The sequence below is a fragment of the Toxorhynchites rutilus genome, chromosome 3, assembly GCF_029784135.1.
Source record: "Toxorhynchites rutilus septentrionalis strain SRP chromosome 3, ASM2978413v1, whole genome shotgun sequence".
NCBI classification, from domain to species: Eukaryota; Metazoa; Arthropoda; class Insecta; order Diptera; family Culicidae; genus Toxorhynchites; species Toxorhynchites rutilus.
The window spans coordinates 249,116,183-249,188,271 of NC_073746.1; the positions used below are offsets into that span (position 1 = coordinate 249,116,183).

Sequence of the window (72,089 nt, forward strand, 5' to 3'; positions counted from 1 at the left end):
AGTGTTATACTTATGACAGACATACAGCTGTACTTGCGTTGTACTTCGAAAATTGTATGTCTGTCACCATGTACAGCGCTAGAACCATGTAAGCAACTCGGTGCAATCGCTATACCTGTACCGACCTATTTGACCGCTGTACATGGCAACAGTTGTACTGTGCGCAGCGCCATAGACGGTTAGTGGTGGGTAGCATGAACAAAACGAATCAAAACATTTGGTATACATTCTTTTCATTGACTTTCTCTTGAGTTAATAACTCAGATTGGAAACATATTTGTTGTGTTCGATAGTTTAGACGCTAAATAAAAACCTTTTTCATTCAAATATTGGTGAAAATACAATGCAATAAATTCAAACTTCTGATTGTCAGTCTGACATGCGGTACAATGTACAACCAAAATATGTGTGTCATGCTATCGTGGTACCTGTAAAACGCTGTACACGTACAGCGCTAGTACAGTTGTATGTCTGTCCATGGTATTATACTTATGACAGACATACAGCTGTACTTGCGTTGTACTTCGAAAATTGTATGTCTGTCACCATGTACAGCGCTAGAACTATGCAAGCAACTCGGTACAATCGAAGCCCACCAGTGGTTAATGCTAACTCGATAACCACCTGTTAATAGCACTTAATTGAAAAATATTTGGTCGCTGTGTTATATGATTGGAAAACATTAAAATAAACTCCTTCACATGAATGTATTTTTCAATTCCCAGGGGAACTGGCAGATTATTTTTCAGCAACAATTGAATCTTTCCGGAATTTTCTCGATGCTGAATGGCATCCAAACGAAGAGTTCCGCGCGTGTATGTGTGTGTGTGTGTGGCGGCTGCTCCGATCTCTTCCCGGGGAACCGTTTGTGGCATCACTCTCCTCCTGATGGCCTAAGGTGCACAAACAGGCTCTTGTTGACACCGATCATCCCCGCTTTCATGATAAACGAAGAGCTTCACCATAACAGCATAACATGCTCCCATCACTGTTCAATTAGAACTGAGTGGATTTCCGAGCGACGCTCGCTTATATACCAATTGATGATTTCAATAGCCTGTTTTGAAGGCAATTTTAAGACTATTGAATTAAGTTTTTGGATCAAAAAGTAACAAGTATATAACGTGTAGACATTTTATCTTTCGAATGAAGTGTTTATCATACCATTTCGTTCAGTTGTTTAGGAGCTATTAACGCTCAAAATCTCGGTCTCCGGCGTAACGCTTTCGTTTTCGAAACTTTGATTTTACACCCCGGTATAGAAATGAAAGAAGTAGTCCTACGTCAAAAAACTGAAAAAATATACCTTTCCGGATAAATCTGTACATTTGCCAAAACTGGATGGTTCGACGGTACAAGATACATCAAATTCAATTCCCTCAACGTATACATGGAAGAATCTCCATTCGCGTTGACGGCATTGTGCTTCATGTGTTCGATTTGTGAAGTGAAAATGATAATAGACAATGAAATCATGGAAATATCAGGAAATTTATATAAAAACAGCTGATGAAGGTCAGTACGACGTGTTTTAATTAGTAAATTAACAAGAAGTAGAATTTTTCATTCAAATTTTGACAATTTAAAACTGATTCCGGGCCTACAAAACCGATAAAGATTAATTTGCCTCCCAAAATGGTTATCGCCACCAGACGTCGCCACTGTCATTCGTCATCGAGGATAAAGTTACAGCCAAGCTGTCCAGTTGCTGAAAATGTGTATAAACGCACAGCACCAGTCAAGTGGTGATCTTAATATGGCGTGTCGTTGACGTTAAAGTAACTGGCGCCAATTACTGGTCAATGTGTAAATCAGCTATTAATACACTGCATTTGACAGCGTCAAACCAAGGCGCCTAGAAGCATATCCTAAGGTGGGCCAACTTGCTAAAACCACCCTTCAGCCATCTTGGAAGTCTACTGTGTTTTGTTTGTAAACAAAACAAAATACGCTAGTGCCGAAGCTCGCTCGTTATCAGTCGGTCCCTTTTTCTCTTTCACGCTACAGGCAAATGATTCCCCTTCTGCTTTCTTCCGTACTGTTTTCATATACCGCTCCTCTAACAAACCTAGTGACGAAACGGCCTCACCTTAGGATATACTTGTATGCGCCTTGGCATCAATCATAGCACCCGGCTGGTAACAACGCATTGATGCGGATCAAGGCGCCTCTATATATACCAGGTGAAACAGGTATATGAAATGCACTTTCAGCCATATTGGAATTGCTGTCGGTATTGTTTACAAAAAAAAACATCAGAACGCTCCCGGCGGCTCTTTACGAACTGCTACGACGCTTATTCAAACGATGCCTACTATGTTCGGTTTTCATTCTCATTTCGACTACTCTCGCATGTGAAAATGCAAAAATGGCGTATTCTAGCAATAACAAAACAAACAACCCACGCTCCACAAACCGAAATCTCCTTCTTTTTGAAGTGATGATGTTGCTTCACTTGTTATACATTGATATAAACGCCTTGGTGCGGATCAGGGCTATGACTAAAACGTCAAATCCCTCATATTGCCAGTGTACCCATTATTACTACGGTTCACTGACATTTTGGTTCTGTCAATTACTGTTGTTTACAACTCGGTCCGGTTATACCAGGGACAGACATACAGCTGTACTTGCGCTGTAATACTTATGACAGACATACAACTGTACTAGCGTTGTACTTCGAAAATTGTATGTCTGTCACCATGTACAGCGCTAGAACCATGCAATCAAGTCGGTACAATCGCTGTACCTGTACCGACCTATTTTACCGCTGTACATGGCTACAGTTGTACTGTGCGCAGCGCCATAGACGGTTAGTGGTGGGTAGCATGAACAATCGAATCAAAACACTTAGCAAACATTCTTTTCACTGACTTTCTCTTGAGTTAATAACTCAGATTGGAAACATATTTGTTGTGTTTGATAGTTTAGACGCTAAATAGAACACTTGTTTCATTGAAATATGTGGTGAAAATTGGAAAAATTCTGATTGTCAGTTTGACATACGGTACAATGTACAACCAAAGTATGTCTGTCATGGTACGATAGTACCTGTACAACGCTGTACTTTTACAGCGCAAGTACAGCTGTATGTCTGTCCCTGGTATAAGAGTACAGCGTTGTACAGGTACTATCGTACCATGACAGACATACTTTGGTTGTTTATTGTACCGTATGTCAAACTGAAAATCAGAATTTTTCCAATTTCCAAAACATATTTCAATGAAAAAGGTTTTTATATAGCGTCTAAACTATCAAACACAACCAATTTTTTTCCAAACTGAGTAATTAACTCAAGAGAAAGTCAGTGAAAAGAATGTTTGCCAAGTGTTTTGATTCGATTTGTTCATGCTACCCACCACTAACCGTCTATGGCGCTGCGCACAGTACAACTGTAGCCATGTACAGCGGTAAAATAGGTCGGTACAGGTACAGCGATTGTACCGAGTTGCTTGCATGGTTCTAGCGCTGTACATGGTGACAGACATACAATTTTCGAAGTACAACGCAAGTACAGCTGTATGTCTGTCATAAGTATAAAATAGGTCGATACAGGTACAGTTATACCATGGACAGATATACAACTGTACTAGCGCTGTACGTGTACAGCGTTGTACAGGTACCACAATAGCATGACACACATACTTTGGTTGTACATTGTACCGCATGTCAGACTGACAATCTGAAGTTTGAATTTATTGCATTGTATTTTCACCAGTATTTCAATGAAAAAGGTTTTTATTTAGCGTCTAAACTATCGAACACAACAAATATGTTTCAATCTGAGTTATTAACTCAAGAGAAAGTCAATGAAAAGAATGTATACTAAATGTTTTGATTCGTTTTGTTCATGCTACCCACCACTAACCGTCTATGGCGCTGCGCACAGTACAACTGTAGCCATGTACAGCGGAAAAATAGGTCAGTACAGGTACAGCGATTGTACCGAGTTGCTTGCATGGTTCTAGCGCTGTACATGGTGACAGACATACAATTTTTGAAGTACAACGCAAGTACAGCTGTATGTCTGTCATAAGTATTACTTGCATGGTTCTAGCGCTGTACATGGTGACAGACATACAATTTTCGAAGTACAACGCAAGTACAGCTGTATGTCTGTCATAAGTATAAAATAGGTCGATACAGGTACAGTTATACCATGGACAGACATACAACTGTACTAGCGCTGTACGTGTACAGCGTTGTACAGGTACCACAATAGCATGACACACATACTTTGGTTGTACATTGTACCGCATGTCGGACTGACAATCTGAAGTTTGAATTTATTGCATTGTATTTTCACCAGTATTTCAATGAAAAAGGTTTTTATTTAGCGTCTAAACTATCGAACACAACAAATATGTTTCAATCTGAGTTATTAACTCAAGAGAAAGTCAATGAAAAGAATGTATACTAAATGTTTTGATTCGTTTTGTTCATGCTACCCACCACTAACCGTCTATGGCGCTGCGCACAGTACAACTGTAGCCATGTACAGCGGAAAAATAGGTCAGTACAGGTACAGCGATTGTACCGAGTTGCTTGCATGGTTCTAGCGCTGTACATGGTGACAGACATACAATTTTTGAAGTACAACGCTAGTACAGTTGTATGTCTGTCATAAGTATTATATAGTCGAATAGTGGCTAATTTTAAACTCCATGTTAAATGTGAACACCTCCATGTGAAACCGAATTATGAAAATCGCTCATGCAGTTAGAAATAAAGCAGCGCATTTTTCTTTATTATTACTATCTCTGTGATTTCAACGATTTCAATCCTCGCAAATGATATGTTGGTAAACAAATGACGCCATATTGATTTTAATTTTGGGTAGCCTATATTCAATTGATGACTAAAGTGCGCTACACATACAGCGTCACCGTCACCGTCCCGTCAACTATTCTCTTGGACTTATTTTGCCGACGTCAAAGTTGTCGGTGTTGTATATGTGAATGCTACCATACGATTTCCATGGAAGAATATTTGACATTTCGTTCCTTTACGTTGACTTCACGGTGACGGGACGTTGTATGTGTAGCGCACTTAATCCCTGGTGCGGATGCCCTTAGGCTGATGTCACATTAGGCGGATTCGCCGCCGCGGATATCGCGACGGTTTTTTTTCTCGATATGAATTCGCTTCCAAAACCGCCCCGCTCTGTGTGACATGGCCCATTCACAATACACTGTAGATCCTCCGCTGCGGTTTTACTCGCGGAATCCGCCTAATGTGACATCAGCCTTAATGTCCTCAACGCGGATTGATAATTATCGGTGCAAGATTTTGGTATCATAGAACGTCATGTAATTACCGCTACAAAGTAACATTTGGTTTTCAATCGGGCAACCCTGTCTTTTTCCTCTCCAAGTACGACACCGCACTACAGCCGCTGTCAGTCGGCGCGTATTCATACCCGCGCCAATACCTCTTCACAGCGTTGGCACAGCAGCTGCTGCTCCGTCTCTTTCTTGTGGCATTCGTCGCACGTTCCGTCAGTGTGTAGTTCTCTTCTGTAAATGCGAAATAATGGCCGCGGATCAGGCTCAGTTTCATCAGCTGCTAAATTCCATGCTTTCGAATGACAACGATGTTCGAACACAAGCCGAGGTATGTTTTTCAAGTGGTGTAAGGTTTTTCCGCAGAAATTATCACCGGAAACGCAGTGTACAAGTGTGAAAAGTTAAAAGTGTGGATGCAGTATCTGCTCTTTTTCCCCGTGCAGTTCGTCTGCCGACAACGTGTTTTTGCGGAAGGAGACAATTTTCCTGGTTCTCGTTAAAAATATGTCTCGGTGTGAAATGTGCGAACGCTGTGCTAGTTGCCGTACAAACTGTTGGGAAATGATTACTGGGAAAATGATATTGAGCGTGAATGTAGATTGAAAGCGAACTTCATGAAAGGAGTGAAAATTTATGAATCAGCCAGGTTGGTTGTGCGTGTGACCGTGAAAAAAAATGTGGAAAGAAATAACAGAACTTCCCGATGGAGTAGTCAGCATTGTTGGAATTATTCTATTGCAAACGCATTGTTCTTGTAAGGGAATTCTGGAATGATCCATAATTTGGATACGAGAGGTTTTTGTGTACAGTTACCTAAGTTGGGAGATGTTTTCGAATCTCATGAATTTAGGGACTGAAATTTGACCATAACCTAGAGACTCTTTCTTTTATTGATTGTTGGGTTTTGTTCCGAAAATTGTATTTACATAATAGTACCTAATTTTATCAACAAAATGACATCTATAACTAAAATTATATTGCGGATTATAATTCAATTTTGAGTGGTTACCACCTAAGGAAAAACTTACGTCGCAATAACAAGGTATGGTGTATTTGTTTTCACTGAAACTAAACTATTCTGTGTAATTGTTGGTTTCAGATTGGGAACTATGGCCGTGTTTGTATAAGGGATTTCCGAATCAACGTGTTCGCATGACGAGTCGTCAACACTAATTGCTGCTGAAATAATGTTTTTGTGTTAGGTGCAGCAGACTTCTGCGTGAAACTGTTTTGTTAATATTTATTTGATCATAAAACTGAACAGATCGATATAAACATTTAAAGACTAATTTTTCATCATTTTGAATAATTTATGCTATAACCAAAGTGCAGCATGTCAAAAATCAGATGAATGGTTCGCTTCGGCTAATAGTCATACATATCGATTAAAGAGAGCCTTGAAAATAAATTTACTTATGGAGTAAATGCATATAAAAAGCAAAAAAACCTTGCGTTACCGTTTAATGGAGGTTAGATTTGTCAGAATCAAACTGATTTATCCAGGCCCTGGCCAAGAGGATATGATCCGCGAGTCAAGATGTGTCGCAAATTTAGCTGTCATTGCCAAACTATCAAACTTCTCGGTGAGCTCAAGGCAGATCTACGTAACAAGGTGCGCCCATTCACTAATCATATTTAACTCGAAACAATCGTCAAATTCGCGAAAATTTAAAGAAGGCAGTTTTGCAAATCTAAAATTTGAATTGAGATTCTTAAGTTATTCGATTACTTGAAACACGACGCTCTCTTAACCATTTGGCTATATATTTTACAACACATAACATTTACAAAAACTCGCCATTATAACATAAAATCATCACCAGACAAAATTCCAGTTCAATATTACGTAATACTGTATTGCTTAGAATACATATTTGAAATAGAAAAACAAATTTTCATTCATTATTATTTGTTTTAGAAGTGTGTTAACCCTTTAACGGGTGCCGGCATCTATATTGCCACCAACGATTTTATTTTTTTCTCTTCTTTAACAATAAATTATCACTTCAAACCTTATGTAGTAACTTGTTCTGATGTCTAGCAACATGCCTGATTTTTTTAAGCACGAAAAAATCAAAAACTATTCATTTTTGAGCCATTTTTGTGTTAACAACTCTCGATTTATAGCAGCCACAGCAAATTTCCCGTAAAGTCATTGAAATACAGTCTTTTTGCTTAAGTTTTCAATGCATATGAATTGTTTAGGACCTGTTGAGTCTGATCATGAGTTTTATTAGTTGTTTTTGTTGAATCTAACATCAAAAATTCAATTACAAAAAGATAATTTTCACCATCAAGTGTTTTCCGCTAGACGGGCAGGTGGCATCTATATTGCCACCAACATTTTACGCTAACCGGGCAGGTGGCAACTATATTGCCACCAACATCTAACACTAGCCCTTTTACGGGCAGGTGGCAGCTATATTGCCACCAACATTTTACGCTAACCGGGCAGGTGGCATCTATATTGCCACCAACATTTTGCGCTAGCCGGGCAGTGGCAGCTATATTGCCACCAACATCTAACACTAGCCCTTTTACGGGCAGGTGGCAGCTATATTGCCACCAACATTTTACGCTAGCCGGGCAGTGGCAACTATATTGCCACCAACATTTTGCGCTAGCCGGGCAGTGGCAGCTATATTGCCACCAATTTTTTCAACTGTTTCAATAGTTAAAATTTTTTTTAATGTTGATATGTGTTATTCCTCATGTAAGGATTATGTTCTCTGAAGCTGGAGTCGATTCGTTAGCTAGTTTCCACGGCCCGTTAAAGGGTTAATGCCATCCTGTAAATTAATGACTGCAGAGTGGTTTTCACATTTTGACCCACCTGGTAGTATGTTAAGCGCCTTGATTTACACCAGCTTGAGAGTTTGGCAGTTCTCGCGAGCAAATTGCATTTGCTACTCGGACATGTTTGGCGCTGTCAAATGCAGTGTATTAGTATATGTATGCCCTAGGGTTGGATTGATCTAATCAATTTTTTAAAGACATATTCATAACGGTACCAAATCCGGAACCGTAAAACCGACACCCCAAGGATTTCTACATACAGTAAAATCTGTTTTTGCGCGGTTTTTTTTTGTGCGATTTTCTGTTCATGAGGTTTTTTTTTGTGCGGTGTATGAAAAGAAGCACGTTTTACGAAGTTATCGTCCATTCAGTTTTTTTTCGATGGTTTATATGCATTTCAGTGCGAAAAAAGCATATTTGGGTCTCAATCAAATTCTCTAAGTTTTTGCATGACATGATTTCTAACAGCAACACGTTTCGACATGCAACTAAAAGCACAAAACAGCCACGCGCAACCGAAAAGGCAAAGTGTCCCATCGCAAAGCAGGGAAACAAAAGGAAATTAAACGGTGAATGGCGTGGATTTGAGTTACTTTCTTGGGGGAAACTTTTTTTATGCGGTCCCTATCTACCGCACAAAAAAAGTTTTTTTTTTCAAAATGTGTACCGAACGCGATTTTTTAAAGTTTTGCACGACTTTTTTTAATGCGACAGGTTTGCCTGTAATTTCAAGACATCCCATCTCTTAACCCTTTAACGGGTACCGGCATCTATATTGCCATCAACGGTTTTATTTTTTTCTCTTTAACAATAAATTATCACTTCTAACCTTATGTGCCTTAACCTTAGCTTGTTCTAATGTCTAGCAACATGTCTGATTTTTTTGAGCGCAAAAAAATCTAAAATGCATTTTGGAGCCAATTTTGTATTAACAGCTCCACATTTAAAGCAGCAAGAGCAAATTTCCCGTAAAGTTATTGAAAAACAGTCATTTTGTTGAAGTTTTCAATCCATATGAACTGTTTAGGACCTGTTGAGTCTGATCAAGAATTTTATTAGTTGTTTTTGTTGAAACTGACATCAAAATTCAAATACAAAAACAACATTTTTACCATCAAGTGTTTTCCGCTAGACGAGCAGGTGGCATCTATATTGCCACCAACATTTTACGCTAGCTGGGCAGGTGGCAGCTATATTGTCACCAACATCTAACACTAGCCCTTTTACGGGGGGCAGCCTGAGATGTTAGATGTTGTTGCACCTGCCCGGCAGCTATATTGTCACCAACATTTTGCGCTAACCGGGTCGTGGCAACTATATTGCCACCAATTTTTTTCAATGTTTTTGATTGTTTTGTGTATTGAAAAAAAATATTTTGTGTATTTTAGCATCTAAACATTTCGTTGTATTGGAGTTAGCGTTGATTACATGGCTAGTTCTCACGTTCCGTTAAAGGATTGAACTCTTCTTGAACCATTCTACAAAATCTGTTCATCATTTATTAGGAAAAACTCGAATTTTGATGCAATGCAAAAATTGGTGTTTTTTGGAGAAATAAATGGGAATGTGTGTAACATCGACACTCTGTCAGGTGTCAGTTTGACACGTAATTTGAATGAAAAACAAACAAATTAATGTATTCAGATCTTCGTCGTCCATATATTTTGTGAGTTTGTCTTGACCCAAATAAGAATGATAGAGTGATTTGAAAAATATATGAGATGATTTGAAAAAATTCGAAAAAATTGACTATGCACATCTTTATATATAAAAGAGAGTTTTTCCCACGTACATATAAATCATCATCACGGGAGAGTGGCTGATCAGATCTTCGTCGTCCATATATTTTATGGGTTTGTCTTGACCCAAATTAGAATGATAGAGTATTTTGGAAAATATGTGAAATGATTTGAAAAATTCGAAAAAATTTACTATGCATATCTACTATATATAAGAAGGGTATTTAAAATAAAAAGGGAAAATTCGAAAATAAGAGGTACGCGTATATATGTTTCGCTGTGAAAATTATCATTTAGATCAATTCGACAGATCTGAACAATAACAAATAAACTCTCTTGAAATATATTCGTTATTTTTACCAACCAAAATATTCTCTAGAAATACATTATATCGCAGAACAACGTTTGCCGGTCAGCTAGTTTGATGTAAAAATATGTGCTTTACACTATTTCATATATTTGTTCTATATATTCACAATGAAAATTTTGATTTACCAACGTTTCTCTACGACAGTCATGCCTTATTGATAGCGTCCATAAACAATAGCTTAAAATAGAACAGTATTAACATTCTTAAAAGGAAAATGCGGACAAATATTAACGGAAAGAATAAATTACCTGAACGTTACCATTTTGCTTCCGATTATATTCGTACACTTCACAACTCCTGTTTCAATTTGTTTTCTTTTTCATACCTAACAGCATGCAATCCGATATGTTTTTGTTTAAATATTTAGGAAAACTTTTCACAAGCTTTATCAATACAATGTTGTTCCGTATATATTCCCCTATATCCTCGATTCGCTCTTCCATATCATAGGAGATACCATCAGTAGCGATTAGTAAACTAGAATCGTTCATGTAAATTTATGTTAATTAATTTCCAGGAGGGGCATCTATAAGTTCGACATTTTTGATGAGCAAAATTAACGCGCTTTCTGAATTAAAACACGGCAAAAGTTATGACTTCCTTTCCTTTTTTTTGACGTTTTTTCCTCGAGTTCAATTTTGTGAGAAACAATAACCGAAAACGGGTTTGAATCAACAAGATTTATAAATTTGTTAGATTTTATGAACAAAATGCGATAATTCTGCACGCTATTATATCTATGTGAGTAATTTTCGTGTACGATACATAAAATATAGCTCACCGGTAGTATATGTCAAATTACGTTGGGGATGAGCATTGTTTTATTATTTGTTTTGAGAGAAACGCGACTTCAGCAGCTGTAGGGTGACTCGAAACTTAGGAAATGGAAAGTGTGTTTAAAGAGCATAGGGAAATTTGCCAAAAGTTGCTTTCAACTGGAAAAGTCAGGGAGTGCCGGTTTTACTCTCATTTCCCCTATAAGAAAAAAAAATAAGCAAACATTACGGCGAGTAATGAATTCTTATGTAGTGATCTGCTTCCTCATAAAAACATTTTCACAATAAACTATTGGGATACGACACACACGAGCCTTCTAACACCTACATAAAAAAATTAACGTGGGATGGCGATAAAAAAACTACAGAATTTACAGATAATTTAATGGGACAAATTTCCCACAAAACATAATTTTATTGACCATGTTACAAAAATATTTCGACGCTCTGTTTGCCTTCTGATAGTTGGCCGGCTATTGCTGTCGAAAATATACTTATTGAGTTATTTTTCAGTTATTTATTAGTTCCTCTACCGTTTTCGCCACGAAATTGTTAGAGTAGCCCCTCCGCTTCAGGTTTGCCTAGAAATTCTCGATAGAACGTAGATGGGGGACGTTCGGAGGGTTGGCGGTCTTCGGAACAACATCCACCTTCAAGCGGTTCATCTACTCCAGTGATTTTTTCGCGTAATTGGCGGAGGTCAGGTCCGACTAAAACACCACATCCTCGTCCGGACAATATTTGGTTGGGGTAAAAAATTATCCATTATTTTTGGGTGAATTTCAAAACTATTTTAAACATGTTTGGGACTGTCTGATTTGGGTCAAATATGCACCGTTTTATTGTAAAACCAGCTGACCCGGCAAACTTCGTCCCGCCCAAAATTTGTTTTTTGTTATCAATACCTTCAAACATTCACGTTTTCTTACTATGAGCAAGTTCATGGGTCCAATCGCAGAACTGTTCATTGATTGATCTTCTATTCGACTCCCTTGAATTTATCTTTTACTATAAAATTCCTAGTATTTCTAACAAAACTCATCATTATGATATCAGATTATTTTCAGACACAATAACATGTTTCTCCGTTACATGGAACAAATGTTTTATACAGAAAATATGATAGAATAAAGACAGCCCTAAATCGGACAATTCCTTCCTCGAGTTCTGCTCTTATCAACACATCAGGCGATCCTTTTTTGTATAGATAGAAGAAGATATAGGAGTGCGTTTCATCACATTAAAATCCGTTTCCAGTTTCGAACAAAGATCAATGTCGCTAGCGCAAATATCAAATGGACTAACAGCACTTGTCACTATGTAATTGTAGAACATATGGGAATTTAATTTTCCCTTTTTCCTTCAGAGTCTTCCGAAAATTTTCAATTGTCATGTTTGGTTAGAATATTTTTGGTTGGAATATGTGTAATATTTTTATGGGACCCCCTCTCCATTCCAGAGGAGGAAGAGGTGTCATACCATTATAGAAACATTTCTCATACCCAAAAATCCTCACATCCCAAATTGTGCTTGATAAGTTTTCGAGTTATGCAGAAGTTTGTGTTTCGTTTGTATGGCAGCCCCCCTTAGAGAGGGGGGGAGTGTATTCACCATAGAAACGTTTTGTGCTCCGTAAAACCTTCACATGCCAAATTTGGCTCGATTTGCTTGATAAGTTTTCGAGTTATGCAAAAATTTGTGTTTCGTTTGTATGACAGCCCACCCTTAGAGAGCGGAAGGAGAGTCTAACCACCATAGAAATATTTATTGCATCCTAAAACCTCCACATGTCAAATTTGGTTTCGTTTGCTTGATAAATTCTCGAGTAGTTCAGAAATTTGTGTTTCATTTGTATGGCAGTATAGCGTATCAAACAAATCTTAGAAAATTTCCGATTCCATTGGTATTTTTTTTATCCCTTTTGTTTATTTTAGGCTCATTAACATTTTAGCTGTAACAGAGCCGAATTTTAATCGTGTACATGTCACATGTTTATCATATCTATAATTAACCCAGGTTTTTTTACGCGGTTTTTTTTGCGCGGTTTTTTTACGCGGATTTTCCAATTAACGCGGTAAAAGCAACACTCCTCCATTATCCGAAGCGAGCAACACTCAACATTTTACTTCGTTTCTACGTAAATCTTCCGTACTTCCGTACGACTATCTCCCATTTGATATCTATCATTAGGTGACATGGTTTTTTTTACGCGGATTTTCGAATTAACGCGGTTTTTTTACTCGGATTTTCCAATAAAAGAAACCGCGTTAATTGGAAAATCCGCATAAAAAAACCGCGTTAATTGGAAAATCCGCGTAAAAAAAACCGCGTTATTTTTTTTACGCGGATTTTCCAATTAACGCGGTTTCTTTACGAGGTACGTATCCCCAGCATAAAAAAACCTGGGTGTACACAGTTGCCATTTTTCGGCGCTAGAGTTTTCCCTTCTATACCATTGCATACGGTACACATTTACACAGTAGTCATTTAGGCGTAAGAGTTTTTCCTTCTGTTCTTCCCAGCCGGGTGCTATGATTGATGCTAGGATCGTTAGCAAAATCTCAAGCAGAACTGTCAGTGGGATACCCAATTCATATGAAAACAAAGGGAAAATGTTAGTGGGATACCCAATATGTTGGCTCCTGTCAGTTCAATGGGGGTTCTCTAAAGACGTCACCCGGCTGGTTCTTCCATTATCCAAGTTAGACCGGATAGCGCAGACAGTTGATTGATCATTGTTGAGTTATTTATAGAACAGCAGCCCGATGTTTCTTGCAGAGCAGGGCAGTTGTATGGATAAATCGATCTAATTTCGACCGTGGTTCGATCTCCATCGCTGATGATTGTTGCGTGGACGTAGTAATTCTGTAACAACACAAAGATGGTCAATGAGGGCACTGAGTTCTGAACTCACGATCGATCGCTTGATAAGCGAACGCGCAACCAATGTGGCTACGGAGACCCCCTCGATTGGTATGCCTGTTTTTTGATTTAGCACCCTTAATGTAAGACGTAGTCCTACGTCAAAAAACAGCAAAAGATTTTCTTTAGTGTGAAATGTCATCTTTACAACGAGCCTAAACATGAAATTTTATGATCGATACCACGCGAGATATTAATCACTTAAGCCAGCTACAGCTATTTTTATATGAACGAGGCGATTTCCGACAGGTACTTTGTGCTGTAAATTTCCCCGTTCACTGCAAGTCCCGAACGGAAGAAAGGCGGCTTTGACATCCTCTTTTCCGCTGATGGTTAGCCACGAAACATCTTCGGAAACTTTGTTTGGGGGATGTATTTCACGTCGGAACTCACTCCCCTTGGTGTTGCACACGTAAAGTAGCTGGTTCCCTGTCACTCGTCGCCATACTACGTTAAATACGTCTCGTTGTCCACGACTTTCACTTTCTGCCTTTGTTTCTGGGTCACGGCTTGCTGTTCCGACACGGCCGGTTTTGACGTACGTTTCCGCATGATGATATCCATCTCCATTAGATTTTTTTTTGCTGCTTAGTTCGTTGCTACGATCTCTCGATCCAAAAGCCCAGAACGATGTAGCAATCTTTCTCTCCGTCTTTTTCTTTAGCTATAGCTGCAGTTTACGATCGTCGGATGACCGGAACCACTCTTCCATTCAATGCTCTCATTCTTCTCCGGGAGTGTAAGGATATTATAGACACCCGAACGGGCGTATCCGGTGGTTTCAAAGTGTTGGACGAGCTTCCAGTACGCACAAACATGGAGCGCAGTTGCTTTACTTTTTTCGCCATAATTTCCGCATTTCAACTGATAGCGCTGTAAAATTTTGTTTGCACAAGTGGTCTCATCACCAGGTGTTAACCCCAAATGCAAACGCTTCGATGGACCACGCATCGAGTAATTTCACTATTCTGCTGAGCGTCTCGACGTCGTGTGATATGCAAGCACACCACGAGAGGGACTCGATGTTGTACGCGAAAGGGTTAAGGTGAACGTATGAAAATTGGTAAAATTTGTCCAATTTTTTAATACCAGCGTTATTGAATCTTAAGAGTGTAGGATGTATATTTTATAATCTATACATGACCAAATCAATGAAAATCCCAATTTGCACAGTATATAATTATATTTAAAAGCGAAACATGTCTGATTCACCGGTTCGCGATTGTGTTCTTATCATATTGAAAGATTATCTTATGCGTTTTTTCTTCTTCTTTCCGCACAGGAAGCGTACACTAGCTTACCATGCGAGGGCAAGGTAACACATCTGCTGGGTGCGGTACAAAATCCGCAAATGTCCCTCGAGGCGAGAATGATGGCCGCTGTTCTGTTGAGGCGATTGTTCTCCGCTGAATTCCAGGACTTCTACAGTCCGTTGCCGCCGGAATCGAAAGAACAGCTGAAGCAGCAGCTGTTGCTCACCCTCCAGCAGAACGAAAGTCCCAACCTGCGCAGGAAAATATGCGAAGTTGTAGCCGAGGTGGCCCGCAATTTGATCGACGACGATGGCAATAATCAGTGGCCGGAGTTTCTGCAGTTCCTTTTCCAGTGTGCAAGTGCTCCGAATGTGCAGCTGCAGGAATCTGCCCTCCGCATTTTTTCCTCCGTCCCGGGGATTTTTGGAAACCAGCAAGCTCAGCACCTACAGCTCATTAAGCAGATGTTGATGAAATATTTGGACCCATCTTCCGACACGGAAGTGCGTTTCCAGGCGGTTCGTGCCGTCGGAGCGTTCATTCTGCTACACGACAAGGAGGATGATGTCCAGCGACAGTTTAACGATCTTTTGCCGCGTGTCATCATGATTACGGCGGAAAGCATTGACCAACAAAATGACCAAACACTGATCAAGCTGTTGATCGATATGGCCGAAAGTGTTCCCAAATACTTGCGGCCGCAACTTGAAGCCATTTTTGAGATGTGCATGAAGGTGTTCAGTAGCGCTGATGTGGAGGACAGTTGGCGTCATTTGGCGTTGGAAGTTATGGTTTCCCTTTCGGAGAATGCCCCGGCAATGGTTCGCAAGCGCGCGGAAAAATATGTTGCCTCATTGATTCCACTGGTTTTACAAATGATGACCGATCTGGAAGACGATGCGGAGTGGTCTGTATCTGACGAAATTTGTGAAGACGATACAAGTGATAATAACGTAATCGCCGAATCCGCCCTGGATCGATTGGCATGCGGGCTTGGAGGAAAAGCCGTGCTACCTCATATTGTCGGTAACATTCCAAACATGTTGAGCAGCCCAGATTGGAAGCAGCGACATGCTGCTCTGATGGCCATCTCTGCCGCGGGTGAAGGTTGCCACAAGCAGATGGAAACCATGCTCGAGAACATTATGCAAGGCGTCCTGAAGTTCCTCATGGATCCTCATCCACGAGTGCGTTACGCTGCATGTAATGCTATTGGACAGATGGCCACCGATTTCGCTCCGATTTTCGAAAAAAAATTCCATGAACAAGTTATTCCGGGTTTGCTAAGCCTGCTGGATGACGTTCAGAATCCCCGTGTACAAGCCCATGCAGGCGCTGCTTTGGTCAACTTCAGTGAGGATTGCCCGAAGAATATTCTCACACGATATTTAGATGGTAAGTATTCTACTTTTTTGGAATCAGCACATATTTATGAATGTTTTATTAATCATCAGGTATTATGGCCAAGCTGGAATCTATTCTAACGACAAAATTCAAGGAATTGGTTGAAAAAGGCACTAAATTGGTTTTGGAGCAGGTCGTCACCACTATCGCATCGGTTGCCGATACCACTGAGAAAGACTTCGTCAGCTATTATGACCGGTTGATGCCTTGCCTGAAGTATATCATTCAAAACGGAAACACCGAGGAGCTGCGATTGCTGCGTGGTAAAACTATCGAGTGCGTATCCTTGATTGGATTGGCTGTTGGTGCGGAGAAGTTTATGTCCGATGCTTCGGATGTTATGGATATGTTGTTGAAGACTCACACCGAAGGCGATCTGCCCGATGATGATCCGCAGACTTCGTATCTCATATCTGCATGGGCTCGCATTTGTAAGATTCTTGGCAAACAGTTCGAACAATACCTGCCGCTTGTGATGGGACCAGTCATGAGAACGGCATCGATGAAACCGGAAGTTGCTCTACTGGACAATGACGAGGTTCAAGATGTGGAAAGTGACAACGATTGGCAGTTTGTGAACTTGGGTGAACAGCAGAACTTCGGAATTCGCACCGCCGGTTTGGAAGACAAAGCATCTGCCTGTGAAATGTTGGTGTGCTATGCACGTGAGTTGAAGGATGGATTCGCTAACTATGCCGAGGAAGTGGTGCGTCTCATGGTGCCAATGTTAAAGTTCTATTTCCACGATGGCGTCCGCACGGCAGCTGCCGAATCTCTACCCTACTTGCTGGACTGTGCTAAAATAAAGGGACCCACCTATTTGGAAGGTATGTGGCTGTACATCTGTCCGGAGCTGCTCAAAGCAATCGATTCTGAACCGGAACCCGACGTCCAGGCTGAACTGTTGCACTCTCTGGCGAAGTGTATCGAAACACTCGGTGCCGCTTGTCTATCGAAGGAAGCAATGGACGAAGTACTCAAAATCATCGACAAATTTATGAACCAACATTTCCAGAAGGAAGATAAACGTGCTCTCGCTCGTAAAGAAGAAGATTACGATGATGGCGTCGAGGAACAGTTGGCCGAGGAGGATGACGCCGATATATATTTGCTATCGCGAATATCTGATATTGTCCATGCTCTTTTCCTCACATACAAGGACGGATTTTTGCCCTATTTCCAGCAGGTTGTGCCGCATTTTGTGAAGCTACTCGATCCATCCAAAGCCTGGGCTGATCGACAATGGGGACTGTGTATATTCGATGATCTGATCGGTGAGTTTCATAATAAGTCTTCATTTCGTATCCTATTCAATTCAGTCGCAATGATGACGTATTCAATGTATGACAATTTGAGCTGATTACACATCCCTCTGAATATTCTGGCTTAACCTTTTCTGAGATACTTGCACATAAGGTGCTCAAGCGTTTAAAGCTGAGTGGAAAACAGTTTCTAATAATTATCATTTCTTTTCCCCCTCACTTTCTATCCGCTGCTGCTGCTGCAACTGCGTTCAATGGTTAAACATTTATGGCTGATATTCGATTGTGGTTCCGCGTTTGTGTATTGGTTTTGCAACGAAATGTGCTCGTCCCGTAAACAGGTAAGTTTTCGGTAGTGCTACCAATTGAACATTTCTTTTCCGAGTCTCTTTCTTACCTGGCGGTCGCTTTCTCCGAAAGAGTCTCGCTTTGGAAGCAATGAAGTGCTTGTCTCTTATGATTTCACAGCAATGTTTTTTCCTTATTTGAAATATTGTGGGCACAGGCATCAGGTATCGTAAATTCGCCAGATTTCACATGTGGCATAAAGAGTGAAACAAAATCGTTTTCGGTTTTTCTTTTCGTGTTTTATTTTATAGGTAAATTGATATCAGTTTTATCGAATGAGAAAGCATGTATTGTCATATTGTTAATGCATGAAATTCAGGAGAACCAAACTTTTGTACTCGCCCGAATTCCTTGTTCAGGGTGGCCACAGAACAGGGAAATCCGGAAAGAACCGAGAATTTGAAATTTACTGAAATTTATGGGTAAAATTTATGGGTTACTTACGGGGGTATGCTAGTGTAGAGGCACGAATTTCGGGTGTTTTTCAAAGCTCTCAACAAATAAAATAAAGAATTATTTTGATATCCATTATTTCATTATTTGTTTAACACTTGGTTTACGGGATGCGTAATTTTGACGCATATCGAATTTTCAAAGAGAAATTACAAAAACCGTTTGCATTTATATTTCATCTCTTGTAATGACTTTTATTCATTGATCGAGGTGAATATATGTTGAAGTCCATTTACTTCAAAACTGTAGAAATATCAAAATTATCTATGTGGTACACCTATCTCTACGGATATGCGTATGTGCACAACATTTTGAGTAAATATGCAAACACCAATTTTATATGAGTAATATATAGGAATGTGCCGCTATCGTTATCTCAAATGAAACAAGCGATAAACAACTGTTGCCGAAAAGCAACAATAGGAAGAATGAAATGCAGAATGTCAATCGACGACAGAGTGCGAAGAGATTTTCAAAGTTTCAATTGCTTAGCTCGAATATTGAAAAAAGAAATAATAGAATATTATTTGAACTATTATGTAAATCGAATCGAGAAGTCGATACAATCACTATCACACCGAGTCATTTGTAAATCGAGCTAATCTTACTGAGTCGAGTTCTTGCTCGAATTTCATATATTGCAAATTGTAGGGATAGCGGTGGTAGAGCGGTCATGGGATTTTTTGATACTTAACTATTGACTATAGATGCCGTATTGATAGTCACTTTATGTTTGAAGAGTTTCATGACTTTTGGGTCACCCTTTACTTTAGTAGATATCTTGAACAAACCATCAGTTTGGACGAGTGTTCACATATTCTAGGAGAGATGAACAGATATTTTGTTTTCTCAGCAATTAATTCACATAGAAATTACGTAGATGGTCAGTGGTGGATAACGACTAACAATATTCTGTTCATTAAAGCTGATATGCCTTATCACATTCTGCTTTTTAAAGGGTCCCTCTTGTTGCTTTAACCCTAGAAAAATATGTCATACCAACTAAACCAAGCCTCATTATGTGAAATATTATATGTTTCTTACTACGTTTTTGTATGTATGAGAAAATTTAAATTATGACTGTAGGTGAACAGGTCAAGCTTATTTCATAGGTGTACCTACTATTTCAATAATGATTGAAACAAATTTGGACGAAAAAATGCACAAATCTATTTAGCATGATATAGACGAGCGACCACTTTATCACTTTATTTCGATTTCGAATTTTTAGATATGCAACAAGCAAACCAAACGACTTGAAAAAGAACAACATTTGCACCGATAGCTTTTACTCGGTCGATAGCTCGGAATCTATAATAGAACATCAATATTTTATTTTCAGTTCCGTTTCAAAACGTACGTAATAAATTTTATTCTATGATTTGTCAAAAAAAAGATGAACGTGGATGCCTGTATACAATCAATACATTTTTTTATCCCATTTATTTAGTTTAGGCTCATTAGCATTTTAGCTGTAACAGAGTCGAATTTTAATAGTGTACATGTCACATGGTTATCATATCTATAATTAGCACATTACACAGCTGCCATTTGCCAGTATTCCTTCTATACCATTGCATATGGTACATTTACACAGTAGCCATTTAGGCGTAAGAGTACTCTTTCTGTTCCTCCATTATCCAGTTAGACCACCGGACAGCGGAGACAGTTGATTGATCATTGTTGAGTTATTTATAGAACAGCAGCCCGATGTGTCTTGCAGAGCAGAGCAGTTGTATGGATGAATCGATCTTATTTCGACCGTGGATCGATCCCCATCGCTGATAATTTTGTTGCGTGGACGTAGTAATTCTGTAACAACACAAAGATAGTCAATGAGGGCCCTGAGTTTTGAACTCACGATCGATCGCTTAGTAAGCCAATGTGGCTACGGAGACCCCCAATCAATAAATTGTATTGAATAAGAATTTCTTCGTATTATAGCAAGCTAAATACTATTGTTATGATTTTTATTACTCTGAATACTTCTCACTTTCCTTTGAGATCTTCCCTTCCCCTTCCAAAAGTCCGTCTTATAGAGGAAGGTTGTCCTAACGCGACCGGTGGTCTTGAACCTACCATTCTTTGGATATCAGGAACGGTGCTTCCTACCGAGTTTTCAGTAGTGTCAAATGAAAGGTGTCATAACGCTGACAATTTGATAATATGGTGACTTTTTTCTGGCTTTCTTCATTCGAGTGTTTAAGCGCCGTTTTGCGTTTTCTTTGCTTCAAAAATGAATAAAAAATATTTTTGACCTGTATGCAAAATGAGTTCAATGTTCTTTTAGATTTTTTTTTCTTTCTCTATAAAAGAGATTTTCAGTCAGTGGAGGAGGCGATCTGGCGTAGTAGTAACATCCATACCTCTCACGCTAAAGGTCACAAGTTCAATTCTCACTCCCGACATTCTTCCAAAAATGGAAGTTAAGTGTCGAACCAACCAAAAGTGTTGAAAGTCACTATAATGCAGTTAAAAAAAAAAGTTCAGTCATGTTCTTTTAGATTGTGAAACGTTACGAAAAAAGGAAACATTTATTACTTATGGTATTTTTATCAACATAACATATATAAATTTAATCTACCTGTTGCCTGTAGTACACGGCATGACCTTATTTGGGAAAAGTCGTGCTTGTTGAACACGTTCACTCTGGCGCTTGCCATCAATGGCTCGCACAAGCCTGAGAAGGAGGTGATAAATCGTTACATGAAGTCAATGTTCTTAGGACTTTTCAAGTATCAGACCAACCTTCAACTTTCAAAGAATTGTTGAATATTTCTCTATTGGGCGAAGCTCCGGCGCGTTGGGCGGGTTCATTTCCTTTGGCACGAAGGTGACCCCGTTGGCTTCGTACCACTCCAACAAGTCCTTTGAATAGTGGCACGAAGCGAGATCCGGCCAGAAGATGGTCGGGCCCTCGTGCTGCTTCAATAGTGGTAGTAAGCGCTTCTGTAGGCACTCCTTAAGGTAAACCTGCCCGTTTACCGTGCCGGTCATCACGAAGGGGGCGCTCCGCTTTTCGCAAGAGCAGATCGCTTGCCACACCATGTACTTTTTGGCAAACTTGGATAGTTTCTGCTTGCGAATCTCCTCCGGAACGCTGAATTTATCCTCTGCGGAGAAGAACAACAGGCCCGGCAGCTGACGAAAGTCCGCTTTGACGTAGGTTTCGTCGTCCATTACCAGGCAATGCGGCTTCGTCAGCATTTCGGTGTACAGCTTCCGGGCTCGCGTCTTCCCCACCATGTTTTGCCTTTCGTCGCGATTAGGAGCCTTCTGAACCTTGTATGTACGCAGGCCCTCCCGCTGCTTGGTCCGCTGGACGAATGAACTTGACAAATTCAGCTTATTGGCGACATCCCAGACCGAACTTCTCGGATCACGTCTAAACTGCTTAACTACGCGCTTGTGATCTTTTTCACTGACGGAGCATCCATTTTTGCCGTTCTTCACCTTCCGGTCGATGGTTAGGTTCCCGAAGTATCGTTTTAGTACTCTGCTGACCGTGGATTGGACGATTCCCAGCATCTTACCGATGTCCCGATGTGACAACTCCGGATTCTTGAAATGAGTGCGCAGGATTAATTCACGACGCTCTTTTTCGTTCGACGACATTTTTCCAAATTTACGAAAAATTGTCAGTGAAGCATGGCCAACGTGATCTATACACTCTTATCTGATTATAAGCGAAAGCTGAAGATATAATTCCTAAAAATTAAATTTCTACAGCGTTTTTTCCGTGATGCAATTTGATTTGACACACCCTTTAGCACTGGTTTTGAAGCTTCGGAAGCTTTTATGTATCCTGAGACGAAGGCCCTAACATCTCTTGATCCGTCATTGATTTCAATAATTTCTTTTTTGGAAAACGGTTTGATACTCATACAAGGAAAGCCGAAAGAAAGAAGGTTTTGCGTCAAATTCATCAAAGTGAATGAAACAACTACGAAAAACAGAAACGAGATTTGTCGAGGTGAAACGACTTGTTTTCGGAAAAAGACGGAAAATTGTAACAGTTTCGTAAAATCGATCCAAATCAGAATGCAAATGACTCGTTTTGTGTTAGTGTTTAAGGACTCTCCAAGATAACTTTTAATTGTATCAATAAATCCAGCCTCTTTTTAAAGTACTTCTCAGTAATTGTTTAACGATATCGACAGACGTTCATAGATGTCATTGTTTTACCTAATCAAATGTTTTAAGAACTACAACTACAGAACTGGTGAAAAAATTGATTACTAGTCTACATCTGGAATTTTTTTTTTTGGAAAATTGCTGGAAAATCTGGGAACTTTTTTTCGGGTTTTGTCGACACCCTGTACTATGTCCACGTAATCCCAATCACTTACCACTCACATTTTCGGTCTGCTGCATCGGTAATTGGCACAATTAATAACACAACAATGGAACCCTCATATCAACAGTCCCGCTGTGAACAGTCCGACTGTGAACATCCGAACAATAGCAATATTCTTACGCCGAAAAAAGTGACATGTGTTGTGTATCGATAGAATGGGAATACTCCTACGCCTAAAGTTACAGCCTTTCTGGTTATCTGTGACTTGAACTCCCAGCACCATTTCGTCGAGGTGAAGAAAAACTGTGCCAACTGGTTTTCCTTGTTCGTTTGTAAAGTCCGCTTATATGATATTTTGGAACCATTGAATTCACATGCCTGGTCAGAGATGAACTAAAAGCTATCACTGATCCACAATAATGCACTCCGGATTATCTGCAATGTCTAGTTTCGACAAATGCGAGAAGTCTTTGTGTGATGCAACGCTTCACAATTCTGATTCGAACAAACCACTAGGATTAATGATAGAAACTTCAAACACCGCGACGAGAACTGAATTGCGAAATTTGGGAACCATTTGGTTTCTATTTACAACAAATTTGCAAGTTTCATCTAAATTACTTTGCACTTGGGCGAGGGCTGACAACCATGAAGATGTCAGTGAAATATTTCGGGTATTTCCTCGGAAGAAGTTAAAATGCAATGCAAATTTGACATACGGACAATCACTTCGAGTTTTAGGAGAATTTCTCGATCAATCGTCGGGAATTGTCGACCAATCGAAATTTTCAAAAATACTGCATCGTACTTTCGAAAACATTAAACCAGTTGATCGGAGCCGTCATGGTGGTCGCCAAATCTTTGTCAGTTCAGAATAGAAGGAATGTACCCATGTATTCATCAGAGAACTAAATTAAACGTCCTCTTCAGCATCCTTATGATGATCCTTTTGAAGTTCTTCGTCGCGAATAAAAAAAAAAGTTATTAAATATATTATCTAGCCGTATTTTTTCACCGTTCAAGGCCCGCACTTCGTTCAGTTTCCACACGTGTATTGTGATGCTATCAATGCATTAATTTTTAAGAGAAACTATTTTTTCACAGCTATATAACTCCACTCACCTTTCTCATCCTTTTGCAGAATACAGTGGTCCGATGTGTGCACAGTATCAGGCTTACTTTTTGCAGCCCATGCTAGAATATATTAAAGATAAGCAATCGGAGGTACGACAGGCGGCTGTCTACGGTTGTGGTGTTTTAGCTCAGGTAAATTGTTTCTATCCTAATTGTCGAATGACGATATTCACCAGAAATACTTTTACAATCTTCCAACAGTTCGGTGGGGATCAATTCTCGATGACGTGTGCGCAGGCGATTCAGCTGCTAGTAGAGGTGATCATGATGCCCGGAAGTCGCGAACCGGAGAATGTAAATCCAACAGAAAACGCTATATCGGCGGTTACTAAAATACTGAAATACAACAACAAAGCCATCACAAATCTGGACGAGATAATTGCATTATGGTGAGAGATTCGTTTTCAGTTTTCTAACAAATGTTTCATGGTTAAACTATTTCTGATGATAGCAACTATAAAACGGTCTTACAAAGCGAAAGCTGTTTGTGGAGAATTTTGTTTTGGCTTAACCTTTTCTGAGTATAATCTTTTTGTGATATTCTAAATCTCTGAGCAATAAGAAAAATACATCAGTTAATCGGACACTGTTTCTCTATCTTTCACAGGTTCTCGTGGTTGCCAGTGGTTGAAGATGACGACGAGGCAATCCATGTGTACGGCTACTTATGTGATCTGATTCAGGCGAACCATCCTGTAGTGTTAGGCGAGAATAACTCCAATTTGCCGCGAATTGTGTCGATCTTCGCGGAAGCATTCTATCGCGAGGCAATGTCCGTTGGCCATCCGGAATCGACCAGAATGTTAGCAATCATTAAACAGATTGAGGCCAGCCCTGACATTTTCCAAGCGTGCATTAATCAATTGACTGCAGAACAGAAGGCAGCACTCGAGGAAGCATACCAAACTATCGCAGTTTCACAGTAAAAAAAGAACTGTGGTATGTAGCGTATGAGATTAAAGTTTAAGGAAAAACTAGAACGCGAGAGAGTATGGAACGTTTTGCGAATGAGAGTGAGATCACTAGGAGGACCATCAAAGGTTGATGTATTGGACAGGGATAGACGTGAATGTATTAGGTTTCTTTAATTTTGTCGCTGATTTTCTCTCAACAATCACATTTGCAAGTCGGACATACGTGCACTAGAGGAAAATAGGAAGAAGGAAAAAATCAGAGCACATATTGAGACGACACACTCTAATATTACCCAAAACTCCTAGGAATGATTTAGGAGAAGAACGTATATAGAATTATATAGTTGTTTCTCAGCAGCAAATACTAGCTTACCTTTACCAAGATTATGTTTTGTAATTATTTAATCACATTCGTAAATTCTTCCTTTACAACAAGACGTATTTTTACAGTTTAAGGAAGATTCTACTGATACACCAGTTTGATTGCGAGTCGAGAAGATACAGCAAACAATATGAAACATTTTCGGAAGATTATTCCGCTTAAAAGTTCATTCTGCTGTTTCAATACGGGTCAAAATCTACATTGTGCCGGTACCCAGATTGTACACATTTGACAAAAATGTTCCATTCCCGGTCTTATATGCGGTTCTAAATGCAGGAATGAATTCTTGGCAGTTGTCTAACAGAAGAGGTATTTCCGCAAAAGAAATGTTTTCGATGGTACCTTGAAACAGAAACGATTTCGTGTTTCCTGCAAATAGGGATTACAAGTATATTTTCTTCGACAGAAAAACTCGAATGAATATTGTGTATATAAAAACCTCCCTAGGCACAGATATTGCGTATATTTTGTAAAATCTTATTATAAAGTGGTGGTATTCGTCCATTCAACGTTTCGAATTCCGGTAACAACAGGCTGTTATTTCCCAAGGAAATCATATTTTGGTAGCGAAAAATTATGAAAGCCGCATATTTTGAAGAAAATGGCTAATCTCACATTTCTTCCATCGTTTACCGATATGTTGTTTTCAGTGAGAGAGATGCCAAAATTTACTAGTTTACTTTTCATGTTCTACAGACGTTTCTCTTTTCAATATCATTGGTGTGTCATTGAACGGTCACGAAATTTCCGGCAAGGAACTCTGAAAATAATGCACCTTTTCCATATTAAAAGGCAAACTCTATATATATATATTATATGAGAATAAATGATATTCTATTATCGAAATCAACGCGGTTTTCGACATTCCTTATTAGAGAACATAAAGAAAACGTCCCATATGAAAAAAAAAGTTCGTTTGAACTTTTTCATACTCAGCATTACCGGATTGATAATACCACACCACAGCAAGCCATATTCGATAGCTGACGTTTTTATTTTTCCGGCTGGGATAGTTTTTGAGACCATAGAAAAGTTTTTCGAAGAAATTCAATGTTGTTTTTGAAGTGCTTTTTAGTGAAAGACTTTAGGGTTTGGATGCCGCTGAAAACGGATAATTGAAATTCGGAGTCGCAATGGATAATTGGTTTCATCGCAAAACAACACTCGAACTGCTTCGAGGATTCCCGGAAGCACTCATATTTTTAAGTTTGATTGCAGATTTGTTCTCTATTCTAACATTTTAATTATTTTTGTTTCATATATATATATATATATATATATATATATATATATATATATATATATATATATATATATATATATATATATATATATATATATATATATATATATATATATATATATATATATATATCAGCTTATATTAATATATTAAATATTTATCAATATTTATTTATACATATATAATTATTTATACATATTTTGTTTTTGATTCGCGTTACCTACAAGGTCTATTCAAAAATCATCGCGTCTCTCGAATTAACGCGGGTTACGTATATTCGATTCTAGATATTTTGTGGCATTGTGTTGGTACTCATTTCACTTATGCTGACAAGTACGACTATTTTTAAAGTTCAGGTTATTTTTGACAACTGCTTTTCTCACGTGTTTTGATTCATCTTCGATTTTTGCCTTTTGCAAAAATGGATCAAAGAATCTGTATCAAATTTTATGTGACAAACAAAGTGCGCGAAGCATTCCGAATGTTGATTGTAACATCTGGTGTCCCTAGCTTGGAGCGAAACAACGTTTATCGGTTTGCAAGAGACGAATGAACTCTAAGAGTTTAAAATTTTTATCCCACTAAATTTCCTGTCATCGTAAGGTTTTTTGATATTTAAAAAAATACATTTTGGTGAGTGTTTTTGTCTCGATTTTTGAGGCAAAAACGCATTTTTTTTTCAAAAAAATGTCGCCATTTCATAAAAGGTCTATATTTTGAAAAAATCTTAGGTACGATGACAGGAAATATATCCAAGATTACGTAAAAAAATCTTTGGTTGAAATCGGTCCACTAGAAAAACTTGTAGAACTCCCACCAGTTTACAAGGTTTTGGCTGCAAGGGTTCAACAAACCGGTTACGGCTATTCAGGGGACAGTCCAATTGACACCAATAAATTTTTTGTTTGTTAAATATCAGATTGATATCAGATTAATCATATTAATTTGTTTTCTCGTTGAAAAAAATCGCGAAAATCACATACTATTTACGATGTTTATAGTGTACTACCCGTTAAGCATTTCCATAGCTTTTGGATTTACATTTTCGGATTCTTCGAAAAAGTGCCTTTTTGAGGTTATACAATGGCAGCTCTCTTAAAGCTGTAAATTTATTGATATTTTTATAATCTTTGATACAATTCATTGAAAAGAAACTTACATTTCGATCTCCTTATTACTGAGCAAATCCGATAGAATATTAATCCAAATATAACTTCAATATAAATTACTGATGAAAATTACAAGCGTGTTCAAAAAATCCTATCTGGTGCAGTTTTTCTTTTTTATCTATAAATTTGAGGTTTGATCGTCTATGGTGACGTTAGAGTTGGCTAGTGGAGATGGGCGAATCGCTAATCAAGGGGTAGTACTCTCGGCGATGGCTGCGTTCGATACATTCCCCGACCCGTAATGTTGCGCTTCCGGCTCATCTTTACTCCCAGACTTTACTGCTAACACTAGTACTTTCGCCATTGGCCGTCGCATGAAACCGCTGGCTGTCTGAATCAGCGCTTGACGCACTCGGCCATCTCGTCCTTTAGCGATGGAGGCGACTCGTCCTAGCCCATCCATTTCACACTCCTTCATTTACCACTACGACTACGTCGCCGATCTTCGGTGGATTCACATCTTGGAACCACTTGGTTCGTTTAGCGATTGTTGGTCTGACCTCATCTCGTACCCACCTCGACCAGAACCGGTCTGTCATCTGTCGTGCCAAGTTCCAGTTACCTCTGGTGACCGCTGTAGCTTCTCCCAGTGTCTTTGGCGGTTGAATTACTCTATCAGAACTCAGTAAAATAAAATGATTAGGAGTTAGAGCTTCTTGTTCAGCGGAATCCAACGGCAGATTCGTCAACGGACGTGAGTTGATCACGGATTCAGCTTCCGCTAGAGCGGTCATTAATGTTTCGTCATCTGGGTTGCGCGAGTTGAGCATGCACCCAAAAGCCTGCTTAACTGATTTTACGGGCGTTCCCAAATTCCACCGAAGTGGGGTGCTGATGACGGATTAAATATCCATTTAGTGTTGGTGTTCGTATAGATTTCTCCCAAGTTCTTGTGAGATTCTCGATCTGTTCCCGTAATTCTCGGCTAGCACCTTGAAAATTGGTCCCGTTGTCTGAATATATTTCACTGGGAGATCCTCGGCGAGATACGAATCTATGGATGGCCATCTTGCAGGATTCTGTTGACAGATTGTGGACTACCTCGAGGTGGATCGCCCTAACGGTGAGGCAGATGAACAAGGCGACCCATCTATTGACACAACTGCGACCTAGACGCACATTCAACGGTCCAAAATAGTCCAGTCCTACGAAGGTAAATGGTCGAATCCATGGCGTGAGGCGAGCTTCAGGAAGTGGAGCCATTCTCGGAACCACCGGTTTGGCTTTAGCGATTTTGCATGTCTGACAATTTTTAGAGATTTGTCTACTCTACGAAATCGACAAATGTGGAATCTTTGACGGATTTCATTCCCTATTGTTTCATGATTTCCATGTAAGTATTTCCGATGATACCAATCGATGAGTAATGAGGTCAGACGATGATCACGTGGTAATATAATGGGAAATTTGAAGTCGTACATCGTACACGGTGCGGCCGAGATGCGACTATCCATTCGTATCACGGACTGTTGATCTAGGAATGGTGTCAGCTAAGACCTTACTTGTTTTGTCGACTCGTTTTTCCTCTTCGCCTTTTAAAACAGTCACTTCTTCCGGATACGCTGAGGATTGTGTTATGCGCCATAGACTGTTCTCTGCCATCTGTAGTTCTTCTTGCGTAAGACCACCGCACTCTAAAGGTTGTTGTTGACATCTGCGACGGAGATTTTCGATGTAACGATGAATAAAAGCCACGGCTCGTAACACGCTCCCATTTAGAGAAGCGATCAAAATCCACGATCTCTTGTGTAATACATTCGCTGTGAACCATGCATGGACGCAGCTCTTCTAGCGTTTCTACGGGCTGCTTCGATGATTGCGCAGGCCACTCTGTCTCCGGTAGATATCAAAAATCAGGACCTCTGATCCAACGAGAGTCTGGAGAAAAACACGGTCCTCTGCCCCATTTAGTCGCCTCGTCTGCAACACCTTCGATTTAGCCATAACGAGGGCGCACTGTACCTGGTTTTTTATTTCTGCTCGAAAATACGCTACGCATGCGTAGGCTTTCTCACTCGCATCCACAAAAACGTGGAGTTGTAGTGGACCAATCTCGGATAACGAAAATCCCGGGAAACACGGTCGGTTTATGCGCACTCTCTCTAACTTTTTAAATTGAGCGATCCATCTACTCCACTTTCCCAGAATATCTCCGACGATCTCCTGGTCCTAACCAGCTTGTGTCCGCCAGATGTCTTGCACTATTATCCGGCCGTGTACTAGGAAGTGCGAAAGAAGACCTAGTGGATCGAATATGCTCATCACACACCGCAGAACATTTCGTTTAGTAGGTATTATTTCACTTAAATTCAACTCCCCCGCATAGGTAAACTGATCTTCGCGAGGCAGCCAAGAAATTTCCAATACTCTCTCGGTAACACTTTCTTTGTTTGCATTGATTTCCTTCGCATTCTCCAGATCAACTTCCCCGACCCGCCGAAGAACTGCTGGAGAGTTGGAAAGCCAGTTTCGAATAGTGAAGCCTCATTTCATGTGGACTTCTTTCACTTCGAACGCTACCTCGACGGCTTCCTGTTCATTATCGAAGCTATCCAGGTAGTCGTCAACATAGTGCCTGGATATTATTGCAGTTGCTGCTCTAGGATAGGTCGTCTCGTATTCCTTGGCGTTCAAATTCTTTATATATTGCGCCTGGCACGGAGAACAGGTCGATCCAAAAGTTCCTACGTCCATTATATACACTTGTACAGGCTGCGATGGATGCGATCGATAGAGGAACTGCTGTGTATAAGCGTCTCTCTCTCCAAAATGCGAAATTGGTGAAACATCTGTTTAATATCTCCGAAGATTTTTCGTTCGCGAAATACGAAAAGAACCCCCAACAGAGGAGTAAGCAGGTTTGGTCCTTTGAGCAGCATTGTGTTCAACGAGGTTCCTTTCACTTTGGCTGCCGCATCCCACACCAAGCGTATCTTTCCTGGCTTTTTGGGATTTCGAACTACTCCCAGCGGTAAATACCATACTCTGTTCGGATCCGCTGAACTCATTTCTTCTGAAGTCGCGCGATGAATGTATCCGTTCTCAAGATACTCTCCAATCTGGCGATGCACGCTATCACAAAGTTCGCTGTCTGCTTTCATTCGTCGCCATCCCAAAGCTACTGGGAAATTCAATTCTATCATACCGCCACAACAGACCTGTATCGAAACCCGTAGACACACGCCTCGTTGTTTGTTCTAGAATTCCTCGAGCACTCCTGTCCTCTTCGGATTCCGGTGCCGTGCTGGCCGAAACTCCAACGCTCTCAATCGTAAAATGTTCTTTGACTAAATCATGGAGTTCCCGATCTTTCGTGCACTCGCAAATGTGCAAACTGAAATTAGTGATTATGTTGCTCCCAAGTTGTCCCAAATATTGTCCAGCCAAGCCGTGTCTTCGTGGCTACAGGGTCGCCTAGTTGACCTTCTCGTAGTTTGAGTGCTGCGATCAAGCCTGCCTTGTCGGAACCGATAAGTATGCCCGGTGAAGTCGAGTCGTAACTGTGAAGTGGTAACCCGCGTAAGTGCGCATACTGTTGTGCTAGCTGTTCGTATTTCAATGTTTGCTTAGGGAGATTCAAGCTAGCTACCGTACGAGTGTTGTTTAACTTGAACCGACTCTTCGTTCCAACTCCACAAATTTCCATCGATACGCGTTGCGAACCAGACTCGTAGCGAGTGACATTTCCGGTCCAGCTCAAACAAAGCGGAAGTTTTTCTCCATAGTTTATACCCAGCTCATTTACAATCGCCTGCTCCACAAGCGTCATGGATGATCCGTCGTCCAGGAAGGCGATAGTCTACACTGCTTTGTCATTCCAAAACAGTTTCACCGGTAACATTTTGAACATCACTGCCTGTTTCATGTTATGGTGGGCGTTAACTCGATCACCTCTTAGAGCCGTTGCTCTCACATCGTTTTTATTTGTTCCGTCACACTTCTGAGAAGCCATGTGTAGCAGGAGATGGTGACGCAATTGACACCCATCCACCCCACAGCGCGCCTGAGACCTACATGGCCGACGATCGTGTTTTCCTAAGCACGTTCGACATAAATGCTGTTCGTGCACAACCTTCCATCTACCCTCCGAATCAATCTTCTTAAAGGCAGAACACTCCTATACCTTATGGTGTGGATCTTTGCACACCAAACATAATACTGACTGTATCTGCTTTACCCACTGGTCCTTCTTCGCAGGTTCTTCTGCCGAATTTGTGTTGAAAAAGTTCCTTTCTTTAGATTTGTCACCCTTCCCCTACCTCGCAGACTTTGTTTCGGTAATGACGGTCACTCCTGATGCGGCAATGACAATGTTGGACATATATGCAGCAAACGTACGAATATCAACAACTGGAAACTGTCGTTTGAATAGCGACCAGTCGAGCCGCTGTTGCGTCGGAAGTTTTTCTACTAACTCTTGGAGTAAAACCGGATTACACATGTTTTCTACCTGCCCGGCTGCCTCCAAATGGTCAGAGAAATTCTGCACCATCATACCAAAATTTATAAGTGATTCTAACCTATCTACCCTAGGAGTCGGAACCTCTTTTATTTTATTTAACAAAGTGTGTATAATAAGCTCTGACCGGCCGAAGTGCAAATACAATGTCGACATAACTTGGGAAACACCGGCCGGGAAAGGCAGTCGACTCTTTACTGCCTCGAACGCCTTACCTTGCAGTGCTCTTTGAAGTCTGGCCAAATTCTCAGCGTCGGAATACCCGCACGCTGACGTCGAGTTAATGTACGACGAATAGAACAAGGGCCAATCTTCCGGGTCGCCTCTAAACGTGGGAAGATCCTTCGGCATGACATGCCGCGCAAGCAGCTGCTGCTGCGAAGGCATCCTCTCAGCACCTGGTAAATCGGCACTGCTCGCAAATGGTTGACTACGGCATCCTAACGCCTGCTGATTCGTCGATGGGAGTGACGGCATTGCCATGCTCGTCGGTATTCCACCAAGTGTGTTACCACAGAATGGCCTCTGATATGCTGATGCACGTGGTGGTAGGGGCATACCTGTTGCACTGACAACCGAACTAGACCCAGACAATGTGGATCCACTCATCGTGATGGGGAATGCTGACTGCGATCTTCCAATGTATGGTGGCTGATATGCGGTCAGCTGGGGTTCTGTTACTGCATATGTTGGCAATCGAATACCTGTTGTCGTTGTTTCAGCTGTCGAACCAGGTAACCTCAGTGGTTGAGTTATCGCTGGAACCGTGTTGCAAGCTGAGAACGCTGCTGCACTCTGTTGTTGATATAGTACAGCTACCTGTCGACATGGTAGTTGAGGTTAACGAGTGGGGCACAAGAGAGGCCGTAGTGCCTACTGTTGGAGTAGTAATGTTGCTCTGTCTATTTTTTCTTTGCTGGAATATTGGCGACGTCAAATCGAGCAAGGTACTTGCTGCAGCTCCGGTCGTCAATGTTGAACTACGATCGATAGTAGGGATGACCAATGAAGTTGCCTCTGCCGCTACGTTTGGCTGCAAAATTGACATCGCGTCCAACATTTTGATCCAGTTCATTCCGATATCCGTCTGTTGAATAACATCGCTCACCTCGTTTTGCTTGCCATCCATCAGCTGGAACCTAGCCTTCATCATAACTGCCTCCAGACGCAGCTTCTTTCGCTCCAACTCTTGTCTATGTTGTAATTCCATCTCGCGCTCAAGCATCTTCTGGTGTTCTTGCAATCGCAATTAATTCATTTTCGTAGACTCGGGAAAACCAAGGTACGGTGAGGAAGATGAGCTCAGAGGACTGTTTACATCTCCGCTAGCAGCCGCTGTCATCGTAGCTGGAGGATTAATCACTCCTGCACACTCGGTCGCACCTGTCGGATTCGGACTCTGCGATGCTGCTGTCACGGAAGTTGTCGATGGTGGTAGAGACGGCAATTCTAAAGACTTACACGTTCCACACTTCCATTTCCGTACCATCCGTACACTGTCATCCATACCCGCACACCGCATATGCAACCACTCTTTGCATGTTGAGCATTGCACCATATTATCGAGATTGTTGGATTGCCCACAGATCTTGCAGTCGTTCCGATCGCTTTCCGGCATGATTTGGTGTCCTTATTCCGATGATCAAGCGAAATCTTTAGGCTTGTTGAATTTATTCTTCGAGAAAAGCGCCTTTTTGAGGTTATACAATGGCAGCTCTCTTAATGCTGTAAATTTATCATTTATTTATTATTTATATTTATTTATCAATATTTATCGAGAAAAAATTTAAATCTATATATATATATGCATTTCCAATAAAGTAGTTGTTTTGAATTACTCATTTTCGTTCAATATGTGAAGACCCTTTTCGTGCCGTGTTAATATATTCAAAACAGTCATCTAGTATCCCTAGATATGAGTTTAATGTTTACATTTGGTTGTGTTGTTTGGAAGAGGCCCATTCGAAAATCTGTAAAATCATGCAATTACTGAATTGAATTTGATGGTTGCAATTGAAAACATACATTGCTTACGCAATACTAGTTTAGCCGTGAAATAATTTTTGAAGATAAAGGCGGAGCAGAAGAATACCCCGATGCTTTCAATCAACAAGGTGAACAAACACATCAAACAAACTAGACGATTCGACTGATTCATTGACGAGCGCGGCCAAACGGTTGTCGAACCAGACGAGCTACTCGTCTGTTTTTAGTCGAGCTCGGCTTCTGGAATATGAAAACAAACGAGACGAGCGCTCGTCTCCTCGTCTCGTTTTCTGGAATAGGACCCATAATCGGCAGAAATCTTACAACACTACTCATTATCGTTTGTGTTTGACGTTTCCTTAGCGTGAGCACGTAGAATTTACCCGTTCATAAATATTTAAATTTCTCCCGTGTTTCATCAGCTCTCATCATCGTTAACAGTTTACTGTGATTGCTTGGTGTTTCGCAGTTGACTATAAAATATAATCAAGTGTAATGTAATTTTCGTCCAAAAAATTACAAAATAAAATGTCCGAAATTTGATTTAGTGTCCGAAGTTTGATTCTTATCCGCTTCATTTGAAAAGCATTTTATTCGATGATTATTTTTATGTTTTCAATCAAATAGGTGTCAAAGTAGAAAGCTTAAAAGCATATTGAACTAATTTATTAAAAATATCAACCAAATATTACATGTGCATAAATATTAGATTTGTTTTCTGCATCATATGCCTTAAGCGTCCAAAATATGATTCAGAACGGTATAAAGCCTACATAGAATGTTTTGTTCATATTAAATAGTAAGTAAAAGTTTCTAAAATAAACATCGAAAACTTTGGGTATCAAGAAACCATAATACTCGTCATACTCTATATCCCTTTATGGTCACGTAAGGTGTCATCAGTGCACTCTGTAGTCATTATTTGTTGGCTTTTAATGCTTCTTGCGCATTGACAATTCGCTAAAACTTTGTGATGGCCAATTTTAACTTTACACAGAAACAGGTAAACGATCTTCTCCTATGTTTTATATAGGATAAGCTGTTTCATAGAATTTCTTCATTGTTGACGGATTGCTCGTCTCGTTTTCTGGAATAGGACCCTTAGTTTGTTCAACAAGCAGAGTGAAACGTTTTATTGTATCCTGTAAAGTTTTACATTTCCGTTTTGGTCGTAGTTGCTGCTACTCTCTGCGCTCTCGGCGTTCAATTGTCGCTCTCGCTCCGGCTTCGTCGTATACCACGGCCTCTGAAATGAATATGCGTGACATACGTGACAATTGTTATCTCACTTCACACGCCACGCAGAATCAGGCTGAAATTTCTTGACAAACGCTATTAAAAATAAACAAATATGAACAACGCAATTTGAAGTTTGTGTTCTCGGCACAATAGGGTTTATTAATACTTTGCCCTAAAAGTTAGCGGAATTTCTACAGCTCAATGATGCGCTGACCGGTCTTGCTGGTCTTCTCAAGGAAGTCAGCATACTCCTGGTAGGGAGTCTTGCTTAGAGGCAAATCTTTCCACAAATCGGGCGTGAGGAAAGCGTAAGTCTCAGCAATGGCGGCGTATGTGGCCTTAGCGAAATTGCCAAGAGTGGTTGTTGAGCCACGAGTCATTGTGTAACAATCCTCAATACCAGCCATCTGCAGTAACTTCTTGGGGACAGGAGCCGATACGATGCCAGTACCACGTGGAGCAGGAATCAAACGAACCAAAACCGAGCCGCACTTGCCACTGACCTGAAATATGAACGAAATCACATATTAGAAGTGTATGAGACAGGCAAACTATTTTGAATTATTAAAAACGTATCAGACACACTTGAACGTCATATTGGTGATATGCAGTCACCATCCGTGAAAACCGCATAAGTTTATAAAATTTTCTCATCATATTTAAACATATATATAGCAATAAATTTATTTAATACACACCTTGCATGGTACTGTGTGGGGTTTACCGATCTTGTTACCCCAATAGCCTCGGCGAACGGGAACAATTGACAGCTTCGCCAGAATGATCGCCCCACGAATGGCTGTAGCAACTTCCTTGCTACATTTTACTCCCAAGCCTATGTGACCGTTGCTATCACCGATGGCGACGAACGCCTTGAAACGCGTGCGCTGGCCGGCACGTGTCTGCTTCTGGACAGGCATAATTTTGAGAACTTCATCCTTCAAAGCGCGTCCCAGGTAGAAATCGATGATTTCGAACTCTTTTATTGGCAACGAGTACAGATAGATTTCCTCCAAGGTACGAATTTTCCCGTCCTTCACCAGACGTCCCAATTTGGTAACTGGGATCCATTCCTTGGAATCGTCCTTACCGCCACGACCGCGACCACGACCACGTCCGCGGCCTCGACCTCGTCCGCCACGGGCACCCCCACGAGAACCAAATCCTCCTCTAAAACCACCACGGGCTGGAGCTGCGTCCGCCATTCTGAAAAAAGCAAGGTTATGTTAGTCATACATATACCGTATGTTGCAATAAGACTATAATCTAAATTGAAGGAAATCTCATCATTATACAAAATAAGAAACACAAAAAGCTATGCTGAAAATGCTATTGAATATTATTTGAAAAAATTAGCACAAGACACTCCAAACTCCACTTACTATAAAATAGGTGTTAATCGCCGTAAAACGGAAATGCGAATGAACGAGTTGACGTGTTCCCCCCAGCGAGAAAGCAACGAGCGTCACTCAGCCATCACGCACAAGGTGAATAGATGTTACTAGTGATCCCCGATAATCTTTCGATTAATCGATTAATCGAATACTATACTCCCTACAGAAATCGTTAATTCGTACATATTACAAGTGAATGTTGCATAAACAAAACACTACAGCAATTTATTAGTTTCGACTTTTCTTTTTTCTTTTTCACTTTTTTCTACAACTTCGAGTGGACTCGTAATTTTATTTACTAGTTCGTTTTTTAGGTTCGATTATCCTTTTGAATTTTGCGTGTACGGAAATGTATCATTCCAACTGTTTGTACCTGAGAGAGAGGAGCCAGCTGAATGACAGATAGTTTGTTTTCTTCTTATTCTTCTTACGCATCATCATCAAGAAAATTCCAATCTGACAATTTCAATCAAGCATGTTGTTGTCATTCATTTATGAGAAAAGTGTTCAAACTTGACGTGAACCTTTGTTTGTGAGTATATTTGTGCGTTTTTATCCCCGATTTGATTTTTGACGTAGGACTGCGTCTAACAGGAATATATGGGGGGTATAAGAAGGATCATGTAGGAAATAATAAAAGATGTACCAGGCCAGCCCACATCATGGCTTCCAGCAGCATCGGCCCATTCCAACATTTTTTTTTTACTTCTGATAATTTCGATATAGGTGTTCTAAAGAATTATTTCGATGATTACAAAAACAATATCCGAAATAAGAAGCAAACTGTTTTTTATGATTTGTTTGTCGGTGGAGATCTTTTGTGAATTTATGGGTGTTTTGGTCTCATTTGTGACTTTTTCCGATCTTTCATTCAGTTTCCGCGAATTTTTTTCATTCTTTCATTCATTCTTTCACTGGTTCCAGGTTGATCTATTGCTGCAAGCTCAGTGAATCGATTTTTGCAATGTGGGCGATGATTGTATATTCTCCGATGCAATTTGAATATGCAACGTATGTGGAATATATAAAATAAGTGCTAATCTTCCAATTAAAAGAGTCAACATTGATTTCTCTCAGGTGCATTTTGATGGAATTTTGTTTGTGTCCGATGGAAATAATAGTAGGTTGACTAAAAAGGATGCTGTGTCTGCAATTTTAACAGGCAGTGATCACGATTCGGATGAAGATGAGAATTATCCTACCAGTCTCTCGTCATCTTTGCCATGATATTCCTGCCCATCACTGATGGACCATTCATATGCAAATTTTAAATTTGACATGCAGGTTGCTAATCAAGGCAATAGTATCACTGAAGATCCAATCGAATTGACCGATAGTGAAGGTGAACCAATTGGTCTTGTCCACAAAACTAAAAGGGTCAAGATTCTTTCTCCCCTTTATGTGTGATTTAATTTGTATACCATTTCCCATAGACAACATAACTGTCGCTTCCAAACAGTCTACATAAATGAAGCGCTCACTCTGCTCTCCCTCACAACACCCACTTTCCTTTTGTGACATTGATGAGTGAACATTGTTTGTGTGAGTGTCGATCCGGAAAGAATTGTCTTTCTCAAGATTCATTGTACCCCTAAAAAGTGCTCGAAAGATGTAATCTTACGTTGATCGCACTTGATCGAAGAAATTACAAAAAGAATGTATTTGACCGCAGTATTTGATAAACTCTTTCTGAAAAGAACTGGATTTGATTTGCTGAAAACACTATCTTGTTTTCTCTCGTGTTGTGCGTTATGTGTGGCTATGGTAGTTTTTTTCGAAGCTGCTACTGATTTCTATGGCTTCGGCGTTTTCGGCTTGCATGCAGCGATTTTTGAGGATTTGTTTGACTTTTGCTTTCGGGCAGCCACACCAGCAGTATCAGCAGCTTTCTTCTTGCTGGTCGCCTTCTTCACAGTAGCAAGTTTTTTTTTGTAGCAGTAACTGTTCCAAAATGATCTAACCGCTGTACAATTATAATTGAGTGCATTTCCGAGCTTGCACCTTATATTCCTTATATACAGATTTTTGTGATTTCAATTGCTTGCCTTCAAAGCAATTTTTTAGCTATTGAAACAAGTTTTTGGATCAATAAGTAACACACATATAACGCGTAGACATTTTATCTTTCGAATGAAGCGGTTATCATTACATTTCTTTCAACCGGCGAAGAGGTTTTATTGCTCAAAATCTTGTTTCTCCAATGTAACACTCTTGTTTTCGAAGCTTTGAACTTACACCCCTGTATAGAAATGAAGGATGTAGTCCGACGTCAAAATTATTTTCACATAAAATGTCTTGCAAAAAAATGTCATGTTGAAATTTTCTACATATTTCAATACTTCCCCTTGGTTCACCGTGACTGGTCCGCGCTGACATAAGGGTGATCACAACAAAAGCGAGCTGGCTCCTCTCTCTCAGGTTTGTACGAATCGAGTGATAAAGAAAGTGTTATTTTGTGTAAACAAAAATATCACAGGGTGAAATATTACACAGTAAGAATAAAGGTAATATTATACTATCAGGCACGTAGCGTAACCGGTATGACACGGCATTTTTGCGTGTGTTTCAAATGTGTATGCGTATATATATAGCGGAACTGCTCCGGGCATGCACAGCACGTTTCAGACAAATACATGAAGAAATTCTCGAAAAGAGTATTTTGCCGGTCCCGGGCACGAACTACACGGGCGAGTAGCATCATACATACAATTGAAACGTCGAAGTTCGTGGTATGGGTGCGTTCGTCGCTCTTCGGTACGACATCGTTTCAATTACCAGTAGCTACGCTTGGCTACAGTGTTGACATCTGACGGCAATATTCATTCAGAGAGGTAGATTAATCTCTATCGAATTAGAAGGCCCGAAGGCAGTTTTAAACTGTTAAAATTTGGATGAAAATTTTCACTTCATGTCATTTGATTATTCAAAACATATAGCTTATTTTAACATAAGCTTTATTCGACCATCAGTATATATTTCATCTCTAATTTCAAAAAGTTATACCATAAAAATGTTCACCACCTCGAAAAAATACCCTATGCCGAATATCAGCTCAATCGGACTTAAGGAAGAGTGGCGCAAAGCGGTCAAAGTTTGAGTTTTTTGAAAATCGAAAAATCACCCAAGGGGGGAGTAAAGGAAATTGAGGTTTTCGAAACAAATTTTTTGATGAAAAATGTCTTAAAAATGCATGAAACGTCGAGATCTAGTGTCATCTCGAATTTTTTTTTGTCAAAAATCGACACTTTGGGACTTTTTTTTTCGGAATACGAGACGAAATGTATGGTTTTAAGTTCCAATAAACATAGTTATCTCGAGTTTTCATTCGGAACTTGTAGCGAAATTTTTTTTTCCAAAATATGTATTTTTATCAAGGCTCATATGGCGTTAGCCTGACGGGGCCGGAGTTCAATATTTTGACAATTTTTCTTACTATCAATGTTAGTAATATTTAACCGATTACTCGCGGTCGGCTCGAGGTTAGTATTACAAGTGTTCTCGTAATTGGGATGTTGCTGTCTCCAATGCTCTGTACGTGTGCCGGACACGGGATACTTCCTATTGGGATGCAGCTGACCATTAATCAGCAACGCCCCCTAGTATGTACCCCATATCTAGCGTGGTGCGTCTTCTCGACTCGAGGAATCCAGAATAGAATGGTCACTAGCCGGCGCAATCATCGGCTCGTGTAGAGTTGTCATGAGCGGTACAACCTTTGGCTCTTGTTGAATCATCAGTGGACTGCACAACCTTTTTTTTATCCCTTTTGTTTATTTTAGGCTCATTAGCATTTTAGCTGTAACAGAGGCGAATTTTAATCGTGTACATGTCACATATTTATCATATCTATAATTAGCACATTACACAGCTGCCATTTTTCGGCGTTAGAGTATTCCCTTCTATACCATTTTACCATTTACACATTTACACAGTAGCCATTTAGGCGTAAGAGTTTTCTATCTGTTCTTCCATTATCCAGTTAAGACTGGACAGCGGAGACAGTCGTTGATCCATTGTTGAGTTATTTATAGAACAGGAGCCCGGTGTTTCTTGCAGAGTAGAGCAGTTGTATGGATGAATCGATCTTATTTCGACCGTGGATCGATCTCCATCGCTGATGATTGTTGCGTGGACGTAGTTATTCTGTAACAACACAAAGATGGTCAATGGGGGCCCTGAGTTTTGAACTCACGATCGATCGCTTACTAAGCGAACGCGCAACCAATGTGGCTACGGAGACCCCCCACTGCACAACCTTTGGCCCGTATATCTGTAAAGAGTGTGTGTATGTATTGCCGCGACTAAGTAAAAGTTTATAGATCGGATAGGAGGGATATGAAACAGGGACACAACGAAGGAAACATCATTAAACGTTGACATCGGCGTTTCTGAGGAACAGGGATAGATGAAGCAGAAGATCAGGATCACGGCTACCTAAGATATCCCGGACGGGGATATCCGATTGTCTGCCTTGTGCTCTCAGTGCTCTAGAGAGCTGAGAGCGAGCAGCATGGAACCGGATACACGACCAGACAATATGCTCGATGTCGTGGTAGCCATCGCCACAATCACAAAGATTGTTTGCTGCGAGCCCAATGCGATAGAGATGCGCGTTTAGGTTGTAGTGATTGGACATGAGCCGAGATATCACGCGAATGAAATCACGACCTACATTCAATCCCTTAAACCAAGCACTTAAACCAACCTTAGGGATAATCGTGTGTAACCAACGACCGAACTCATCTTCACTCCACATGCGCTGCCAACTAACGAGTGTGTCCTGACGAGGAATGTGAAAAAAATCATTATAGGCAATTTGCCTGTGTACCTTCTGAAGCGCCCACCTTAGCTAGAGAGTCCGCTTTCTCATTCCTCGGAATCGAGCAATGAGAGGGAACCCATGCTAAGGTAATCTTGAATAATTTTTCGACCAAAACACTCAATAGATGTCTTATTCTTGTTAGGAAATAAGACGAGCGTTTATCAACTTTCATTGAGCGGATTGCCTCTATTGAGCTGAGACTGTCTGAAAAAATAAAATAATGGTCGATGGGCAGTGTTTCAATGATCCCTAGAGCATAGTATATCGCACCCATTTCTGCGACATACACGGAACAAGGATCTTTGAGTTTGAAAGAGGCACTGGAATTATCATTGAAGATGCCGAAGCCAGTGGACCCGTTTATGTATGAACCGTCAGTAAAGAACATTTTATCAGATCCAACTTTCCCATATTTTTCCGAAAATATCGACGGAATAACATTGGAGCGTAGGTGATCTGGTATTCCATGGATTTTTTATCGCATGGACAGATCAAAAATGACAGAGGAATTGCAAAAGTATGGGAAGCAAACTTGGTTGGAGATGCCTGGTAAAGGGTGCACGTCGTTGCGAAATGTTGATTTGCACGATAATATACTCTATGCATAATATTAGCTTATTCGAACTTCATTGATTAGTGTTGCAGACGTTAAAATTAGAGTTTTTTGAAAACCGAAAAAATACCGGAAATCGGGGTTTTCAAAAAAAAAATTCTGATGTCAAATGTCTTAAAATTTGCTCTTGATCAGTCTGTCTCTTTCACGCTTCAAGTAAATAATTCCCCTTCTGCTTTCTTACGTACTGTTTTCATATACCGCTCCCCTAACCAACTTAGTGACGAAACGGCCCCACCTTAGGATATACTTGTATGCACCTTGGTTTTGTTATGGGTGAGTGACACTTGTTTTCTAAACGCTGAATGCTACAGCTAAAAACAAGGAGTGGAAAGTAAACAATTGTTCGAATATCAACATATGACGTCATTCTATCGAGCTACATTTAATAATTAAATTCACTTTGTTTTACTGGTTGATACGATTTCATTTGTAGAATAAAGCATAAAACATTGAGTCAAATCATTTCCTACGTTGCTTTTATTTGTGCTTGTTGATCACGTGTACCAGTGTACACTACTAGTTGCGGTGTTTGTGATAAGGCCGGTACAGATGTCGTCATTAGACAAGTGCCATTTCCCAAAAGATATCACCTTACTTTTTTGTTACGATGTCACTTCAGGCAAAGCGTCAAATCGTTCTTTCACTTTTCCGCTCTACAGTGAACAACACAGCTTTTTAGAATGTCGGAAGCAGCTCCCGCTTCTGGTGGTTTTCGAGGAGGATTTGGTTCCCGCGGAGGTGGCCGTGGTGGCAGAGGAAGAGGCCGCGGACGTGGTCGTGGTCGCGGTCGTGGCGGTAAGGATGATTCCAAGGAATGGATCCCAGTTACCAAATTGGGACGTCTGGTGAAGGACGGGAAAATTCGTACCTTGGAGGAAATCTATCTGTACTCGTTGCCAATAAAAGAGTTCGAAATCATCGATTTCTACCTGGGACGCGCTTTGAAGGATGAAGTTCTCAAGATTATGCCTGTTCAGAAGCAGACACGTGCCGGCCAGCGCACGCGTTTCAAGGCGTTCGTCGCCATCGGTGATAGCAACGGTCACATAGGCTTGGGAGTAAAATGTAGCAAGGAAGTTGCTACAGCCATTCGTGGGGCGATCATTCTGGCGAAGCTGTCAATTGTTCCCGTTCGCCGAGGCTATTGGGGTAACAAGATCGGTAAACCCCACACAGTACCATGCAAGGTGTGTATTAAATAAATTTATTGCTATATATATATGTTTACATATGATGAGAAAATTTTATAAACTTATGCGGTTTTCACGGATGGTGACTGCATATCACCAATATGACGTTCAAGTGTGTCTGATACGTTTTTAATACAATTCAAAATAATTTGCCTGTCTCATACACTTCTAATATGTGATTTCGTTCATATTTCAGGTCAGTGGCAAGTGCGGCTCGGTTTTGGTTCGTTTGATTCCTGCTCCACGTGGTACTGGCATCGTATCGGCTCCTGTCCCCAAGAAGTTACTGCAGATGGCTGGTATTGAGGATTGTTACACAATGACTCGTGGCTCAACAACCACTCTTGGCAATTTCGCTAAGGCCACATACGCCGCCATTGCTAAGACATACGCTTTCCTCACGCCCGATTTGTGGAAGGATTTACCTTTGAGCAAGACTCCGTACCAGGAGTATGCTGACTTCCTGGAGAAGACTAGCAAGACCGGCCAGCGCATCATTGAACTGTAAATTTCAGCGAGATTGAGTGAACAAACAATATCAGTTGTTTACATACGAATAAACAAGCGACTGTAATTTAGTTAAACATCACATTTTCATACTCCTAAATTCCTCAACGGGATAATTCGCATTATTTTTCCGTATACTTTAGTCGGAGCGTCTTTTCCCAGCTCCGGCTCCAGTGCCATCTTCTGCTCTGAGCCAAGGATCATCCCCATCCTCTTATTGGGCCTGGTCACGAACGCCACTTTACGGTGTAAATGATCGGCTTTATTCCTGTTTCCTTTCAAAGAGAAATTATGAATGAAAAGTAACTTCTCCGTATCAAATTAGTGTTCAATGTGAATGGAAAACTTTGTTTTCTTTATGTGGTAAAATAATCTCTTACAGAAAATGTATCTGAAGATATTTTTTATTTTAATGATAAGTTCTAGTGGCAAACTCACCCTTAGCGTAAGAACACACTACACTGGAGGAAAACATTAGTAAATGCAGCTACCAAATCTATAGTAGTTGAAACATTGGTAAAATGTACGCATTTTTTGTACATATTACCAAAACTTTGTAAAACGGATGTCTTATGCAACATACATCCCTACTAAAGATTCGTACATTTTACTTCATAGCATGTGTAACCTTGATTGTTTTCATTTCTAGTAACTGTAATGTGCGTACTTCGCAGTCGTCATTCTTCTTGAGGAAACAAAGCCATTCGGAGGTAAGGTTTTTTGGTTTTTATTAGATTAAAATATATGTAGCTTTTGTTTCTCTTCGTCGAAAACAAATTCTCGACCACAAAGATATCGAGAACTTGTTTTCGCTGCGGGAAAATAAAAGGTGGTGGGCCAAAATGCCTACCATCCTACAAAAATAATGCCTACACTGAGAGAAATAATTAGTAAATATAACGAATTTTTTGGTAAATACTACCAATCTATAGTCATTTTCGACCGTACTAATAAACACATATGTCAAGCAGAACCATAATTCGGAAGCCCAATATCGGCTACATTTTCTCGCCGAAAATGCACGTATCAGAATTATATCCTTATTATACCTCCGTATTGCCTTATGGGAACAATGAAAATGGTTAATACGCGCTTTTCTCACCAATTTTCAGATATGACAATATCCAAGCTTACTAATGTTATCGAGTAAAATATACTAAACTCTGGTAGGGATGCGGGTTTGTTGACAATATGTACAAAAAATTTGTACATTCTACTAATTTTGCATTACCAAATGTATTTAGTAGTTTTCGACCGAGGATTTTTCTAAGGGTACCAATTTTCTTTTGTAAGATGTACCAATGATTAGTAGGGTAGAAAATGACTAGCGAATTGGTAACATTTACGAAAAAATTCGTCATATATACTAAATTTTCCTCTCAGTGTAGACGGCTCTCCCGCGCGGATTTTTCAATGACAGACCGCCGCGGAGGCTCGACAATGGAATGTGTATGATATAAAACACACAAAGCGGGGCGGGTGTGTACGGTTCCAAAATCACTGTTGTACGGTTCCCCATTCGCTGCGGTGGCTCGATGGAGATGATGCGCCGCAACGGTTTTGTGAGAGTATTAAGCGTGGAAACACACTAGACGGCTCTACCGCGCGATTTTCACGATGACAAGTCGCAGCAGGACCCTTAGGCTAGGCGCAAATTGGGAAGCGTATAGCGCTCGTAAGCGAACACGAGACTACCAACACGACTTATACGTGCCACAAACGTAGCGTAGTGGAGCGCATATTGAGTCCAGTTTGGTGTAAATAAAGTGCCACTCGTCTACAATATCTGATTCACACAGAGTTGCACGATATATTTATTTACTAATACAACCACCCGACCGGATTATGATTGTTCACCAACACAATTATCACAACTGGCACGACCAGCACGAGAAACTGTGGTTCAGCCACAGCGTCACGCGAATCGTGTCTCACGAGCGCTCTACCACCTCGCGTCATCTGGCCAATTTGCGCCGTTCTATCTATTTTCATTAGCCACAAAAACAGGCGCTAGATCGCGCCTAGTAGCTCGCGCTATACGCGTCTCAATTTGCGCCTTGCCTTATTCCACACGGCGAGTGACGTGAGATAGCAAAGTTTCTCGCTTCATTGTGGAAGCTACATTACTTTTCAACTTATTCTTCATACCCGAATCGATAACATATGAGGACACGACTTCAAATCTTACTTAGTGACAAACTATAATCAGGGGATGTTTACCTGAGCGAGAGGGAGAGAGAACTTGATCACAAACGTCTGAAATATTGCATTTCTCGACAATTTGGATGGAATACGATTATCCGCAGCTACATGACCGCAGAAAGATTTCTCGTATTGGCTCACCTGAGAGTACATTTATTATTGCCTTGCTTTATTTTCACCTTTCAAAAGCGCATAAACACTAATGTGCGATTCACATAGCACGTTACGGAGAAGAATGTCTACGTTCCGTCAACGTCTCCACCAATTCACACATGCAGTCAATGCTTCCACCCGCACCGTCACGTCAAATGCCAAACGAATGATTTCTTTAATTTTATGCATGGTGTCGCCACCTACAACAATTTGAAATTGCAATGCCCTCTTTCAAATCAGCATGCCTAGAATCAGTTCTAAATTTAGAAAAATTCAATAAGAATCATTGAATTTAATTATTTAAATGATTAAACCCCGTAGTCCGACCCTTATGCAACAATAATAATAAATAGAATAATTCTTTCAACTAGTCGCGAATGATTTTCACTCCAAAATTTGGAGCTAAAGCCGGGTTCAGACGGTGCGAGTAAGCATACGAGTCGGTCTAGTCAGTTGCTGCAGTGCAGCTACTCACACCGTGTGAACACATCATGCCAGTTAGTGTCATGTGTTTTCCGGCGTGCGAGCTACTTCAAAGTTTTTTGAATTCACTCGCACTCGCATCCCTCAAAACGTCAAAAACAAAATTTAGTGTTCGAATCAGGGATGCCAAATGTAAAGAAATGTCTCTATTTTTAAGATAATTGAAAATATACGAAGATATTTATAGACTTTACAATTATTGGAAAAATAAATAAAAATCTCATAGTTTCTAAACGAAATCGTTGTTATTTTGTTTTGCACGCTGGCGGGCACGCTTTCTTTTTGAGATAGTTTTCTTGAGAATCTCTAATATAGAATCATTATCAGGCACAATTTTCATTCAAAATTCACACACAACTTGCAAAAAAAAGTATTGATCTAAGAAACAGAATACATATTCGAATTAAAAAAGGACATTTTCATTCATTCACTTGCAAATCTACTATCATTTTTATTTCACGAATTGGTACAAGCTGTTGGCAAGGCGAAATAAATAAAATTTTAAAAAATATTTTAGACTGCCATTTATAGCATCACATACTTCCGGAATTATCTTAGCTATGAATGCTTTCGAGATTCTAAAACAATCTGAACGATATTCCAGAAGAAAGCCACATCAATGTCGTTTTTTGATTTCACTCTTGCAGGTATAGCACCTCTCATGAGTGTATCATGGCGTTGTATTTTTGGACCAATGAATTCCAACAGTGTTTCCACTTATTCAGGTGTTTTTCTCAACACTGCTCTGTACTCTAGAGGATCATCATCGTAGAGTACCTTCAGTATTACTTTTGTTGCTCCTTTTCCTTGCATCCAATTCCTGGCCCAAATCCTTTTGCCCTTCTGCTTTTTCGGATAGTACCTTCAGTTCGAAGAAATTCAGCTCAAAGTGTTTTTATACACGGTCAGCGTGTATTTCGCGATAAAAATGTGTAAATGTGTAATAAAAAACTGTCAATAGAGAACGATTTGGGATCAATCATCTGACAAATTCGGACCTGATTGCTGTTTCTGACTATTTGATGGACATTTGAAAAATCATCTGGCATCCCTGGTAAGCCAATGCAGTAGTATCTAGTTTCTCGTCAGCAGCTCACACTGTGTGAACGGACAAGGCGAGTCAACCAATTGTCAAGCGAGTTCACCGGCCCAGTAGCTGCTCACTGTAAAGTCAGCTACTAGCAACGTATAAATGGGCCTTAAGAGTTATGTTGGCATAAAAAGTACAGTGAGTTACTTATAAAGCGATATGCTGAGGCACCATTCAGTGTCGCATTGAAGTCGGTTTTGACCAGTAATTGGACATTTGCGACTGCTGGCGACTTTCAATGTGGGGCCATAATTTGGGCCCCGAACTCAATGTTTACAAAAAATGTCCAACTAGAGGTAAAAATGTCTAATTAAACGTGTTGCATCACAGATCTGTTCAATTAGCTTAATGTCGATGTAGATGTAAATTACTGTACAACCAAATCAAAACAAAAGCCGAGACACAAAGCCCAGACAAAAACCAAACGAGCCGTCCGTCTCCGTCAATTATTCTTTTCTACAAACCCTGCCGGTCGTTTTCGTTGAACGTATGCTGACGGGTCGTTACGTTGCTGGTGTATGTGAATGTTTTCATGAGAATTGCATGGTAGAATCATTGACGTATCGTGACGTGACAGGACGTGAACGTGACGTGTATGTTGTATGTGAATCGCACTTAATACTCTTACAAAACCGTTGCGACGCATCATCTTCATCGAGCCACCGTAGCGAATGAGGAACCGTACAACAGTGTTTTTGGAACCGTACACACCCGCTCCGCCTTGTGTGTTTTATATCATACACATTCCATTATCGAGGCTCCGCGGCGGTCTGTCATTGCAAAAATTCGCGCGGGAGAGCCGTCCAGTGTGTTCTTACGCTAAGTGCGATTCACATACAACATCTACGTCACGTTCACGATCCGTCTCGTCACGTTGCGTCAACTATTCTTCCAAGCAGTTCCTAAGGTGGGCCAACTTGCTAAAACCACTCTTCAGCCATCTTGGAAGTCTTGGAAGTTTGTAAACAAAACACAATACGCTAGTGCCGAAACTCGCACGTGATCAATCTGTCTCTTTCACGCTACAAGCAAATAATTCCCCTTCTGCTTTCTTCCGTACTGTTTTCAAATACCGATCCCTTAACCAACTTAGTGACGAAATGGCCTCACCTTAGGATATACTTCTAGGCGCCTTGTTGTCATTGCGAAAATCGCGCGGGAGAGCCGTCTTGTGTGTTTCCGTCTGTGTGACTTGGCAGTCTGCCATCGAGCACAATTTCAGCAAAAAAACAATACCATATGGTCTTTGAACATTTGAATTATAAAAATATGGCGGTACAATTTAGCATTTTGGTATTTAAGTTCAAAAGCATGAAAATTGGAAGTACATATTTATGATATTTTTGTTATTTTTCTGTACACAAATACACTCCATCATCTTCATCACCTTTATTTATAGTATATTGAATTGATGTTAAGAAATCAGAAAAAAATGCAAAAACTGTCCAATCATTTAAGGTGAGGTTGGGAAAATGTAAAACTATTTAATTCCACGTGGTCCTTGAGTTGTGCTACAGCGTGTTCTGTTTGTTCTTTAGTTTTTCGGATACCAGCATGGACTACACTGAACAAGTTAGTATTTTTAACTGTAGGAAATCTGAGGACATCATATAATGTAAATTTCCAGGGCGGTGACTCCAATCAAGGGTCAGAATTCGATGAAGTTGTACATCATGCCGACAATCGCTCTTCTTCTGGTGATTCTAACGATTCTGAGTCTGCGAGTCGTGAAACCAGCCAGAAAATAGTAGCGGAATTGCGAACACTGCTGGACTGTAGCAAGGTTGAAATCGTTGGAGAATTAGCCAAATCCCGCATTCTGCAGGCGCGATACAAAAAACAGGTGGACATTTTACAACTGGCTTTGGAGAATGGATCGGCCGAGAAGGCGAAGCTGCAGTTGGAGCTGGCCAAAAACAATAAGATAATTCAGTGTTTGCAGGAAGCGTATGTTGAATGTGTATTACTGTTCGCATAAATCTTTTAATTTTTTGTCTGCTAGAGCACAAGATCTTGAAAGCGCTGTCAATGCGTCTACTGAGCGTTATAATACTACTGTAGACATGATAGCGATACTGGACATGAAAAGGGTGCAGCTTATCAAGAATGTACAAGCGTTTAGATCCGAGCTGTCTGAGTATCATAGAAAGATTGACCATATGGAAAAGGAAGGTGCGTTTCGTTCTCTGGTTCGAATATTTATTACCTCATCGATTATTCCATTATTTCAGTGCAAAAACAAACTTCCATTGCCAAGACGGAATCGGAACGTAATAATAAACTCCAAGAACAACTACGTGAATCATTAACGACGAATACTATTCTGAGGCAGGAACTCGACAAAGCACAAACATTGCAAAAATCACTTACTTCATCTCATTCAGCAAAGCTGAACGAAATAGAGGGTCACATGAATAAGCTTAATAATGAGCTCAACGAGCTACAGTGCCGCCTCGCTAGCGAGGTTCAGAAAAATGCTGCACTGAAGCAAACTGCCGATACGATTTTGGCTGAGAAAACACAGTATTCTACGGAGATTGTAAGGTTGGAAACAAAGTTGAATCAAACGGGACAAGAAATGCAAACGAAACTAAGAGAGTGTAACGCACAATGGCAAACTAGATACCAAGATGAGATAAATAGGGCTAACGAAAAATGTGTGGAAGCGAACAGAAAGCTTCAGAAAATGACCTCAGAAATGACGAAGATGGAAGAAACTGTTGAGAAAATGACTAAGGAACAATCGAACAAAAACCAAAAATATGAATGCGATAAAAACAAGATTGAAGAACTGGAAAATAAAGTTGGTGGTATGCAGACGATCCTGGAGGATCGGAATAAAGAGATTTTTTCGCTCCACTCTAAACTAAATGGCGAACAGAAGAAGTTCGAGGATCAAAAACAGCAATTTCAAGTAAAAATTGATGAGCTTCAATGTCGGGTTGAACGTACATCGGAAGAATTGGGCGAAAAAAACACTACGATTTTGCAACTGCAAGGAAAAATGTCTGATAATAAAGAAAAAATGTCATCCATGGGAAACCAACTCAAACAGAAAGAAGAGGAGTGTAATAAGTTGAGGAATGAAGCTTCAGAAGCTAAGAAACTGCAGGTCAAAATTTCCCAGTTAGAGTCGGCGCTTGCCGAACATCAGACATCTAAGGTTGCTACGATGGAGCAACAGCCTCGTGTTATTAGAAATGATAAGCAAAGTGAATTGTCTAAATCGCCGCTTGCTCAAGTAACTTCCACGCCACTACATTCGATTGATCTCAATGCTGATCAGGCGGCGGCCTCGGCCAAGAAGATTCGGTTGTCGTCTGAAAATAAGGAAGTAACGCTGCCCAGTGATTCTAACTACAGCACTTTCCAGAGCAGCGTACAACGAAAGCGTGGCTCGATGCGTTTCTTCCAACATACGATGCCATCCCATCTCCCCCAACAGACACCGCAGCAGCAGCCTCAACAGCAACAAGCAAACAACGTTCCAAATCTATTTGGACCAAATAACGATTTTAATTTGAGTTTAGCGGTAAGTATTAGTATAGTGTCACAGCGGACCCAACCGATATAAGTATGTTTTTGCGCAGAGCACAATCAACATCGACGATGAGACACTAGATGTTGGCAATTTTTCGAGCGGTTCCTCTATTCGACTTGTGAAGCCGTTTTTCCGCAGGCATCAGGACGCATAAATATCAGCTATGGTAAAAGGATGTAATGTATACTCTTCCTATATAATACATTTGAATTCAATTTCTTATTTGAATGAACTTACAAGACATTAAATATATGTTCATAACAGATTGAATTTGCAGAATATGCGAAAAATATAAATATATCAATATTTAATCCACAACAACTTTCGTTCGTTTCAATTTGTATTAACAATAACCTTAGAATTAAGGAAACATGATAACATATTGAATATATATTGAATATGTTATCATGTTTCTAGAATATACTAGTAAAAATAAAGTTAAGAGTGTGGTAGGATTGGACGATCTTGGATCGATCTTTTCCTCTCCGATTTTCAATTTTTTGGATCGATTTGTTGAGCTCCAAAAATTCGCGAAAACTGATCTTTTATTTTCTTCTTCTTCTTCTTTTTGGCTTTTTGGCAACATGAAAATTGGTACGTAGGGGTTTTTGAGGCCGTGGAAGGTTGAGATATCATACAAGTGAATCGAAAATTTCTGCATTACTCGAGAATTAATCAAGCAAATGAAACGAAATTAGGCATGTGGAGGTTTTAGGGTGCAATAAATGATTCTATGGTGGTAATACACTCTGTTCTGTCATGCAAATGAAACACGAATTTCTGCATTACTCGAGAATTAATCAAGCAAACAAAACCAAATTTGACATGTGGAGGTGTTAAGGTGCAATAAATGATTCTATGATGGTTAGACACTCCTCCCCCTCTCGTAGTGGGGACTGCCATACAGATGAAATCCAAATTTTTTAATTACTCGAGAATTAATCAAATGAAATCAAATCAGGTATATGAAGGTTTTAGAGTGCAATATATGTCTTGGTTCTATAATTCTAGGATTCGAGGAATCTCTACACAAAAATGTAAGCTTCTCTATGACAGCACACAAACTGCACCACGAGCAGCGGTTCTTATACGGGATAAGGTGTGTACCGATTACAGAATTTATCAACCGTGACATCATGGCAATACAATTGGAGGTTCCAACGACCCGAGGGGAACCCGTTATCATCGTCGCTTCGGCTTATTTCCCAGGAGACAACGTTGAAGTTCCTCCATTTGAAGTTGCTGCGCTGATACAACACTGTAAATTAAATAACAAACAATTCATCATAGGATGTGACGTCAAAGCCCACCATACGGTCTGGGGCAGTAGCGACATCAGAAGTGAATGTTTGCTTGAATATTTAATGTAAAATTATATAAACATTTGTAACCAAGGAAACGACCCAATATTTGTCAACTCTATTATACAAGAGGTTCTTGATTTAACACTTTAAACTATCAGATAAGATTATATATATATATATATATATATATATATATATATATATATATATATATATATATATATATATATATATATATATATATATATATATATATATATATATATATATATAAGTTAACGGGTTTGGAGGTTCGGGGGAGTTTTTAAAAACTACAAGGACCGAATCGTCATAGTTGAATATTGGGAAAAGACTGACTTTATTTTTCTAACTTAAAACTAAACTCAAGTCCCTAACGAGGCATCCGGCTGCCACGTTCTGCTGACTGCGGTTTTTTTCGTCATTGGCATCGGGGTTGCTGATCAATGGATTTCGTTCATCAGTGTTTCGGTGCGCTTGAAATGCCGATGGTGCAATATGCGTGCACCAAGCACTCTGATCGATGATGTAGCGATATGCGATTGATTGGCCTCTGGACTCGTCACTGCTGATGTTGCGTTCCCGATAAACTTGGTGCTGGTGATCGCTATGTGGTTGAACGACCTCCTTTGGGGCACGTGGACTATCTGCTAGGGTACGTGGACCATTTGTTGTGGGCTTGTGGGCGATTCGCTGGATAACTCGTTAGGGTACGTGGACTATTTGTTGGGCTCGTGGGTGATCCAGTGGGTAACTACTCCTTCCCGGGGGGAAGATTCGTCCCGAATCTTTAAATTGTGCATTATCCTTTGTTTGATGAATTTTGCATTGATAGGTGTCCTCAGTTACAGGTGAATTTAGATTTGGTTGATGTTTCAAGGATGGTTCTATTTGTTCTTGATCTGTGGACAAAGAAGACGCTATGGCTGTGGTGTTATTCTCTAGTTTTACCTCTTCCGGAAAGTTGTTGCTTCTCTTCATGTTCCAGATTATCAGCCCGATAATTATAAGTGCGAATGTAGTAAGGAGTCCTGTTGTTGTGTGTTGTAGTATGTGGTGGTCCCTTTGTAAAAATTCGATATGGTTCCGATTCTCGATGCGAAGTGAATCCACTTGTTGTAGGTCTGGTTTGTCAAGGATCGTTGTTGCTTTAAAATCCACTCCTATCCGCGTTGACGGCATTGAGCTTCGTATTACGAAATGGGGGAGCAGGCATGACAATATGGGTTTGCAAAAGAAATGAACGTGCTTTTAAAATAAAAATTATGAATGAAAATTATTTTTACCAAACCAAATTAGTACTCTAGGTAAACTAAAATCACTTTTGCTTGCAAGTAGTAAAAAAATATCATACACAAATTGTGTTTAAAGATAATTTTGTATTATAATGGCAAGTTTTGGTGAGAATATCTGAAATTGATAGAAAATAGTTTAAATTGGGGTCAGAACAGCGTACTTATAGAAGGCAAATAACGCAAAGAAAAAAATTTCAAAATTACCGCTGGTTGGATTGCGTTCTTAATGATCAAAGTGTGGCTGTCGATGAGTGTGATGTTCATGATGTCTCGATGATTCTCGTACGGGCAGGATGCGTCGTCTCCTCGAAGGGCGTTGTGGATACAACCGTCGCCTGTTATATTAGCAATCTCCTGTCTATTGCAAATTCTATATTGTTCGACAATGGTACATGCCATATTTGTGGCAAAACTTAACTCTTTACTGACAATGGCAATATTGAAAGGTGTTGATATAATTTTGTTTTTTCTTGGTAATGTTTCAAATCTAATATATCGGAATTTTTCTGACATAAATTTTGGGATCTTGATTACAAATATTATTTTTGTACATTCATGATGTGTTTCTATACTAAGAAATTCATAAATTTGATCAATATTGTTAATGTGAACATTTTGTTCTTCTAATTTTTCTAGTACAAACTCTGTTTCATTATTGTTTAATATTGCCCTAGATAAAATCCCTATTTTCGATAGTTGTACAATTTCAAAAATGTCTCTTAGTTGGTTGTTTAGTAGATCTAGATTGAAAAATAAATCGTGAACTATTCCTTTTAGATGATTTTCATATTCTGTGTTTACGTTATTGGCAATTCTCGATATTCTTCTTAAAACCTCAATTTGGTTTTCGTTTACGTGTTTAATTAAATCGTTAATTTTTGTCTCGAATTGCTGATTGATTCTAATTTGTCGGTTGTTGTTGTCAATAAGTGTGTTGGTTTTGGTTTTGGAATTTTCTATCGTCTGTCGGATTTATTGTAAGTCGTCGTCGTCTAAATTACCGGTCAATGATTTGATAAACGTTCCCAATGGGTTTAAGAGTCCTCGTTTCTGTCGGTGTATGGGTTTCAACTGTTTGTAATTGTCGGAGATTTGTTTCATCCTAATGTCCAATGTTTTAAGGTATGGTTTCGTGAAATTTTGTCGTTCGAACTGGTTTAACGTATACTGGAGGTTGGTGAAACTACTTTCGAACTTTTCCAAGTCCACGATGTGGAGATGGAAATGTTGAGATGTGATAATCTTCGCTTCTCTCTCGCTAAACGCTATTATTCCATCATGTCGCGTGAGGTCTGTTATCGTCACTTCTGCTGTAACATCAAGGGCTAATCTGGAATAGAAAAAATATGTGAGTACTACTTTGGGTTTCGAGACGTCATTTCCTCTGACGTCTTATTTTTGTTTTATGTATCGTTCTTCCATTTTGATCTTGAAAGGTTGTTGAGTTATCTCTTGCGATTTGATACCGTTTATACTTACGTATACTGATTCGTCCGTTTCCAGTGGTGGGTCAGTTTCCTTGTTCTTGTTGTGGTGCTGTAAATCCTGTTTTTGTTTTTTATGAGGGCTAATGTTGCTTCGTTGTAAATTTCATTTCTTTTCCTAACAATTTCTTCAATATTATTGGGTCTCACCTCTCCCTCTTTTATTCCAAGGAATACTTCTTTGGGTCGCATCTTGGTTGAAGAGTGAATAGTGACGTTATAAAGTGCTACGGTGACTCTAAACAACTCTTTTTTACTCAAACCCTCATGTTTCGATTTACAACAGCGAAACATTTCTTCAATTGTTGAGTGGAATCGTTCAACAATTCCATTCACTTCGCTTTTATTGGACGGCGTGAAATATGTTTCGACTCCTAGTTCTTCTAACATACCTCTTACTTCAACGGACTTTAGTGCTGGTTCATTGTCACTGACTAAAAGTCTGGGTATTCCGTATGTTGAGAAGAATTTTGTCAATCCTGAACGTGTTGGAATAGAATGACTACCTTCAGCATAGTAAAATTAACATACCTGGTGGTACATACAACCTTGGCGCATGAAGCGTATGTTCAAAATGTCATTTTTTTTTCTTTCATTCCCTATTAGTAACCGCTCAATAAAGCACGATTGTTTCGTTTAAAGTAATCGCGAGTTTCATTTTAGTTTTTCCAAGAGTATTTCTTTTGCTTCTCTTCTTTTTCGAGTATTTCCCCGACTCTGCGAGTGGATGTTCCTACAGGTTATCGGACCCAGTGTCGGAAAAGAGGAAAGAGTATTTTTTGCGCGGAAAAACTGTTGCCGGAAGACTTTCCGAGGATTTTGTGTGCGTCGGTGAAAAAGTACACGAAACAAAATGGTGGATAGCGTTAAATTTTCTTTTGCCAAATTGAACAACACAAACTACGGTTCGTGGAAGTATCGGATGAAGACGATGCTTGAACGCGAGGAAGTTTGGGACGTCATCGAGATGGCCAAGCCGGAGGAAGTGGACGATAGGTTCCAGCAGTGGAAAAAGGATGATCGGAGGGCTCGTACGTCGATTGCTCTTTTCGTAGAGGACAGCCAGCTGCGCTTCGTCAAGAAAGCGAAAACTGCACGAGAGATGTGGGAGAACCTTCAAGCCTACCACGAAAAAGCGACGATTGGGAACCAGGCGTTACTCCTCCAGCAGTTGTGCGCGTTGAATCTTGGTGAGTGTGGCGATATAGAAGGACACATTGAGCAAATGGAAAATCTTTTTGAGCGGCTCGACAATGCTGGTGTTGAGCTGGGAGAGCTGCTAAGAATCATTATGTTATTGCGCAGCTTGCCTCCATCATACAGCAGCTTCGTTACCTCACTGGAGAATCGACAGCAGGAGGACCTGACGATGGACCTGGTAGTTACACGATTGCGGGATGAACATCAAAAGCGCGAGAGTCAGCCGGGGAGTCATAAAGAAGAAAAAGCGTTAAGGATGGATGCGAAGCCGAAAAGTGAAAAGAAAAAGTGTTTCTTTTGTAACCAGCCGGGTCATTTCAGGAGAAATTGCCGAAAATTCCTTGCAACGAAGAAAGAAGATAACTCGGAAGGATCCAAGAAGCCAACTCCGGAGCAACAAGCTAAGCAAGCGGACGTTGCATCTGCGTCACGGAAACCAGTAGCAGATGGTGGTGATGTGCAGTATGGTGCAGTTTGTTTCATGGCAGGTGATGTGATCCCTGGTGCTTGGACCATAGATAGTGGCTGTACGTGCCACATGACAAATGATCGAAGTTTCTTCAATGATTTCAAGAGAGGCGTCGTAGTTGAAGTGACATTGGCAGACGGAACCAAGACGAAATCAGCCGGAAGCGGAAGTGGTGTGGTGTTCGGTGTGGACGGAACTGGTAAACGTATTGCGATCACGCTGGAGTACGTTTTGTACGTGCCTGCCTTGGAAGGGGGGCTCATATCCGTCCGGAAGCTGGCACTGAAAGGATTCGACGTTGTTTTCAAAGCGAACCAGTGTGAAATCAAGTCCGTGGATGATGTTGTCGTAGCGGTTGGTGTGATGCACGGAAACCAATACATATTAAAAGTGGCCGAGCAGTGCATGATGGTAACAGGGAACCACCTCGAGCAATGTCAACACATTTGGCATCGAAGAATGGGTCACCGGAGCATGGACATCATGGGCGAAATCCAATCGAAGGAGTTGGTAGACGGTATTGTGATGAAGGATTGCGGTGAACGGATTGTGTGCGAATGTTGCCTCAAGGGAAAGCTAGCCAGGAACCCGTTTCTAAAGGTAACGGAACGCCACACCGACCTCTGCGGGCCCATGGAGAACCCTACACCAAGCGGCAACAAATATTTCATGACTATGATCGATGATTATAGTCGCTTCTGTGTGGTGTTTCTGTTGAAGGCCAAGAGTGAGGCGGCAAGCAAGATAATGGAGTTCGTTCGCTGGACGGAGAACTCATTTGGGCGTAAAGTTCGTGTAGTGAGATCTGATGGTGGCGGGGAATATACCGGTGAGAATCTGCAGGAGTTCTATAAGGCCGAGGGCATTAAGGCGCAGTTCAGTTCTCCCTACTCACCTCAGTCCAACGGTGTTGCCGAGCGGAAGAATAGGACACTTCAAGAAATGGCAAATTGTATGCTGCTTGACGCGCGATTACCTAAGCGCTATTGGGGTGAGGCAGTCTTAACAGCTGCTCACATCCAGAATCGTCTACCGTCAAAGGCTGTCGACCGAACTCCGTTTGAGCTGTGGACTGGATCGAAACCGGATCTTTCGAGGCTGCGAATTTTCGGTTGTCAAGCTTACGTGCATATCCCGGATGTGAAGCGGAAAAAGTTTGAGCCAAAAGCGAAGAAGTTGACTTTCCTGGGATACTCCGACAACCATAAGACGTATCGTTTCGTGGACTGTGATACGGATCGGATCACTATTAGCCGGGATGCGCGGTTCATAGAGTTAGCAAACGGTTCTGAACAGGAGGAGGAGAAGGTGGTTGTTCCTGAAGATCCAGCTGAACTGAAGAGTGACAGCGAAGACCAAACAGTGATTGTGATGGGAGATCGAGGCGAGCAAGTGGCAGTAGAGCCTGAAGAGCCCGACGAAACAGTGTATGAAGATACGAATGACACAAACCAAAGTGACTTTTATGGTTATGAGGACTATGAATACGAAGAAGAAGAATTGAGAAGAGAAGATCGTCGTACGCGTGGAGTGCTGCCTAGAAGATTACACGACTATGTTGTGCGACAGGTATCGCACGATGAAGAGCCGAGTGACTATAGAGAGGCACTAGCTTTACCTGAGTGGAGGAATGCGATGCATGAGGAAATGAAGGCGCACGAAACTAATCAAACGTGGAAGCTTGTGAAGTTGCCTGCCGGTAAGAAGATTGTAGGGTCAAAGTGGGTGTATAAGTTGAAGAGAGATGAAGCCGGCAGAATAGTGAAGCACAAGGCTCGTATTGTAGCTCAGGGCTACACCCAAGCGTTTGGGATCGATTACACGGAAGTTTTTTGCTCCAGTGACTCGCCAGGCGACACTGCGGGTGTTGCTAGCCGTAGCCGGAAAGAAGAATTTGACGCTGAAACATTATGATGTGAAGACGGCGTACTTGAACGGCACCATCGAAGAGGAGCTATATATGCGGCAGCCCCCGGGTTTCGAAGTGGCCGGATGGTTATTCAGATTCGGACTGGGCCGGCGACGTTCGAACTCGTAGATCAACGACTGGAGTGCTATTCTTTTTTGGTGGAGCACCAATTACTTGGATGAGCAAAGGTCAAGATTGCGTTGCCCTGTCGTCACTCGAGGCAGAGTACAATGCAGTGGCTTGTCAGGAGGTGATTTGGTTACGTCGTTTGTTGGGAGACCTGGATGAACCACAGACTATTGCGACAACGGTTTTTGAGGACAATCAAGGATGTCTCTCCTTTGCGAAAGCGGAACGAGCAAGCGGTCGTGTCAAGCACATCGACACGAAAAGTCACTTTATTCGTGAGCTGTGTGATCGTAAGGAGGTGCAATTAATTTACTGCCCATCTGGCGATATGGCGGCCGACGCGTTGACGAAACCTTTGGGCCCGTCGATGCTCAACAAGTTCGTGGAACGAGTAGGACTATCGGACTAGTGTCCTGTAGTCATTCAGGAGGAGTGTTGGAATAGAATGACTACCTTCAGCATAGTAAAATTAACATACCTGGTGGTACATACAACCTTGGCGCATGAAGCGTATGTTCAAAATGTCATTTTTTTTTCTTTCATTCCCTATTAGTAACCGCTCAATAAAGCACGATTGTTTCGTTTAAAGTAATCGCGAGTTTCATTTTAGTTTTTCCAAGAGTATTTCTTTTGCTTCTCTTCTTTTCCGAGTATTTCCCCGACTCTGCGAGTGGATGTTCCTACAGAACGGACATCCGGAATCGATCTCGATTTGATTGGGAAAAGCATTCCAAATTTTGATAGTTTGTCTACAACAGATATGAATGTGTTTGGTTGACATATGAATATATCAACATGGACTATGTCTAGCGGTTTTTTTAGGTATTGGAGTTTGGGCTATCTTTAGTTTGTATGGATGTCTTTCGTATTTGGCAGATTTGCAAATATTGCATAAAATTACGAATGTTCTTATCTTTTTCTTCATTTTGGGAAAGAAATATTTTTGACTTATGGCTGATAAATTTTCTTCGATCCCTCTATGAGCTCTTTCATGTGTAGTTTCTATAATTTCATTTTGTTCATCCACTGTTTTGAGGTCTATGAGTAATTTTTGAGAGATTAGTATTTTGAATGTTTTAACACGAGAAAAGTAGTTTTTGTAGACTATTTGAAGCGTGCTTATAAGGTTTTCGGGGCAATAGATACAGTTCACGCGTTTTGGATCCATACAATCTTTAAAAATTCTTAGTAGGATGGGAATTCCATAATTAATTTTAGTGAACGTATGTCTGAAAACCTTAGGAAATATTTGTTCTCCGGTGGATTCATTTGCATTAGGACCAATATTTAAAATAATTTGATTAGAGAACATGTTGACAGATTTTTCTGTACAAGAAATAAACTCTGAATCATCAGTGTCTGCAGAATGTTGAGTGGCTGCATCTGATAAAGAGTCGTTTTGTTCTTCGTTAGCGTTTATTTCTGCTTGGAAGGGGTGGAGGATTAAGTTGGGTTGGAGGTAATGTGTTAAGGTTTTGGAACGGAGGTATTTGAGAGGGATTAAAGTCTTCGTTTTCTGGATTCATTTCACACAAATTGTAAGGACAATACTTTTTCATCTATCAAAAATACTTGGATAAAGAAATATTAGATATTTGTTGTTATATGTTAAAATTACTTAATCCATAAATAATTAAATTGAAATTAATGAAATAAATGTTTGGAGGAAAAAATATATACGCCGATTTTGAACTGTTTTATTTTTAATCAAGTACTTTCTGCTGCACACAGTTATGCAGAGATGCGCTCTGCTCTGTGGATCGACTTTTGTTTTAGACACCTTTAATCGGTGGGACGTTTTTATTTTAGCAGATTTCCTCGAGCTAATCGCACTTTCAACAGATATGCGCTCTGCTGTACGATTAGATTACGCACCTTTAACCCGGTGGATTGGTTTTATAGTGATTGTCAAAACTTTATCTTGCTGCGCTGATCACGTCTACAACAGATATTCGCTCTGCTACGTGATCAACATCCAACACGGTATGAGATTAGCACTTTACCGGTGGATTATTCAGCCAAGATTTAGTTTTGTTTTTAATTTTCCTTTTTTAATACATGTAAATGTTGTAAATTGTAATTGTAAAATTTATCCCAAATAAAAATGGTTTTAAAAAATTATAAGTCACTCACAATATTAATAATAATACCAGCATTTCTTTTGGTTTTAGGGTTCCGTTCTGGTTGCTCTTTCCGTCCGTCGCTCAGGTTTTCTCCGCGTCACGCAAAGTAGCAAAGCAGCTACGAATGAATGTTGCATGTAACCGGTGTTACAACAAATCACAATTGGTTTTTTTTTTTTTTCGAGTACATAATACACTTTTTCTGCTTTCCTTATAAAATACTAGTATTGTTTGAGTCCTTTCCTATGTGCTCAAAGCACAAGTATTGTCTTCCGTTAATGTTCCACAATTCATATGAATCACTTAATGTTCTTGGGTTGGAACACTTAGCATTCTTTTCCTCACAAAACAAACTTCACATTTGGGCCATTTTATTTCTAATTATTCATTTAAACTTAACTTCACTTTACTTGAACCGCGGGGAACAAGTTCGTATACCGACTGCGCCAGTTAACGGGTTTGGAGGTTCGGGGGAGTTTTTAAAAACTACAAGGACCGAACCGTCATAGTTGAATATTGGGAAAAGACTGACTTTATTTTTCTAACTTAAAACTAAACTCAAGTCCCTAAGCAGGCATCCGGCTGCCACGTTCTGCTGACTGCGGTTTTTTTTCGTCATTGGCATCGGGGTTGCTGATCAATGGATTTCGTTCATCGGTGTTTCGGTGCGCTTGAAATGCCGATGGTGCAATATGCGTGCACCAAGCACTCTGATCGATGATGTAGCGATATGCGATTGATTGGCCTCTGGACTCGTCACTGCTGATGTTGCGTTCCCGATAAACTTGGTGCTGGTGATCGCTATGTGGTTGAACGACCTCCTTTGGGGCACGTGGACTATCTGCTAGGGTACGTGGACTATTTGTTGGGCCCGTGGGTGATCCAGTGGGTAACTTATATATATATATATATATATATATATATATATATATATATATATATATATATATATATATATATATATATATATATATAAATGTTCTGTTCGTTTGCGTACGCGTCAAAAACTTAAAAAATACGACTATTCAGTAATGAATATGTGTTCTATCCGATTGAGCTCGAACTATGATACAATATACAAAACAATAACACACATCTAAGATTGTTGTTACAACATAAACAAAAAAATTCAACTCAATCATGCAACCACTATGTGCCACAGCAAAGCGTGGTAGGGTACAGCTAGTAAACATATAATGTTTAATTATAATTCTGGTGATCTTTTGATCGAACAATTGAGAGATACGAGAAAAAAGTCACAGGAGGGTTGTGTCCGAGACATGACAGCATAATTGTCGTAGAATTCCGTTAGGTTATCTGTTGATTTTGTATATGTTTGAAGAATAACATCGTTAAACTCTTCGATAATGTTTTGGTGGACCTGAAAAGGGGCCGTTTTGTTTGGTTGTTGGGTATTGTTTGTTCATTCCACCAGTGTTTAACGGGTGATGATGACAGAAGGATGATAAACAATCGTTGGGTGGTGCGTAGCAGATAAAGGATACCGAAATGCAACGAGATATGATGACGAGCCCTCTGTGATCCTAGACGAGATACCTCTTGTGATATGTATGGATGAAATAAAGAAAAAAATTTCACCAATGTAATATAATATAATTATTAATACCGAACACAATTATCAATTTTTCTCATCAGTAAAAACATGTTACTTTAATATAGCGAAAATATATTTGGAATGGTAATTGTTATTCAACCCAATGCGAATTTTAATTGGACTAACAACTATATGCTATATGCTATATGTAGGGCATATGGGAAATCACTATTTCTTCTCTTTTCCAATTTTTCTCGCCGTTAAACTTTCCTTGGGTGAAAATGAACACAACATAACAGACAGCTTAAACCAAACGAAAAATCGTTTCATATATGAAGTCATTTTTAACCCCTTCCCGTATTATTTAATACGTCACAAATCAATTGATTTCAATACTCTGCTCTGTTCTGGTGCTCTATGTTATGCAAGTACACCACGAGTGAGACTCGATGTTGTGCGGGGAAGGGTTAACGGCTATCGTATACAATTTTACACTTACACTTGTGCTAAATTTTTCACAATGCACGATCGGACATTGATATGGAATTTCACGAAGCAACCAACATTATAGTTAGTGATGTCTAAATTTTTCATTTATTCGATTATCGATTAATCGTTCGGACATTTTTCAATATTCGATTCATTCGAGTAATTGTTTTTCAATATTCGATTAATCGAGCGAATATTAATTTCTTGTAATAATCACGTATCACGTTGTCATTTTGGTCGCGTGGTCTATCGGGTTGTCGATGTTAGATGGTTGGATTTTCAATGTTGGATAAAAAAACTGTATAGCCTAATTCTCAACCTAAAAATGCATTAGCCTTGAGAAAAATTCTTTAATTCATTAATCGCGATTACAGTGGCAATTATTCGATGTATTCATATTTTGATTTTAAATTATTCGATACCAAATTACTCGATTATAATTTCAGATATTCGATTATTTGAATTAATCGAACGATTAACCGACGTCTCTAATTATAGTTCCAAATTTAAATTTTATTTGCTAGAATTAATCGTATCACTCTCCTTACTTGCAATATAGAAATGCTCCCGACTTTCATGTATTTGAAATGCCGATTTCCATCAGGCAGTTTGGTTTCGATGTCTGTGTTAGGGAACACATTTCGGCGGGAGCAAAATCTCCCCCTACTTTCATGTATTTGCAAATCTGATATTCCCCCAAGCAGCTTGGTTTAGATGTCTCTGTTAGGGAACCGCCGCATGTGTCTTCAATTTCGACCAATCAGAATTGGGTATTTCCGTTAGGATAGGGGTTGAGATTTTTCAATTGTTTGATACAGGGTGGGCCATTTAAAGTGGAAGCATCTGGCAACCCCATAACTTTTGACAGAGATGTCAGATTAACAAATGTCATACCGCGTTGGAAGCGTCATTTCAGTACAATTTTAACCATGGAACGATACACACCTAAACAACGCGCTGAAATTGTTCAGCTGTACATTCAAAATAACTTCTCAATTGTATTAACTAAACGTGCGTGGAAAAATAAAAATAAAGTTTTCAAACTTCAGGAGATTTTGATAGCAGTGGAAAGTATTTCTTCCACTGAACAGCTTGAAATAGTTTCATCAGAATTTGAAACCAAAATTAAATTCATCTTCGAAGAAAACTGTCCACTCAAGCAAAAAACTTCAAGTAAGGTTAGAATGTTAGAAAATCGTCTAGAAAACTCTTCAACAAAGCAAAAATTACCTCTGATTGGACAGATTACAAAAACTAACAACGGTTACAGAATATAACAAAGAAATCCGTAAATCTAAGAGAAGGGATTGGAAGCTCACCTGTGAACAGGTAGAAAGTTCACCTGTTGTAGCAAGACTTTATGAAGCCCTTCTAAGGATCACACCAAAAGACTTGGTAGTCTGAAAAAAGGAAACGGTCAATATATAACCGACTCCCAGGAAACACATAGTATCATGATGGAAACAAACTTCCCAGGCTCAATCCAATTGACTTCCAGATACACACAGGTCTTCAATACAGCTCAATCTTGTCAAATCAAAGACGAGAATAGAGCTAATGAATTGGCTAGGGCAGTCTTTACGAAGTCAAGGGTTGAATGGGCAGTGGATTCCTTGAAGCCATTTGAATCTCCAGAACCAGACGGGATTTATCCGGTGCTGTTACAAAAAAGAAAGGATATCATTGTCCCTCTTCTGACGGAGATGTTTAGAGCTAGTATGGCACTAAGCTACATTCTTGTAAATGGCAAGAAGTTCGGGTTATATTTATTCCCAAGGCTGGTAAACGTGACAGTACAACTCTCAAAGCGTATAGACCAATTAGTCTAATATCTTTCATCTTAAAGTGATGGAAAAGGTCATTGATCTCCATATAAAATCATCATATTTGAACCTACCAAGCAAATAAATCAACTGGAACAGCGCTTCACGCGTTAATTTCAAAAATAGAGAAGTCTTTTGAAGCCAAAGAAATCTCACTTACAGCTTTTCTTGATATCGATGGAGCATTTGACAATGCATCCTACAACTCTTTAAATAAAGGTATGGCAAAATGTAGTTTTGACATGGGCATCTCCAACTGGATACATGTCATGCTAGCCAACCGACTAATAGCAGCTAAATTAGGAGGATCTACTCTAACAACGAAACCAACTAGAGGTTGCCCTCAAGGAAGAGTTCTGTCTCCTCTGTTGTGGAACCTAGTTGTCGACGATCTTCCTAATAACCTAGCTAATTTAGGATTCGAAGTCATTGGTTTTGCTGAAGACATAATCATCTTATTGAGGTGTAAATGTGAGTATACTATTTCCAATAGAATGCAAACAGCCCTTAACTACACACTCAAATGGTGCAACTTGGAAGGAATTAGTGTTAATCTTTCAAAAACAGTCATAATTCCATTTACCAGAAAAAGAATGTATAAGATTCCACCTCTTAAATTGGGAGGTGTACAATTAGAACTTTCAAAACGAATCAAATATTTAGGTGTCATGCTTGACCAAAAACTAAATTGGAATGACCAACTGGAGTATGCAATATCCAAAGCCCAGACTGCGCTCTGGAATTGTAGTAGTATATTCGGGAAAAAGTGGGGACCAAAACCGAGAATGTTTCACTGGATTTACTCGGCAATTGTGAGACCCAGACTAACACATGCTTCGCTAGATTGGTGGCCTAAAACCACACAAATATCAGCTCAGAAAAAGCTCGATGAACTACAACGTCTGGCATGCTTATCAATAACTGGAGCAATGCCCAGCGCACCCTCCAAAGCCCTAGATGCTCTTTTATACCTTCTACCCTTGCACCAATATGTGCAACTTGAAGCGGAAAAAAGTGCTCTTAGGCTGAAACGAACATAACATTTTCTAGAAGGAGATCTCACAGGGCATTTACAAATTCTGAAAGATTTTCAACTGAACACTATAGTAAGCATGAATGAAGACTGGATGGAAACAAAGACTAACTTCAGTGTTCCCTACAGAGTGATTGAGTTCAATCGAAACGATTGGGAACAAGGTGGTCCCAACACTCGTCCAGGATCACTCGTGCTTTATACCGATGGATCTAAAATTGATAAATCTACGGGAGTTGGGATTACTGGACGAGGAATCGACATATCAATGCAAATGGGACAGCGGCCTACAGTTTTTCAAGCAGAAATGAAAGCTATTCTAACATGTACAAATATTTGTTTGGCTAGAAAATACAGGTATGCCAATGCCTGTATCTTCTCAGATAGCCAAGCAGCTCTTAATGCAGTAAAGCATACACATGTCAGTCAAAGCTAGTTTGGGAATGTATTCCATCCTTTAAACAACCAGCTGCTAGCAAGGCGCCTCTATATATAGTTATACATTTATACAAGCGCCTTGGCTGCTAGTAAGTTAATCTATACTGGGCAGGGTTGCCAATAATATTTTTCAAAAAACTGGAAGATTGCTCTTAAAAAAACTGGATCCCGTGAAATAGTTTTATTTTAAGAAGTTCGGCTTTGATTTATCTACAATCATTTTTTTATACTTATTCCAATATCCGAGAAATAACGTTTTACACAACTCGAACATTACTGTGAAAAAACAGGAAGTAGGTTATATCTGTGGTATAACCGCAAGGGTGACGTAGGACTATCGTTGATTCAGTGATCATTTGTTTTTAGTTGCATCTGAATCAATTCTGAATGAATGAATAAATGAATATTTGGGGGACTTCGAAAACGAGAGCGTTACGTTGAAGGCACAATATTTAGCAAAAAAAGCAATCACACGAAAGTTGTATAATGCATAATACATTGCTTGTATTGTGATATGATTTGTATTACATTTCCAATAGACAAAATATCTGCTGCATCAAATTAGTCTACATTATTTTTGCGTTCGCTCATCCTTTCTCAGAACACCCATTTCTCTGTTGAGAAATTGTTGGGTAAACATCCCGAAAGACGTGGTCTTACGTTGATCGCACTTGATTGAAAAATCACAAAACCAAATGTATTTGGTCGCAGTGTTATATAGATAGAAAACATCAAAATAAACTCTTTCGCTTGAATGTTTTTTTTTTCAATTCCCAGGGGAACTGGCAGATTATTTTTCAACAACGATAACGTCCTTCCAGATTCTCCTCGATACACGAAGCCCACCAGTGGTTAATGCTAACTCGATAACCACCTGTTCATTGCACTTAATTTAAAAATCACAAAAGCAAATGTATTTGGTCGCAGTGTTATATGGTTAGAAAACATAAGGTCAGGTCAGGTCAGGTCAGGTCAGGTCAGGTCAGGTCAGGTCAGGTAATTAGCGCACCAGCGCTTTCATGATGAACGAAGTCAGCTTCACCAGAACAGCGACAACATGCTGGAAGCCTTTTTGGATGAGCACAATGAATTATTGGAATTATTCTAATCACACCCATGCTCGGAATGCAAAATAACAGTCACGCTATTGTCGTCAATCCTGATAAAAAACCGATTGAAGAGCACGTGTGTAGATCCAATGCGCCACTTTAATTATTAGGAACATCATTACTCATTTTGAATTAAAATTTTAATATTATGTGGTTGGAGGAGACGAAACAAACAAAAGAGTGCCCTCGATGGATTCTTATGTGTGTCGTTTGATGAATTGACGCAGTCAGGACAACGTCATTCTAGGATATCTGAAGCTGTGTCAATAATCCATGGTTAACATATTCGCAAAGGTAGAGAGCGAACGACTGCGATTCCTATGAGACAATCAACAGAAGCGGTTCGAGGAATGATACCGAGACGCTATCACTAGTAACACCTACATAACCTTTGTTCAAACGACAGCACGTGTGTTCAAACAAAAGAAATGCAGTCTTTAATAGGCTCTATTACAAAATTACACGTATTTCGTCTAACATTTTGCTGGATGTATACAAGATTTATAGAAGAATCGTTAAGTTCGGACTGTTTTCTAAGTATTTAAACAACATCGAGTAATGATTTTCATTCAAATTTAAGCAATTTAAAATTATTTTCGTGTCTCCTAATCTGATACAGATTAAAGTGCTCCACGAATACGGATTACTTATTTTGAAGTTTATTTTGCGCCGGGGCAAGGTTTCTACATTTCATAGCACGAACGATCAGATTTCTGAATGCAAAAGACGAATCCTGAGATCCGATCGAATTTATCTGTACATCATAGATCTCATCTCCATCTCCACATCACACTCAGGTTCGGGAAGGTTTCCAGGTTTCCTAATAATCACTCTCCGCCGTCGCGAATGGAGTTCTATAAAGTGTATACGCTATGAATAACACTGGGATGATTGGTTTTCGAGAAGTTCTCTCAGTTACCTTCTCAGGTTTCCCACAGTTAATTTTCCAACGTTGCGATTGGATTTCGATGGAAAAAGATGCGATAAATAATGGAATGTATAGCCGATCCAAATAATTGTACAGGTTTTCCTTTTCAGGTTACTTAAAAATAATCTTTCCCGCATATTGTAACACATGAGATTTTCGGATTTTCATTTCGTCAAATGGTCGATTGATGTAAACAGAAGGAAGGTTACTTGGTTTTCATATTCATATCATTTAAAAATATGGAGTACATTGACACTATGATCTTCTGAGCTTTAGAATGTTTTGGAGGACCTATCACGTCTGATGCTAAGACGTTATATAAACTCAAAGCCAGCATAGCACGCGGGCTCTATGAATTTTGGGTATTTTTTTTTTCATGGACATTAAAGATTAATTGGTCTGAAATTCAGAATGTTTTGGAAGACCTGGAACATATAATATTTATATAAACTCAAAGACATTGCTTGATAAGGCACCCCACGCACTGCGTGCTAACCGTATTGATTTTCGGATGTGTAAGCAGGGGAAAAATAACACTGAGAGTGCGTAAGTAAAAAAAAGATACACTTTGGATCGATCGAACGAAAAATGTCAGAAAACAAAATTGGCCAAGAAATAGGAAGGGTGAGGGAGAATGTTAATGCATAATGAATATATTTTATAAAAACTTGGTAAAATGAAGCAACCATATAAAAAACTGGATAAAACTGGACAATGTTTTAAAAAACTGGAAGATTTCAGGGTTTAACTGTTTAACTGGATCGAGGAAAAAAGACTGGAATAATCCAGTTTAAACTGGAACATTGGCAACGCTGATACTGGGTGCCTGGTTACTGCGGTGAGAGTCTCGTGAGAGCAGTCAACGAGTGCACGTAGTATTCACTCTCTCCGATCCTTTTTTAGTTTTCCCTGGAGCATCAACGGTGTGATGGAAAAAGCTACATATCTAAAGAAGTCCGAAGAAATCGATTGGAAATAGTTGTTTAGCTCTGTGAATGTGAAACCAAAACGATAAATGAACATATTCAAGCTAAACGTTTAGTTTTTAAAGTTTTTTTTGGAAGAGTCCACCGACGCGCGCGGATGAATATGTGTGTATGTACACCCATACCTCGCTTTATGGCCTAGATACGTTCCACGAAATTCGGCCGCAAAACGAAAAGCCGTATAACGAATCAATTATTCTAAATTTACACAAATTCAATCAGGTTAGTTTCAAATTTGTTAAATATGTAACATGGTTTATCATTCGAAATCCATTTAATCTTTTTATTTTTATTTCATTCGAATCAAAAATACATACATAACATAAACATAAAACATGCAATACATACAACATACATTCATAAAAACCAACAATAATCTATAAACATAAATGAAACAACTTCATGTTACATGGAATATATGTATGTATACATACCTAATTTGTATGTTGCTTAAGTTATTGTCTCGCAGATATTTTCTTCACTCCTGTACAAAAGTGATTTTTGAACCAATCCTCAATTTTTTGTTGCCGTTATAACGAAGCATTTCAGGCCGTAAATTGAAAATGTGCCTGAATTGAAGAGGGCCGTTGTAGCGAAATGCCGTATAAAGAGCGGTCGTATAGCGAGGTATGGGTGTAGTGCAAAATATTTTCCTGAGCGAATGTCGCCACGGGAGCGGCATGATGCCAGTGACGATGGAGTAAACAAAGCTAAGTCCCTCTCCTTACTTTCTCTCTATCTCTCAATCTCACTCCTTATATTTGTTTCCCTGTTTGTGCATCATGCTTAAGGTGAAGGTGGAAACTAGCCACAAATGGCTGCCACAATGGCGCTTATTTCTTTCATCTCCCTCCCTTACCCCTCGCCCGAAAATCAATAATTTTGCGAGGCAGTGTGAAGAAAATGACCGTTTTCGCACACTTCCCATCAAGTAATATCAACCAAACTCTAATCGATTACTCACAAGATATTAAATTTTCATCTGCTGTCTCACTGTATAGTGAAAAACGTCGGAAAACTCGAGCAAGTGCTCTGAAAGTTAAATTTTCGTTTTTCAATCTTCGGAAATGGTTTTGTTTGTATTGGTGAAAGCATCGTTATTTTTTCGACACTGATGCCAGACAACATCATCGAAACAGCTATAAAAACCACTCAATAAAATGTTATTCCTGAGTCATAGCGTTTCATGTTATGAGAATCAATAAAATAAAATTGTGTTGATATCAATACAATTATTATTTTTACGTTTAATGAGTCTATAATGTATGTTTTAGCAACTTTAACATTGGGTAAGAAAATTGTATTGCAGAGCTCGGAACACTGCCACGGCTGTCTATGCTTTGAAAAACAGTAAACGGAAAAGTATTACATTCAATCAAAATGCCTCGGCCAACGAAGAGAAGTGTTAAGGCTCTCCAACGTGAATATGTGAAAACAATACAATATATTTATACTTGCAATTGTTCATCGGAACATATCGTTCATACATTTTACTTTAGTATTCAATTGTTATTTTTTTTTTCAAATGTATTCAAAGACTCGTGTCAATGAAGTCCCATATAGTCTGATAAGTGAATTGATCTATTTACGTATGCTTTGCTCTTCTCTCACAAACACTATTACCCCATTTTTACACGCGGGTTTACCTATACTACTACAATGGCTAGCATCGACCTTCACCTTAAACGCATTATATCGAAATAGCTGCATTTGGATTTGTTTGTAGTTGTAGCTTGCTTGTGTATCGTAAGGATATCATATCATTTACATGCATAGTAGTGTGGTTTTAGCATCAAAGTAACATCAACTATTCTCTTCGACAAATCACGCTTAACTTTTCGATGGGGCCTATCTGTTATGAGCGATTCTCTCCATCGACGTTCTCTTTCGGTTATAACTTAGCGGTAAAAGCATTTCCTGATGTGTTGGACAATCGGGAGTGTGGAGGGAAACCTCGTTTAATAAACTATATGGCAAAACTGGCTCAACACCTGTTTCAAGGCCGTGGTTATCGAAAGAGAGAGTCTGTGAGGGGAGTCGTTCAAGACGGATGGGTCCTATTGAAGGGTTAAGTGCGATTCACATACAACATCCACGTCACGTTCACGTCCCGTCACGTCATGTTACGTCAATGATTCTGCCATTCAATTCTCATGGAAACATTCACATACACCAGCAACGTAACGACCCGTCAGCAAACGTTCAACGAAAACGACCGGCAGGATTTGTAGAAAATAATAATTGACGGAGACGGACGGCTGTAATTTACATCTAATTCGACATTAAGCTAGTTGAACAGATCCGTGATGCAACACGTTTAATTGGACATTTTTACCTCTAAGTGGACATTTTTGTAAACATTGAGTTC

At 39.8% G+C, this 72,089-nt stretch overlaps 4 protein-coding genes across 4 annotated transcripts; 3 read left to right on the top strand and 1 right to left on the bottom strand.

Moving 5' to 3' along the window:
* The first annotated feature begins 5,388 nt into the window (after positions 1–5,388).
* On the top strand, positions 5,389–26,185 carry LOC129776565 (importin-5). The gene is made up of 6 exons (XM_055782282.1): positions 5,389–5,613; positions 15,171–16,536; positions 16,596–17,819; positions 24,047–24,171; positions 24,241–24,428; positions 24,647–26,185. The coding sequence occupies exons 1-6, from the start codon at positions 5,533–5,535 to the stop codon at positions 24,963–24,965; spliced, it is 3,303 nt and encodes a 1,100-aa protein (XP_055638257.1). The 5' UTR covers positions 5,389–5,532; the 3' UTR covers positions 24,966–26,185.
* A 9,371-nt stretch (positions 26,186–35,556) lies between these two features.
* On the bottom strand, positions 35,557–36,948 carry LOC129778336 (40S ribosomal protein S2-like). Its single transcript, XM_055785203.1, has 3 exons — positions 36,814–36,948; positions 36,130–36,637; positions 35,557–35,934 (listed from the first exon to the last, which is right to left on the bottom strand). The coding sequence occupies exons 2-3, from the start codon at positions 36,634–36,636 to the stop codon at positions 35,623–35,625; spliced, it is 819 nt and encodes a 272-aa protein (XP_055641178.1). The 5' UTR covers position 36,637; positions 36,814–36,948; the 3' UTR covers positions 35,557–35,622.
* A 5,940-nt stretch (positions 36,949–42,888) lies between these two features.
* LOC129778818 (40S ribosomal protein S2) lies at positions 42,889–44,037 on the top strand. Its single transcript, XM_055785933.1, has 2 exons — positions 42,889–43,450; positions 43,650–44,037. Exons 1-2 carry the CDS (start codon positions 42,944–42,946, stop codon positions 43,959–43,961), a joined length of 819 nt encoding a protein of 272 aa, XP_055641908.1. The 5' UTR covers positions 42,889–42,943; the 3' UTR covers positions 43,962–44,037.
* A 5,266-nt stretch (positions 44,038–49,303) lies between these two features.
* On the top strand, positions 49,304–51,725 carry LOC129778351 (putative leucine-rich repeat-containing protein DDB_G0290503). Its single transcript, XM_055785216.1, has 5 exons — positions 49,304–49,460; positions 49,516–49,835; positions 49,891–50,060; positions 50,120–51,420; positions 51,479–51,725. Exons 1-5 carry the CDS (start codon positions 49,443–49,445, stop codon positions 51,581–51,583), a joined length of 1,914 nt encoding a protein of 637 aa, XP_055641191.1. The 5' UTR covers positions 49,304–49,442; the 3' UTR covers positions 51,584–51,725.
* The last annotated feature ends 20,364 nt before the right edge of the window (positions 51,726–72,089 follow it).

Coding starts and splice junctions, on each gene's coding strand:
- LOC129776565 (XM_055782282.1), top strand. CDS start 5,533: ATGGCCGCGGATCAGGCTCAGTTTCATCAGCTGCTAAATTCCATGCTT. Junction 5,614..15,170: donor ATGTTCGAACACAAGCCGAG/GTATGTTTTTCA, acceptor CTTTCCGCACAG/GAAGCGTACACTAGCTTACC. Junction 16,537..16,595: donor TCTCACACGATATTTAGATG/GTAAGTATTCTA, acceptor ATTAATCATCAG/GTATTATGGCCAAGCTGGAA.
- LOC129778336 (XM_055785203.1), bottom strand. CDS start 36,636: ATGGCGGACGCAGCTCCAGCCCGTGGTGGTTTTAGAGGAGGATTTGGT. Junction 35,935..36,129: donor CCCACACAGTACCATGCAAG/GTGTGTATTAAA, acceptor TTCATATTTCAG/GTCAGTGGCAAGTGCGGCTC.
- LOC129778818 (XM_055785933.1), top strand. CDS start 42,944: ATGTCGGAAGCAGCTCCCGCTTCTGGTGGTTTTCGAGGAGGATTTGGT. Junction 43,451..43,649: donor CCCACACAGTACCATGCAAG/GTGTGTATTAAA, acceptor TTCATATTTCAG/GTCAGTGGCAAGTGCGGCTC.
- LOC129778351 (XM_055785216.1), top strand. Junction 49,836..49,890: donor ATTCAGTGTTTGCAGGAAGC/GTATGTTGAATG, acceptor TTTGTCTGCTAG/AGCACAAGATCTTGAAAGCG. Junction 51,421..51,478: donor ATTTTAATTTGAGTTTAGCG/GTAAGTATTAGT, acceptor GTTTTTGCGCAG/AGCACAATCAACATCGACGA.